At 39.1% G+C, this 72,089-nt stretch overlaps 4 protein-coding genes across 6 annotated transcripts in view; 1 reads left to right on the top strand and 3 right to left on the bottom strand.

Annotated features, from left to right (window-relative positions):
* Window positions 1–4,738, bottom strand: part of LOC128363513 (heterogeneous nuclear ribonucleoprotein A0-like) — an 8,437-nt gene extending 3,699 nt beyond the window's left edge. The window contains exon 1 of one of the 3 annotated variants that reach the window (XM_053324525.1): window positions 4,633–4,738. The gene's annotated coding sequence lies outside the window, so the exon portion shown is untranslated. Of the gene's footprint in view, window positions 1–4,627 lie in introns of all 3 variants that reach the window. The other 2 variants (XM_053324528.1, XM_053324527.1) reach the window with 2 other exon arrangements.
* Window positions 4,739–5,557: 819 nt separating this feature from the next.
* On the bottom strand, window positions 5,558–7,373 carry LOC128363514 (heterogeneous nuclear ribonucleoprotein A0-like). Its single transcript, XM_053324529.1, has one exon. The coding sequence runs from the start codon at window positions 7,325–7,327 to the stop codon at window positions 6,422–6,424; it is 906 nt and encodes a 301-aa protein (XP_053180504.1). The 5' UTR covers window positions 7,328–7,373; the 3' UTR covers window positions 5,558–6,421.
* A 2,692-nt stretch (window positions 7,374–10,065) lies between these two features.
* maea (macrophage erythroblast attacher, E3 ubiquitin ligase) lies at window positions 10,066–25,187 on the bottom strand. The gene is made up of 9 exons (XM_053324068.1): window positions 25,113–25,187; window positions 18,782–18,964; window positions 16,211–16,414; window positions 15,858–15,980; window positions 15,072–15,148; window positions 14,813–14,921; window positions 12,288–12,421; window positions 11,616–11,811; window positions 10,066–11,493 (listed from the first exon to the last, which is right to left on the bottom strand). The coding sequence occupies exons 1-9, from the start codon at window positions 25,179–25,181 to the stop codon at window positions 11,398–11,400; spliced, it is 1,191 nt and encodes a 396-aa protein (XP_053180043.1). The 5' UTR covers window positions 25,182–25,187; the 3' UTR covers window positions 10,066–11,397.
* An 11,104-nt stretch (window positions 25,188–36,291) lies between these two features.
* LOC128362941 (C-terminal binding protein 1) lies at window positions 36,292–58,073 on the top strand. Its single transcript, XM_053323810.1, has 11 exons — window positions 36,292–36,468; window positions 47,982–48,136; window positions 50,286–50,430; window positions 51,067–51,170; window positions 51,810–51,912; window positions 52,437–52,561; window positions 53,439–53,528; window positions 53,882–54,012; window positions 54,605–54,732; window positions 55,242–55,356; window positions 56,187–58,073. The coding sequence occupies exons 1-11, from the start codon at window positions 36,429–36,431 to the stop codon at window positions 56,380–56,382; spliced, it is 1,332 nt and encodes a 443-aa protein (XP_053179785.1). The 5' UTR covers window positions 36,292–36,428; the 3' UTR covers window positions 56,383–58,073.
* The last annotated feature ends 14,016 nt before the right edge of the window (window positions 58,074–72,089 follow it).

Genomic DNA, 72,089 nt, shown 5'->3' with positions numbered 1-72,089 from the left:
TCAAATATGTATCAATGGATGTTGAATGAACTGAACACTGTTAAGTCCAGTTAGATGAAATAGGTGAATGTAAACAGTTCTGATACTGCTGAACGCTGTGCCCTGTTAATTCACTTTGATTAAATGTTTACTATTTAAATGTAACGTGCAATATGCTCTCATTATTGTAGAGCTAGAAGCTATAAGTATTTTAATAGAATTACAGTTGAATTAAGATGTTTTTACGGTGGACTTTTTTCAAATGCATACCTTCAAAATGTAAAAGTAAATCCAATTCATTCCCTCAAGATGGAAAAACTATGTTAACACTACCAAGCCAATCCCCCTTTCCTCTAACAGCACTAAATATTTAAAGCACTGGATTGGACACGTGCTCTCCAAACATCTGAAAATATCATCAGGTCAGCAGGTTTTATAATCACAACCTGGTTGAATGAAACAAATATGGTCGCCAAATTCAGATTTTTGGCCCTTTCAACACAGAAATCCCTGACTGCCTTCTCAAGTTAGACTTTTTCTCAATTTGAAGGGTATCCTAATAGTCTATCCTAATGGAGGTTGGTGTGTCACATTGAGTGGCATAACCAAACATACTGAAGATTTGTATGAATGCATATTTAAATTGTTTTTGTTATATTTATCCATCACTTTAGACTAGAAAAACTGGTCACACTGGTCTTGAGTCTTTAGTAAACACAAGAGCCACCAACACACTGAAACAAATACAAGTTCCATAGTTTTGGTTTTCTTTGACGCACAAGGCTGTTCTACTTGTGACCTTTACTTTAAATATTTGAATTCTTTATACTGTGTGTTAAATTGTTAAAATATGTGCTACTCCGCAGCTGTGAACGTTGAAGCTGTTGTCATTGTAAATTTAAGAAAAACAAAACAGTCCTGTACTTTAAACTTGTGTAATTTAGCTCTTACCAGTTAAATAAACCCAATCATATATGCTTTAAAGTGGCTTTGAGGTTAACTTAAGTCAGACTTTCTCAAAACTAGTCTGTTACCCACCAATGCTGCCAAAGAAAGTTTCAAGATGCTTCTCCAACCTACATTAACTCAACAGCTCATTAACGCATGTTGAAACACGCCGATATTTGGAGTCAGTACCGGTCGTCTGTTGAAACCACAATTATCGCTCCGACTGGCATTTGTGGCAGGTTGACATCGACTTCTCACCAGGAAAGCTACATTGGTTTAGGTTAATCATCCAACTGTAAACTCAGGTCTTCTGGAGCTCTTTTTAACGCTTTCCCATCAAGATGTAGAAACCACGTGATAGTTTGTAAATGGGAGGCGTACGTGTAGACGACACCCATCCCACCTGCTCAAGATAGAAACACTACCATTACCACAGCCAAGCCAATCATTTTGCCTGTAGCTGCACCAAACATTTAAAGGATTTAATTGATGCACTCTAAAGACCTGAAAATGTAATCAGATTAGCAGGTTTTATGATTACAACTTATTTGAATGAAACACGTGTTCACCAATCTCAGATCTTTGGGCTCGTCGACACAACATAACCCCTGTTGGATCCCCCTTCATGAAGGGTATCACCAAGGGAAACAATAGTAACATGCAAACCAAACGATCCTCAATGTAAAAAAAGTAACATAACAAGTCTCTTGGTATATAAAAATATATAATTTATTGTGGATCCATAAAAAGCACGGCCAGTATTACAGATGTTTCTGCTACGGGATCAGAAATCGGCAAGCACCATTATCCTATAAAAAGGTAAGAGAACAAAAGTAACATTTACACTCCCGTTAACCAATGTCAAGCATCACACTACATATACTTTTGTTACACCAGGTCTCCCAAAGCATTACAGTGCATCAGATGGGATTTTAGGTCATTAAAAATACTTGTTCCTCCAATTTTAGGAAAATGGAGAGTTAAGGTTGAATTTGTAGGGTTTTTTAAAAACTCATTATTCCAATAAAAGACAAAGTATACAGTAATATGTTAGTTTTACTTTGATATCTCAGTGATCTTGTAATTAAAAGCACGTCTTTTGTTTTGAGATTTTGAGGCTCTTATGGTTGCCGCAGTTTTGTTTTACTGTAAATGCATCTGGTAGATCACAGCCAATCCATTAATTTTGAAAATCCCCCAAATCCCTCTGAGCTGCGGTACTGATGCCAAAGAGAGTTTCAGCACATATTTCTCTTTTATCTGTTGGGGTAATGATTGAGAGCACTTTATGCGTCAGTCTCGGTCGCTCAATTAGCAGAATCTTTTCAGATTACCATTAAAATAAAAAACAAAAACCTCTCACAGACCTTGCAAACAGTAATGCATTGTTTTTTTAAGTACTGGTCAACACTGGGTCAGCAGACTTGAAGACCTAAAAACTACAATGACAGAAAGCTGCAGAAGACTGAAGATATTTCCATTTAACATGTTGGTCACTGGGCTGCGACTGGCCTTTCCTTCTGAATTTCATAATGGAAGAAACGGTGTAAATTCATTATTTCTTTCAGTATAATCTGAAGCAAAATACGACCACACCACTGCACAAACATCTAAACCATCATTTTTGTTCTAAAAGAAAAGCATCCCTGCCCAAAGATCTTTATGTAAACCTCCAAAGGGTTAAAAAATATTTCTGTGGCTAGTTTGATTAATAAAGTTTACCTAATTTCTATTAAAGTCTTCTTAAACACTCATTTCACTGAGAGTGCATTTAATAATGAAATGCGTCATCCTCTGAGGACAACGTGATAATCAGAGCGTTGACTCAGTTTCCAATTAATAATTTAGAGGCAGTGTGCAGAGGGCTGCAGAGGGTCCACATGCAGATACTGCAGATAGTGATCATTTGTTACCTACTTCAGAGTCAAAGGTCTTGTGTGGTTTAAGTGCACGTTAAAAGGTTAGACTTAGTTTTTGTATGTCCCATATGAACACTGATTTTGCTCCCTGAAATAACGTTCATATTGGCCTTTTAAATGCACTTTAAAGTTGAGTATTTGAAAGTACGAGTACGAAGTACGAGGCTTCAATAGGATGAAACAGTCACATCAAATGGACTTGTGCTTTTTCTTTCCTCCAATAATGTATGAGGGACTTTGGTAGTGAAAGACTAACACTGAAAAATATCTACTTGAAGCTTTAGATAAACTTTGTATTCTGGACTCAACTCATTATCTTAGTGCATTATGACCCTATTTAAAAAAAAGATGTTCATATTGTGCACATCACAAATATTGCTGCACATCAGAGCTCGTTCCTGATTAACCAATCCATCCGAGGGCTTTTAGAAAGCACGCACTAGGCTTTACACGATCAGGATTTTTGGGGCCGATCACCGATTAGTGAGTTTAAATAAACCCATCGCGTCTTTGTCCACGCTCTGTTTCTTAAACTCGGCATGCTCCTCCTCATGTGCCCATCCAGGTAAAATTGTGGTGTTGAAACATTTTGCAGATGCTTCCCCACAAGGTTCTTTAGTGTTGCACAGATTGCAAATAGCTTGTGTTTTATCTGTCTGCCCACACCACCGACATGTTTTTTTGAATCCCACAGCTAATGATTCAAGATTCAAAAACTTTGTCCGTCACATCGTGACAGGGTTCAAAACTAACTGTCTGATTCAAACAAACATGTCGATGGTGTGGAACTTCTTCAGAGTAACTGAGACAGAAAACACAAGCCATCTGCAATCTATGCAACGGGAGCATCTGCAGAGTTTCAACATAACATTGATCGGATTGGTGAATTAAGACATTAGTCGATCTCACAAATTACATAAAATGCAAAATATCGGCTGATCCGATATAGCTGATCAGATCGGCATAAAGCCTAGCACGCACATTTCCATCATTGTTCACTGTCTTAAAGTCTGCAGACATATGCTCATCAATGCAAATGTAGGTTATAAACCATCTAGTGGTTTCATAGACGCATTTCATTTTTAACATACCTCAAAAAGGAAGGGAAACACTCATGAACACACAAATCTAATAAGTCAAGTTACCCAAACGCTACACTTACACCAAGAATATTTACTTACCTGCACCTATTTTACTTAATTACAACAATAATGGGGCATATCTCACCATATTGTAAAATAATAACATATGTACACACTATAAGAAATACAAGACAAAGATTATAATAAGCTTTTTATTGTATTTTGAAACCCACAGTGCCCAAAGTGCAAACTCTCCTCTTGGATCATCATCATCAGCACTCAAGTCAGTGGTTCCCAACCTAGGGGGGCTGGTACCTACCATGTGGTCTTAAGATAAATCTGAGGGGGCCACAAGATGTTTAAATAACATTTTTTGTCAATGCTGACCTCAATATATCCATAATAAAAGTTAAATCTTAAGTCATTTTTATCCATTGTTAATTTTAAAAAATTAAAAAAGGGCGCTAAAACAGTTGGGAACCACTGCCTTCCATGTTTTGGTCAAATCACTTCACAGGTTGGTGATTAAAGTGCTGGTCACTAAGAGAACATTAAAGCACTTGAGCACTGTGTTATCAAAATTCTCCAGATAATTAAAATCTTATCACATCTTCAATAAAAACCATTGACATTAAAACCCTGTTAAGACTCGTTCAAATGCATTTTGACCACACTGGGGAATCCTGTCTGAAAACTGACTTCACCTGAGGGGGAGAAGGCACAACCACTCTCCGGTCCCCCCGTCGGCGTGCAGACACACACCCCATCGTTTTCAGGGTGATGTCCTCGTGGCCAGGTTACCGTAGCAACCTGGAGGAGATGGGAGAGAAAAAGAGTGAGACACTGGCCAGATCAAGGTTTTCTGGAGGAGACACCAATTTACTTGTTCCAATATTTCAATGGTGGAACAAAATTTCGGGTCCCCTTCCACCCACTTTAAAAGTTCATTAAAAGACCAAATTGAGTAACCCCCCCCTTTTGTTTTGTTTTTATTTTAAGATTAGCTAGATAAGACGCATTTAAAGCTATGATTAATGTGTAAGTGATAACTCCTTTAAGATAAAATAATGGCACACTTGTGCACCATCTCAAAGATAATCCATACATGGTTGACCAACACAGAGTGAAGACAGGTTGATTTACATACCTAGTTTGCTGGAAGCGGATATCCTAATGAGATATTTCAGACTCCTATCACAATCGACCCCAGGTAATCAACAGGGTCCTGATGTAGCCTACAAACAAACTGCTACGGCTATTAAGGCTGGGATAGCATACTGGAATACGAGTAAGAACACCTAAATGTAGGAATAATCAAAGATAAATATCAGAGCCCTCATGTCGACATAAAGATATGTATTCAAATATGTAAAAAAGAGAAATATGAAGTCATATTAGCAGTGTCTAAAAACCACATTTTTAAAAAGCAAAAAAGAGGTCAAACCCTACAAAGCCTACATGCATTGGCTGTGGGTAGACTACCATTCTGTAACCATTTCACCCACCTGAGAGTAAGGGAATAAACAGTGGGAGAGATGCCATGTAACTATAGATCAACAAGGTGATGTCACTTATAAAACCTGTGGATAAACTTGAGGAAGCCTGGTTAAATAAGTAAAATAACTAAGCTAAGTGGTATAACGTTTTATTTAAAATGAACATACATATGCATACCAAAGTGTTTTAACAGTAAGTTTTGTTCTCCAGACATGAAAGTATACAATATACATTAGATATTGCTACAGGTAAATGGAAAAATGAACAATATTTAGACTGAAACTATTACTATGCGTGAGGAGTTTGAGTATTGAACACAGTATGGGGAAGGACACAAGGAAATTGGATCCTGCAGTATCACCTCCCCGCCTTTTACTAAATGACCCAAGTAAAAAATAATTATACAGATTGTTGTTGTTATCAAGTATGACAAAGCTATGAAATTCAAAAAACCACAAAAACATGCTTTCTCATCCTCATACATTGGGAAAAAATAAAAAATAAATCACACTAATCTTATTCCATAAAACAAATCTAGTCGCTTTTTCTTAAAAATGCAAAATATTGAAATAACCATAGAACTTGAGAGCAAATAAACAATCCTACATCGAAATTTTCTTCCAAAAACAGCGAATAAACGCAAATAAAAAATAATATTCCAACTCTAAACGACAACTACATAAAAATGGATCACTGTACTTTTGTATTTTTTTTATTCTTTATTTTTGAACGTGTCCTAGTTGAACGGCAACAGCTGCTCGTTTTTAAATCAGGTTTTCTGGGAAGTGACCTTCCTACCTGTTTGTGTTTTTGAGGTCTTCATTATGATTAGGGGGGGAGAGAGGGGGGGGTCTCTGTGTCCGTATCTCTGCCATGGTTGGATAGCACGGCAGACGCCCCGTTACTGATTATTGAGTTTTGACGTCCAAATCCTGGCTGGAGGTAACTTATGGCAGGCGGTGGGGGTGTTTTGTTTTCCAGATGTGCAGTCTTTTTTTAATAGCCGCCGCCGCCGTAACCCCCCCTCGGGTATCCACCACCTCCCCCTCCTCGGGTGTAGGGAGCGGCGCTCCTCTGGCCGCCGAAAGGAGGCCCTTTCATGGGGCCGTACCCAGAAGAGTGCTGCCCGTAGCCGCTACCGAACTCATTGTAGCCATTTCCACCTCCATAGCCACTGCCCTGGTCGCCATAGCCGCCACCCCCATATGGTCCTCCTCCATACCCTCCGTAGCCGCCACAGTTGTAGCCTCCGCCATTTCCGTAGTTGTAGTTTCCGCCGTAGTCTCTGCTGCCGTAGCCATTTTGATTCCCCCTCATGCCTCTGCCCGGTCTGCCTCTGGGCGCCATGCCGGTCCTGTTGGCCGCCTGCATCTCCTGCTTGGTGAGGGCTTTCTTCACCTCCACTTTGTGTCCATTGACGGTGTGAAATTTAACCACCACGGCTTTGTCGGCGGCGTCGTGGTCGGTGAAGTAAACAAAGCCGAAGCCGCGTTTCTTCCCGGTCTCCTTCTCCGAGATGACTTCGGCCTTCTCGATCTGGCCGTACTGAGAGAAATACTCGCTTAGGTGCTCCTCCTCGATGTCGTCTTTCAAGCCACCGACGAATATCTTCTTCACCTTGGCGAGGGCCTCTGGTTTGTTTGCGTCCTCTCTCGCAACGGCGCGCTTCACCTCGACGGAGTTTCCATCGACGGTGTGCGGCCTGGCTGCCATGGCTGCGTCGGCCTCCTCTGGTGTGGAGTAGGTGACAAAGCCGAAGCAGCGGGACCTCTGCAGCTGCTTGTTCACGACCACAACGCAGTCGGTCAAGGTTCCATACTGCTCGAAGTGCTTGCGCAGGCCATCGTCGTCGGTGTCCACGTTTAGCCCGCCGACGAAGAGTTTACAAAGCTGGTCGGTCATTTTTTTAAATTAATGACGAGCTTTAGTCACGTAATAAAAATTGATGGCGTGCTAATCTCAAAATGGAGGAGGGGATTGAACGCAGCAGTATTTATACAGGACGCGATGTGACGACACATCCTCCGTACCCGCGTTCCACGAAGACCCGCCCTACTCTACCTCTGATTGGCTTTTGCTCGTTGCATTCATCTCTGATTAGCTGGTGTTCGTCGCATTCGGTGGTTTGATTGGTTCGATCTTGGCATGAGGCGGGAGATAGTTGGATATCAGAGATAGAGCCAATCAGACGCAGAGTAAGTGATGAGGGGCGGTTTTTTTCAGACTGCAGATGGGGGCAGGGGATAATGCTTCGGCCCCCAGCAGCCATATTGATAACCATTTTATTTTATTTTGGACAATTGTACTGTTTTGAATACTAAAAGATGACTCTAAATTGAATTATCAGAAATATATGACAAATCCTTTACTTTTTTAGGCTAAATTTTATGTTCATATGCACATTTATTGGTAAAGCCTTTCTTGGTCTTCACAAAGGGGGTCAAACAGTACATTGACTCAAATAGACTTTCTTCTGATCGGTTGTAAAAAGCATGGATGCTTTTTGTTTTCTTTTACCAACAAGGCTTGTGAAACGAGCTCATGAAGCAATGATTGTGAAATACAAAATGAAAACTTACATAACACTAAAAGCTAATTTTCTGTTATGTAATGACAAAATCGGTAGCTTTCCTCAAAAATATGAATTTAATCCTCAAATCTGTTCAGATAAGAAGCTCACAAGTCATAAGGACACATAATTAAAATGCTCTAATCTTCCTGGGTTTTTTTTCTGCTAGCTTTAATAACATTTTCTAACAAATGTGGTTAAGACACACAGAGAGTAAAGTGAATTGTGTAAAAAATAATTTAAAATGTTATGAAATTTGGTGACATTTAACATAAAAATGACAGAACAAAGAGCAAGGTGAGTTGGATCTGCCATTGAGGACTGAGGTCATGTCCTCAATACTGTTTGAGTGAACTGGGGGGAGGGGGGACCATTTCTAATACATTTTGCATTTTAGTTTTCTTAAACCAATTCAGATATGTTCTCGAGTCAACCTCCTTAAACTGCACTTAGGCAGGAAACACATTAAAGAACATGGTCGCAATTTTTAATGTATGCCTTAAAACAACAGTCAGTCAGGTGCCCAGGTTTTCTTCACTATAATCATTCCTCCTGTTCATACTGGCTACTAAAAGACCCTCTTCAAATGTGCTTTTAATGCAAGTAAAGGGGGACACAGTCCACAGTCTTTTTGTGCAAAAATGCTTTAAAAGGTTTATCTGAAGCTTCATCAGTCTTAGTCATATTAAGTGGATATTTGCAAAATGTATGTATTAATTTCTCTCTGTTTCCTTAGACAGCTGTGTAGTAACAAAATGAGGGATTTTGGAGCTAAAAAGACTGTCAAGTTAAAAGTTATTAACTTGATTTGACTCATTTGGACGGCTGAAACTCCTCATTAGCTTCATAAACACTTTTCACAAAAAAGAGGACCATGGATTATGGGCCCCATCTGTTACATTGTAAGTGAATTGTAAGGGACCTTCTGTTCTGTTTTTAGTAAGAAAAGCAAACCTTTTCAGTGTAAGTTTAGGAATTTGACCATTGCTTTAAGACAGACACGGGTCTTTTAAAATAACAGGACTTGGCAATTTTCAAAAATATGGGAAAGTGTGTAGAAATTAAGTCATGGAGATAGAATTTCCCAAAAAGGTATTTTAACAGTTCTTTTCCAAACCTATTTTGTGGATAGTGAAAGTCAAAAGGCAGGTAGGACAATTGATTTTAAAACCAATTCTAAAATCCTGACAAACACTGATTAAACTATGTGGTAACCTTGTTTTAAATGGGATATATTCTTGTTAATACATCTAAAATTTGTTATAGGTTGTCTATGAAGCAAAATGATTTTGAATCGTAACAAAACAAAGATTAGTTTTTGTCTTAAAGATGGAGAAATGAAAGACCTTAAGATGATTCATAGTATCAATCGGACTTGCTGTTACTTTAGGTTGCGCATTTATTACCATTTAATCCACGTTACTCCTACATTACCATCTGTATGAGTGCTTTTCACGACTAGACCAAAAACTGACTGCGCAGAGTACTGACCTCTTCAGAACAGTTTCAGGTGAAAGACACAACACTCGGTTTAATTTCCACATCAACAGAGTAATCGACGACCTCTCCCCGCCTATGGTAATGATGATGACGATTTAGGGCTCACAGAGCAGAGCAGACAAATCAAATAAAAAACACTGAAATCAAAGTTCACTAAATCTTTATGAGGCATATTGCTCACGAAACAATCCCTTCATCTAGTCTATCAACACAAACATACATGACAGTCTGCGTCTTACAGATACACTTCCAAACTCATGAATGGACACAAATGAGGCAACTTTTGGCTTGTCAATAAACAACAGATGGAGGAAATGATTGACCACAAGACTGATCGTGTTGAACACAAAACTGTATTTCTGGATTGCTCTGTGTGGGTGTTTAGGGTTGAATTTGTACAATTTGAGGGTTAATTGTGTTTATTTGTCCCTTCATCTTAATATATTTAGCAAATAAAGCCTATTATAAGCCTACATGATGTATTGAAGCAATTAGTGTACTTTTATGCTACAAAACCTTGTAGTGTTGGTGCTGCAGGCAACTTAAAATAAGCTGAATCTTCAGACTGAAAAGATCTGCACAATCCTTCTCTTTATTGTACCGTTCATCGTTGGAAAAATAGCTATGAAATTAAAAATATTCGGGCAATGTTGAATTAACTAAAATCACCCAGAGTTTCCTTTACAAACAGAATAAATATCCAAAGTTGACTGAAATGAGCTAATTCTATTAGCTGGAAAAAAAGGAGTGAAATTGATTGAATGGAACTGAAAAAGCCAACTTCACACACAACCAAGGAAGACAGTTTGTTCATTAAGAAAAAGCATCATCAGAGATGGTTGTCATATTTGAGTATTGCGTAAATCTCGCTATGGTAGTTAGTACATTGTAATTAATATTACCAAGTTCATGAGGAAAACTAAAAGCTTCTTCAGAAATGAGAAGTCATACTGAACAACCAGGTTACTGCGGGCTTTTTCCAGGTTTACAACACCCAACAAAAGACGTGTTCAGTTCACACAGCAGTCTTCTTCTAAGGTTAATCTTCATTGTCATTACTTGTCCCCAAAACACCCGAATGTATACATGATGAATAATTCCTATCTACTATTTACATTTCAAAAGGAGCCAATTGCAGTCCAAATCAAGCTCCAGCTTCACAGTCAAGGGGGGAAGAAATGCAAAATGGTAGGCAGTTTAAGGGAGGCCTTTAACATTTACCCCCCATGCCCAACCCCCCCCAACAACCCACCAAAAAACACAGCTAGAAGACAAAGGATGTCAACAGCATGCATCACACAATGAGATGCTACCACATGACCCGGAAGCCATGTTTGTTTTCAAAAAGGCCCAAACCTCACGTGTTATTGTGGTTAATAGAGCGATACCAAGTTAACACAGTCCTGCCACGTTGTTTTAGTAACAAAGGAACACCACTTGTGAAAGGAAAAAGTCAAAGTAACCTCAACAAGTTTTTTTATTTGTTGTAGTAAAATCAAACATCTACCTAGAAGTTTTTCACCTCATCAGTCCTTTTTTGTTTCTAGTCTATAATCTTCAAAGTGAAGGCCTGTAAGATAATGACAATGCCGATAGTCCATGTGCTTGAATGGATCCGATCAAACAACTTCTTGTTTTCTAGCCACATCTAAAACAGAGTCTGAAAAGAGAAGAGCCCAGTTTCTGAGTGATGAAAATGGGTGGAGTAAGGGAATTGGCGAACTAGAGCTGATTATGTATCGGGAAGGAGAGGGTTGGGGGTTGGGGCATGTCAAGTGTGTTTGTTGGGGGAGGAAGGGCACTGGACCACAGCTCCACAGGTGGCTCCCTTGAGTAGGCCAGGTCACCGCTGATGGACGACAGGCCATATTCGATCATGTTTACACTCAGATCATCTGGGTGATCACATGATGTAGACCTTCTCAGCCTGAGAGAAGTTGAAGACTTCTTTGGTTCTGGGGCATACCACTTTGTCATCTTGGCGAATAGACAGAAGGGACTGAAAGAGACATTAAAAAGAAAAAAAACAGCGTTGGACATAAGCGTTTCTGGCTTTCATTTTAAAATGATTTAACATAAGAGAAATAGTTTTAGCTGCAGTTTATCTCGTGGTATACTCACATTGTAGCCGTACACATATCCATTAGGCAGCATCATTGGTGGATTGTTTTCATTCATGACCTCCCCAGAGATCTTACAGACTAGTCTGGAGTTGGCGCAGTGGGCCATGGGTAGTGGCTGGGCCAGCTTGTTTAAGGATTTACTGCACACTGGGCAGTCTGGGTTCTTAGAGGTACCATCCTCCTTGTAGCACTGACTGGAAACAGCATGGAGGTTAAGGACAAACAAGTGTCTTTCAGTGAAGTAAAATGTGATGTTATTATGGGTCTTTAATCATAAGAATGAGGGGAATCATAATCCACAGCATTTTTATGTTAGACAGAGAAAGTTATAATTATGTCTGAAAAACCCCATTCTGATAGACCTAGAATAATTGTAGCCACATTATTTAATACACACACCACTGAACTGTTTATTTTAGTCATTTAGCTTTATATGTCATGTAAATAAATGAATATTAACATTGTGGCCACAAGCCCAAACGTGTTGGTCTAGAAATAAAGTAGACTTTTTCCTTTCTCCTTTCACTGTGTAAATAGGTAAAATTGCACCTGAAACCCCTTCTCTGCTTCTAAAAACATCATATTTGCACACTGAGAAAGTATAACCGAGGAGTTAAGACGCATCAGGGCAGAAGCAGCTCATTTTTGTCAACAGAGTATGGTAGGATACGGTGTCTTGATGGCAGACAGACCAGCCTGTAAAGTGATAGTGAAGACAGAGTTGTTCCCCAGTTGATGCAGTCTGTAGTTGTCGTATCGGAACTGCTGGATCAGCATCTTCCAGCGGGCTGGATCCAAAAGGTCCTGATGTAATAGAGAGAGAACAAGATAGAGGAAGAGAGATGTTGAAGAGATCTGAGGCACTCAAGGAGAGGGTAATACTTACAGCCATTAACATTTCATGGCTAATTAGTTTAAAAAATACCTACGCATTTCAGCCATTACAGTCTTCATCAGGGTCAGTACTTGCCCTCACTTACCCTCTTGAGTGCCTGAATTCTTTTCAACTACTCTAAACTAGTAGGATCCCCAAATCACCTTTCTGCTCCCAAGCAGCACTCCATACATGTGTTTTTTGACTGAGACAGAAAAAGAGAGTTTTACACCAACAATTATCTCGAGGAAAACAGCAGGCGTGGTCATTTCAAATTCTAAAAACCCACCTACAGCAAGTGCACAGCAGTCTATCACATGACTCTTATTTTCATTCCTTCTCAAACTGTTTATTACCCAAACATGTTTGACTACATTGCCTTCACTGGGGCGGTATAAACTGCAACACGCACCAGCCCCGTCACACCATTCAGGCTGTTGACCATTCTTCACCCTTAGGGTAGTATATGATTTCAGAGACATCAAGGAAGTGGATATAACCTTATACAACCTCATGATAAAGGCAATGTAGATGAGACAGTTTTGTTAATAAAGACAGTATACTGGGGAAGTGTTGGGCAACTTGTCTTTAAAATGATTTGGATAAACTTCCTGCACAACCAGTAAGACCAGTCCAACCAGAATAACTCTAGACCAAAGTTGGACTCAAGTCAACTCTTCAGCACATAATGTATAAAAGTAAAAGTAGTTAATTGCATACGGAGAGAATTACATTCTACTTTTAATGGCAACTTAACTTTTGCTCCACTGCTCTACTGTCCTCAGCGGTCACATATACCAATCACAAGCTGCACAGTTAATCAAGTTACAATCATGATCAGAAGTTTGGCTGCCACAATGAATTAAATGTGATATTGAGGCTTTGTGTTTAAAATAACTGCTGAGGAGCATCTGCCTGTTCACAGGTTAACCTGCTACTGTGGGAAATGTATTTTATGTTCTCTGTTCAGACATTACCAGTGTAGTATTGATCAAGTTATATAATTATTCACTATGGAATTAAACCAGTTATTTCATATTATTTGTAAATTCTTTATTCCAATATTATTCCAGTATTTTAATCTCTCTAAGTGGACAAACAGTCAAGGTTGAGTATTCCCTTTTGGGGCCTTAGAAAATCATGCTGTGTGAAACTAAATGATACAGTCAGGCGCTTGTTGTCCACTCCCATGACGATAGCTGAGGAATGGGAAACACTATTAGGTTGATGGCAATACTTAATGTGATGAAAATTACCCAAAACATGAGATAAAGGGATATGAATACAACCCAATTATCAAGAATGACTAAGCAGGAAGGGAACTGATGGGTATATAGGACAGGGCCTTCAGATTAGGTTTCAGTTGCTCCATTGTTCCAACTCAGTTTACATGTATTAAGTCTATTATACAGTAAACATTTCATTGCATTGAACTGTGCCAGTTTCAATGTGTTCCTTTGATTGTGACGTTTCTTGTTGTGAAGAGCCTGAAGAATTCACTGACCTGGCTGACTCTTTTTCCAATACACAATCATAGACATTTATTTATAGAAAACTGATTAACGGCTCTCTGCTTCCTAAACACAGATGCAGCTGAGTGTTTTCACTTCAAAAGGCATTTTAATGTAATGTAAAACACTGGGAAAAAGTTGAATTTTATTTGTTTGTCGACTTTGGTTTCACTCTGATGTCATTTAAAAGTGATGGCAGTTTACATTTTTCTCCAAGATAGATAAATTATCATGTTTTCAATAGTGAGAGAAATAATTTTGGCTATAAATGTGCAGCCTTCCAAACATGTTGGCCGGGGGCAGAAACTCTCAGCTCTGCATCTGTCAGTCTGGCACAAGAAGCTGGCAAATATATTGCTGCACAAGTTTGGATTGGTCCATCTTGTTGATGTGGCACTATGTTGTAACTCCTTCTCAGAGGACATCTGATATGAACTAATAACTAAAAACAAGAACTAGTAACACAAGCTACTGGAGAACAAATCGAAAGTAGCACAACAGCAAAGGGAGTTCTTTTTTAACACAGACAATGGAGGCCCTCTAGTGGCTGGTCAGGGGCTATAGCACCTGTCTCTTTCAATTGTCCACAGTCTGCAACACCATGTTACTAATCATGGTAAGCACAAACTCTTAAGATGTGTGAACAGATGTGCTCTGTTTGACGTTTTGTGTGAATTACATTAAAAATGGCAGAAACCCAGATGAGTATAGCACTGTGTTGTATGGTTGTATGCGTGTGAAAAAGTGGTCTGACCTAATAATAAAAGTATACATGTACATATTTACACTAGTCAAGAACATAAGTGTTACCTTGTATGGGGAGATGTGTGTATCTGATGGGAAAGCCAGCATGCCCATCACCTGCCGAACCTCATCCAACTGACCGCCCTCTGCTTGGCTGAAGTGTTTCCTTGCATGTCTGACATACACAAAGAGACAGAAAATCACAACATCAGTGGGCTATTGACTGATTTAATGGTTTATTGTCTCCAATAATAGCTAAAATATCAAAAACATTAAGGTTAATATGATTGTTTAAGGTGAAATAGTGTGCATGTTGTGGTTCTACCTGACTGCATCCATTCGTTTGTTTTGCCTGATGAGCTCGATGAACTCCTGGATTCTCAGACTGAATTCAAGACAACTCTGCAAAGGAAACAAACATCCTTTTTTGTACAACTGGTAGATTTCAATATGATGTAAACCAACTGGATATAGAAACAAACATATCCTACCACTGTGGCTGACAGAGCTTTAAAAAGTACAATCTGCAATGAAGATTTACCTGCAGATAGTTGTTATTGTTTTCCTAATTGGTTACATTGACGCTCATTTAACAAATGTTCTCACGAGGAAGTAAAAAAAGAAATTCCCCTTGTGTTACTATATCACCGGTCTTTGAATAACCTCGTAAATATTCTGCCATTCACAGAGTACAAGGTTGACTCTCAAAGTCACAGCTAAGAGGGAAGATTATTATGCTTTGGTGGAGGTCTACACTCTGCTGAGTACTTTCTGGTTTAATAGGATAATCTTAGGGATTAACACTTTAACTTGCTGTCGATGCCAGCAAGGCAAACCATCCAGGAGGAGTAATTAAATCTTAAAAGGTCTGTTTTTGAGCATAAACAGCAATACATTGCCGATTCTTGTTGTGGGAGCAGAAATATGTGACATCCTAATAAGCATTTGTCCTTTTAGAATACTTCTGCTTGACATGCTTGACTTTCAAAAGCTTGACTTGAACTGATTAAGTTAAATAAGCTTTTTTTTTCTCCATGGGCATGACATAAGGAATTTTCACTACTTTTAAACCATTTGTATTCATGAGGCAAAATTTTCAGAAATTAACTACCTTCATCTTGCGGAGGCGGGATTTATTGTCATGGCACCAGGCTAAGCAAGTGGCCGTCTCCTGCCTCTCCAGAGACTCCTCTACCTCTTTAGCTGTGAGGAACATCTCAATGTTCACCAGGTCCTAAAAACACAAGTGTGGATATGTTAATAGACAACAAGGGCAACCCCAACCCCCAAAACCCCAAATAAAATAATGGAGGGAAGAGCAAGAAGTTGTCACACATGTCACATAAATGCACAACAGTTTTAAATTAAAACCACCCGTCTTATATGTTCTCTAAAAGAGAGGATCAGTGACTGTTTCTTCACTGTCTCATTTGGTTTTGTTTCTTTGTACACGCGAACACTTACCTCTATACCGCTCTGTCTGGCCAGTTTAACAGCTGTATTGTAGTAGCCACAGCGTAGCAGATGCTCCACCATCATGCGGTCCATGCGTTTCTTCTTCCACAGGTTGACCGAGGCTGGCTGGTCGCTGCTGTGCTCTTTCAAGTGCTCGATACGACGCTTACATAGCTTGGCACTCTCGTCTTCTGCTTGGATGGACTCAGCAGCCTGAGGCACACACACACACACACACACACACACACACACACACACACACACACACATAATCAAGATGTTTATAAAAGGTTAAATATGCATCATGTAAAACAGAGATATCAATTATTCATAAAACATATTTTCTAACAGAAAGAGCTCAATTTTTTCTGTTAAACACAATGTATGGTAAGGAGAGTAGCTAAACAAAGAATCAGATAATGTAATAGAGCTGGTTTCATATTTACTTTTTATAAACCTTTTGTAATACCGGCGATGACTGAAAACCGATAACTTGGCCGCCCTCTGAAATTGGACTACAAGACTTTTCAGACCTTGAGCATTGTTGAGGTCAGGCCAGACTAAACAGCTGCATCCTGTTCTGTGAATGAAGTATTATATGATGGAGGTAAGGTGGGTGTCATAACCGGAAAGGCAAAGGATCACAAACACATTCAAAAATGTGCTCCAACCGATACCTGTTATATGTATATCCCAAATTTATTTTGAAGCGACAAAGCAGAAAGGAAATGGCACTAATACTTTTGGATTTTATTAGAAACATCTTGCAGTGTACAAATGCATTCCTCGGTGTACTGTTCCCTGCCTCTTCCATATTAGATGAACCTCCTTCTGGTTTATTCTCTCCTTTTTAGGCCTTGAACTAAACTCTGTCTCTCGCTGTCAGATTTCAATCTTGACTTTTGGACCACTTCACTCTACACCAGTCGGACAAGATTTGGCAGAAGAGATGAACATGTTTTGGAAATACCCCTGCCCCTCAGGCAAATCAGTGCACTATCTGATGTGATCTAGTTGTCAGCACTGTTCATGCAGTGCAAAAACTATGAACTCATGAAGTAAAAACTATCAGATATTAGGGGTTTGGGGGAAGATGCATGTAGTGTGGACGTGGACGATTCTGCATCAATTCATTAATACATTCACAATAGTCAAAAATCAACTTAATAAACGTGATGTTGACGGAGAGTAAAAGGCAGAACGAGACAATGCGAGTGCCTAGAGATTCCCACAGCTACCACATAATATGTTGCCACCACGGTTAAAAAAAAAACCTCTACAAGTATGCTTTGATTACTTGTTTTCAGTCATTTTGTCAGTTTGATACAAGAACCAGCCGGGCTGCATTCCACCACTGCCAAACAACATCCACAAGGCCACAATTATACAGTTATAAAGAAACCACAGCCACAATAAGGTGCTTTAGTCAAAAGAGGGGAGTAATGTGGCTTTTAACAGTTTGCTCTAGCAGAAGGGAGATCCTGCTTGTAAATGTGATACTGATTGTGGTGTATCCAAATACCAAGGACAACACCAGGGCTTGCCTTATCTTACTGTTAAAGACTTGGTGAGTTCAGGGTTTTTCTAAATGTGTTTCATGTTTCCTCTCAAATGCAAAGAGGTTTTGTGGACCTTGTGCTGACTAATGAGGATAGATTTAAAATTAGAAATAAATTCAGTTTGATGTCCATCCAGTCAAGTCCAGATTTTAACATTGATCTCCAAAGTTGGCATCTATGAAAAAATGGCCTGTAGTAATGTGAAGTATCAAAAGGAGAAACTGCAAAAACCTTCTACAAACATAATACATAGCTGCAGTTGCCAGAAATGTTCAAGGACCAGTATACTAGGGTTTAGTGGAATCTAGTAGTGATGTTGCAGATTGCAATAAATTGAATACAGCTCCCCTCCCTAGCCACAAAACTTGTGAAAATGAATGTGAAAGGCCCTCTCTAGAGCCAGTGTTTGGGTTGTCTGTTCTGGGCTATTGTAGAAATATGGCCGTGCAACATGGCAGGCTCTGTGGCAGATCTCTGCTCCCTACACAGATGTTAAGATTTCATTCTAAGGTAACAAAAACAAGGCAATTCTTATTTTCAGATGATAATACACTAATTAAATCATATTTATAAATATTCATATTCCATTTCTTTTAGGTCCTTTCTGCAAGACGCCCATAAATTCTACACACTGCGCCTTTAAGCCAACTTTCTGTTGCCTCTGTAATCAATACTTTATATGAGGGTAGTCCTCTGAAAACTGAAATGATTTGACAATGACAAAACTTCTATCGTGTGATGAACTTGGAACACAAAGTAAGCAACCACATGGAGAATTAGAAGCAGATAAACAGAGTTTTTCTCTGCTAAGATCTATCCAACGATACTTCCTGACAGAAGGTGGAGGTAACGCACCATTTTCCTGTTTGGTAACAGAACTAACCCTAGATTAATCCAAATCAGTGTAGAGATGGAGTTATTGAAGACAGCTCAAGCCTCATCTAGAGATAAGTTCTTAGCTAGCTTAGACAGAAACATTGACTAATGACCACATCTGTGTGTTTAAATCTGTATCCCTCACCTTTCTCTTCAGGGCGCTGAGTTTTTCCACAACTCCGTCCAGCAGTGACACCACCGAGTCGACCACCGGGAAGCTGCTAAGCGTCTTCTCCAGCTCTGCAACCACCATCGTCACGTGACTCGTCTCCCTGTCGATGTTCTTCTGAGCTGCCCTGAAACGTTTGTTCAGAGTCTCGTAGGGCACCTGCAAAAGAAATTAACCATGATCTATCAGGCACTCAGATTTATTAGTGACGAACAGTTTCACAGGGTCTTATTGAGGGAAAATTACACATAATACACATAAAATCAAGTTTGAATTTGTGTGCTCAAGTTGTCAGATTGCTGTGCTGTTCACACGGCACAACTTTTGTCAGCGATCTCCAAAAAATGTCACCTAGACAAAAATCAGGCCTATAATCGTGTAGTGTGAACTCAGCATCAAGTCTCAGAGAATAACTGTTTAGAAAGGCCAAGGCTAAAGTGAAGATAAGAAATTGTAAGAATTTGTTTAGTCCGCTATTTCCAGTTGATACAAAATGTATGAAAGGCCTCTCAGCGGATGGGTGCGGGGGAAGAGGCTCCCCAGGAAAGAAACACGATAACAAACAAACAAAGCGCCTGCTGTTGAATTTTCATTGATTCAAGGAGCAATGGATTGTTTGCTTTCATGCAGGATGACACACTTGCTCTCTCTCTCTCTCTCTATAATAATGTCTGTGATACATTTAGCCTTTTTGCTTTTAGCCTGACACACACATTGGATCCATATAACAAATGATGATCTGAGCAATACTAAAGTTTGTCAGAAATGTTGTCTCATTGCTCTACATCAGAGTCAAATTGCAAAATTATGACAGAAAAGTCACATTAACACTTCCATACAGTTCAGGGTCAGATTTTACCCATTTTTTTTTACATTTGAAAGCTGTAAAAACACCTTAAAACATTTCTTTAAGCCAGACTTTTCTAATGTGACCCACAGTATATAAAAATGTATATAAAATGCATCATTTTTTAAATTTTCGTGCAGCTGGTACACATTTTCAGACGTACAAATGTACAAATTTGACTTCCATTTATTAAACAAGTTCAAAAATCAGCATTCAAACGTGTTATATTTATCATATTCTCTAAAATGTTGTCCTGGACCATAAAATAGTGACTGTGAATGTATTTTTTCCCCCCATAAGATTGATCAAACATTTATTGATGACTGATGGGGGAATTTATGAATCTGAATAGAGACCAATTATGAGTCAGAATATGAACAGTATGTAAATGTTTAAAAAAAAAAGTGGCTCCATGAATGCCTGAGAAAATCATTTAAAAACCTGGTGGAGAATTCAGGATTACATTTTGCAGAAGGACCTGGTAAAAAAACAAAACTACATACAGCAATAACAGCTGTCACACATAGTTTGCCTCAATAATCTTTCTTGTTAAGAGACCTTAAGTAAACTTATCTGTATTCAAATGAATGTCATTTGTATGTATGTAAAATGTGTTAAGACTTGAGGAGAAATGTGGTATTGTATGTATGGGGGTGTGTAATATAGGGCAGATTTGAGACTTTAATACAACCAGCCAGACATAAATAGGAAAGAGCAGTTTTGAGAGTCTTGAACTTTTCCCCCCCTGTGGTTCATGTGTGTTTTCAATACGTCACAAATAGTTAGAATGAGATCAAGATAAACACCGTGCTTCACAATGCCCTGTGAACTGTATAATAACCTAATTTTATAACATTTCTGCAGCCAGCTGAATTCAGCAACTCCAGTTCAATAATTACTCAGTGGAAACAAATTAAAACATGAAAAGCAGACAACCGTTTCCTGCTGGTTTCCTTTCTTCTTGTTCGCTACTGCAGCTTACAAATTATTCACTTATTGCTACATTTCATCTCAAACAGCATGATGTATAGTTTGTGTATGTAATTTGGAAGTTAATGCGGTGCATCTAGAAATCTGTACAGTACAGTATGAAAGTTAATATTCAACGTGATCCTGTTAATTGTACCCAATTCCTGTTTTGGAGATTTACAATTACAACCTATTACTAGTGATGCTTCTAATCTATTTCCCTTATTCTCCAATTTTTCATCTTAAAACTGGCTGTCAAATTTAAAAAGGGGTTTTGTTTTTCAACTGTCCTGAAACACATCTGGTGTATTTGGCTCTAGTGAAGTAGTAAAAATAAAAAATCTGGTCAACTTTTGATGTAACATTCATCATAAATTCAATGATTTATGTGTATTCTTGTCTAAATTACCTTAAAAAGTAATCTAACACAAGCTATTCAGAAACCTCAGCCACAGAGACAGCTGACAAAACACTACAGCTGCAGTTTCAGAGCTTAAATATTTGTATAAAGATACTTTGAATATGACACTATTTGGAAAAAGTGACAAAACAGCATTTTTAAACCACATCCTCATCACAGAGAACTTTAAAAATATAAGTATAAAGTTTGCAGTCTATCGTCAGTATTTGCAGTGATTTCCCCTCTTCTAATAAAACATTAACAAGAGGACACCTGTAAATGAGATTAATACGTCTGTTGTGGGTCCTTCTTTGAGATATTGCAATGCTTTGATCCATTCAGAGGAACTTATTTTAAGTTGGAGCCAAGTTAATTTCACACATCACTAAGACTGAAGACAAAATTTTATACAAGTGTGCTACGAAACATGAGAGGGGATCCATCTCAAACTTTTCCCAACATGAAACCCAGAACGAGACCCTGTGACTCAGATATCTAATTTGTACCACAAAGCAGTTTGGAACGCATTAGTAAATATTCATTAATGTCCTGTTGGCAGAAATGGGCCATATTCACTACATGAGAGGGTAAATATAGAAAAGGCTTTGCCATTACGTATGAATATATCAGTCTCTAGTGTTTTTTCCCTGACGGCGACATGGAGATCAGAGGTTGACTCTGACACAAACGAACAGTCAATGTTTGACCAACAAATATTGATTTTTTCCCCTTCTTTTTCTTAGTGACAGACTTGGCCACAGATCAACACAGTACTTGTCGGTCATTGAAATGAAGTCTTCAGTATCCACACAAAGCTAGACGGTGATGATTACAGCAAGATGCTAAGAAAGCCTAATTCATTTATTAAAGATGCTCTTAATTTCCTGTGCAGAGTTGAGCTTTGAGACCACAGAGGTTATGTCAAGGAAACAGGTTTGACTCTTTCTACTGAAGCTATTCCTTTGATATGTCTGCTCGTAGCAAATGTTTCAAATCCTCAAGCAGTACTGCTTTACGATGATATTAAACTGACAGGACTTTACATCAATGTGATGAAGTACCTTGATTTCCCCCAAGTAATTAATTCACTGGATTAGCCAGAAACAGATGTTAAAATCTGGATTTTATCCAGGTTTGAACATTTTTCAAAATGGATTTCCATAACATTTTCTTTCTCATAAGAGACTGTATATAAATGGTCTTTTATTTTGCCTGAAGGTGGAAGTTTTAACAGGAAATGCAGACAGCGAACGCAGGGAGAGAAAAATGAGTATAACATGTAACAAAGGTCCCTGAGCAGTACTGAACAGTGGTTGTCTGGTATCTTAAAACTACTAAACTAGTACTGTGCAAACATCTTAGGCTATCATTTCATTTGTTGTTTTAGCAATACAATAATGACCATATATAATTATTTCTCAGTCTCTTAATTAGAATAAAAAACAGGGAAAACAGATAAAAGGAGAGAAAACAGCTTCTATGGGTTACAATGGCAAATATTTAGTGTGAACTCCCCTTACACTTGAGTAATAGCAGGAAGCTGCCTCTCTTAAACCTGAATGGAAGTGGAACCGTAATTAATAATGATGTTTAATAATTCATGTTCAATTTTGTGTACATATTTCCAGTATTTTCTGTTTGTATGATGGTGGTACTTTTGCACAGTACTGTACCTTAAACCACTAAGCCAACAGAACCTAATCATGTCCAGTCAAGTCAAAGTTTATTCATATTTTAAAACAACCTCAGTTGACACAAGATAAAAACAATTATGATTAAGATAAACTATAAGAACACAATTGATAAATTCAAAATATAATTACATAATAATAGCCTAGAGTCAGGATGTGAAGTTGAACTAGGATTAAAAGCCAATGCAAAGAGGTGAGCCTTAAGCAATGATTTAAAACTTTCTAGGGTCTTTTGAGCCTTGACCTAAGACCATTCAGGAGTATCTTTCTAATGATATATTACTACTCTTATATAAAATTACATACACAGTGACATAAGACTGAATATTTTAAGTCTACATCTATATGATAATAGAAATAATCCCCCCTTTTTTAAATGTAATTTACACTGTATATTTGATGTGACCATTTCTCCTATGAACATGATTTACTTGGCAGCAGCAGACATGTAACTGAGTCATGACGAACACATGTCAGACAGCCATTACTGACACTGTGCGCGAGAGGCTGCCTTTCTAAATTTGATCATTTGATGGCAGGTGGCTCAGTGTGAAGAGACAGACGTTGGATAGATACAGGCCCAAACCAAAGTGTGCACATTACTGATTATAAAAAAGAAACTATATACACACATTACATGGCTGAAGTCATTTTAATAAGTCTGAATGATAATTTTGACTTATAGGCTATACATTATCTTTACAATATGTGGCATTATAATGGCTATATTAATGGATAATCAACCACAGGCCAAAATGGGATCATCTTGGCCTTTAACACACATAAATGAACATGTGGTAAATATAATATCAAAGCAACCATCCTCTTTAGTAATGCATGAGGCTAACCTTACACTGACTATGAATATGTCCACCAAAAAAAACGTCCTCAAGGACATAATCTCCAGCTCACACATGTTAAGTGTTAGCAATGCAGATTAGCAGCTTGTCCAATGTCCATGTCTCAGGCAACATAATTTGGCATGATTATACCCCCCCCCCCCCTTCTCCTCCTTTCAATGTAGCTCGAAACGTGATCCACAACACAGCCATCCCACTCCCATTTGTGATGCCAATTAAAAACCATCACTCCTGACTTAAAATGGTGCCCACATACACATCACCTACTACCACCACCATCATCATCATCATCATCCTTACTGCAGCATCCAAAGCAAAAGACAAGACACAAACAGCGAGCCTTTTTTTTTTTTTTTTTTTTAAACATCGCAATGGGCCACCTTTACATCCATCATGACACCATTAGTTTAGCAACACACACAACATTTAAACAAAGCTGTCAATACATTTGCTACTCACGACGCTTTCTTGCTCTCTCTGGAGGCACAGACAGGAAAGGAAATGGAAAGGAAAGCAGTAGCCCCGGACTTGTTTCAGCTCGTCTGTCTCTCTCTCTATATGTGTGTGTGTGTGTGTTTTTTTTAGTGTCGCAGTGTGTGCAATGGAGGAGCGGTGTGTGTGTGCGGCGGTGGCAGCAGCAGGCTGTTATTTCTTTCGCTGGCCATTTTGAAAGTGCACAGAGGCAATCTGATGACACTGCGCTGCCTCGGAGGGGCTTCTACTACCCCTGCTACTGCCTCTGCCTGACAGCCGGGCAAGAGAGCACTAACACCGGACGATTTCACCCTCACTCCCCTCCTCCTCTTCCTCTCTGCTCCTCCTCTCTCCAATTTAGCATACTCGACGTTACCGTGTCTGGTAGGATATATCCATCTTTTAGCGACGTCTGCATGTCTTTTCTCTTTTTCCTCTCCCTTCCCTTTTTCCCCTTTAATTTAAGGGGATGACCTGGTTGTTTAAAGGGATGAGCAACCATGTTTGTTTCACGTCCTGTCATATTACAACCTTTCTATATATATATATATTATATATCATCGTTTAACTGGTGTCACACGGTAAAATTTGCATTAATCCATGTGTAAAAATCGTTAAATTAATCTCATTTAATCGATAAATGTTAAATGAATGCTAAAAGAGCTCGGTGTGTAGCGTTTAAATTACATGATGTAACTAAGGAGAAATGAGCATCGTGTCAAAAAAAACAACAGTTTAACTTGTAAGCTAGCTCCATCTGTGGCCTTCAACCGTCTTAACATCGGCAAAAATAGTAATAAAAATAAAAGCTTGAACATGTAGTTAATCAACAAGACTTTAATATAAGCTATTTAACCAACTACACGATGTTTACTGTAACAAAGTAGTTTTTTGACGGACGCGGAGCTACCTGGCTAAGCTAAACGTTAGCCTCCCTGTCATGCTCGCTGCTTGTAATAACCTAATAATTCCCATTTTACAGATAACACCAAACGCATCGCGGGGCTCTGAAGTGAAGCCGGACTCTGCAGAGGATCAACACATGCAGGTTGTAGCTCGTCTTTACCTTCAGGGTGGGATATTCTTGCACTTTGAGAGCCATGGACAGTTGAGATGCTGTCTCTTGCACCGCCATCTTGGTTTTGTGGGTTTTTTTTCTTGTCGTTGTTGTTTGTGTTTTTTTTTTTCTTTTCTCTGTCAGCTGAGATTAAACCTCGGTGCTCATTACCGCCATCTGGTGACACGGTGCCAGCACTAAACTGTGTGTGTGTGTGGGGAGGGGGGCTTTATAAAAGATGCTTTTCTGCTTTAAATTGGGTTAAAAAAGCTGAAAATATTCTTTTTTGTTTATTCTGAGCGATTATTATTATACATTATAGTTGACCACTCTACTATGTATTGATGTAATTAACGCTATTCAGTGAAATGAATTATTTAGCAGGGGGTTTTAACACTTGCAGGGTGTTGTATGTCAAATTCTCATTAAAAGCTGAGCCCCCCTAAAGGTCTGATCCTAGAATCACCCCCGCATAAAAACAACATTTAACAGTAAACAAAAACCACTAATAATTGAAAATTAAAAATTAAAACAAAGTACAGAAAAATAGAAAGATAGAGAAATATAAAATAAAAAAACTAGACTAGAATAGAGCATAATACGTTTGCAGCATGAAATAATGAATTGCTTTAAAATCATAAAAGGACATGTAGTGCAAATGAAACATTAAAATTTAAAGTGATTTAAAAGAGCTCAATCATAAGCACATGTAAAGAGATGGGGCTGATTTGAGTTCTGCTGGTAGTTTGTTCCAGTTGGTGAGAGTACAGAGCACAAGACCCAGACTTAATTGTCTTGTAAGCAGTGTTGGGGAGGAACTAGTTACATGTAACTGCGTTATGTAATTCAATTACAAAATAAAGAGAGAAAAAATGTGTAGTTAAATTACAGTTACTTATGAAAATGTTGATGATTACAAAGGAGGTTACATCAGAATTCAGATTTTGCTCAGGAGGGTTTTCCCCCTCATTTTTTTAATATTTAACATTTTACTGAATACATATATTGCTGTTTTTAAATCATTAAAATCAATGTTTTGTCATATTGTGTAAATAAATCATGACGTGGGCTTACTTGTAGCACACATGGGCTTAAATGGTGTCACAGTACCAATTAAGCCCATGTCAGACTTTTGTCTTTTTTCATAAAATATCTTCATTTTATTTTCCAAAATCTACATGAACTAATGAATACATTTTCAAATGAGATGTACGTCTTGCTTTATAAGAAATTATCTCCCTTATAAATCATGTCAGTATCCAAGAAAAACACCCAAACTTAGATTTTGGTGGACTTAATGAGTACACTTACCCTGACAGTTGAAAACATTTGTTAGAAAAGTAATCAAAAACTGCACTGAAACAGTTCTTCACTTCACTGGGAATGTTATAATTATGATTAGTTATGAATAAAATAAAACATGCATATATTAAACTTGAATTAAATGCTGCTTATATAACTAAAATATGAAAACATATCGGACATATTCATCATATCGGCCGATAATATCGATTGACCAATATATCAGTCGGGCTCTACTTTTAAATAATGGAAACTTTAGGGGAACTCAGTCAAGATGTATAAATATCTCCGTCTAGGGTCATTACAAAACCAAAACAACTCCACAAACAGAAGCAGCCTGTGCCCTCCCACCCCCTCATACCCCTTGGCTGCAAAGAGAGAAAGAAAAACAAAATGAAAACAAGATAGAAAAGAAAACATAGACTGTAGCTGACAAGCTTATGACATGTATTTGTACAATCATATTAAAATATACTATAAATGGCATATGTCGACAGTTACAGAGTGAACAGGATCTTAAAATCCACAGTCCAGTCACCCAGATGGAAGAACAGCATATTAAGGAAGCTGCACCCTCCTCCCCTCCTTTGCCCTCCAAATCTGTTTATCCAAGAAAGATTAAAGGAGCAGTTTGAGCTCTTGAGCGGCCTCCATGAATGCTTCAATAGATCCTATTTTAGCTCCTTGTGCCCGGGCAGAAAAAAGTTTCAGATGACATGTTTGCATTGAAATATGCAAATTTTGTGGGTTAGGGTTAGGGTTTAGGTAATTTATTTTTGGCCGCTGTTAATCCTGCAAATAAAACTCTTGTTCTTAAGTACAATTAGGGTTAGGGTTGACTTGTGAGTATTTATTGATTTAAGGTGAGATACGGCATGTTATTTACATACAGTCTAAAATAATCTCACCACAAGATCCATTTATAGCTCTCAATCTAATCACATGCTTTTCGTGAGCAGATGGAGCTTGACCAGTTGTCAAGCAATTATAGATGCATGATGAGAGACAATCCAGCTGCCCACTGCCCCTTAAACTATCTGAACAGCTTTTATACCATTTCACCTACTCTGTGATGGAAGAATTATCACTAGTTAGATTTATATGCCCTTCTTTTTACCACTTCAGTCATATTACATTATTTAACCACCATTTCATTTAATTACAATTGTGCAAATAAAGTTATTGTTACCACTTTTCTTTTTTTTCTTTTCCTTATGTCATTATTGTTTATTTTTTGTAAATCTACTAGAGTGTCATGCCATTTTTCTTCAAATCTTGCTAGCTCATAATCCAAAATGTATTCTGCATTAACTGCGAGAGCATCAAAATTCACTCTAAAATGTTTCTGTAATTAAATCAAGGATCGATAAACAACTTCATCAGTCAGCTTTGTGTTCTTGTATTCCTCAGGGTTGCTGTATTTGATCATCACTTCAAGCAGAGGTGAGTTAACATCGTATCTAACAAGATCAGATTCCTTATATATTAATATAAAATGTCTGATGAATCTGTCTGAATCTACAGAATTACTGTGATTTTGGCTGCCAATAACAGACAGATAATTCATAGCTGGATTTGTTGATATACAGAAAATGAATACACTATTTTGATAATCAATGTGCCAATCATTATCAAGCAAAAATGTCAAAAATGTAGTTTCCAGTTTCTCCAAATTGAGGATTTGCTGCTTTTCTCTGTTTTGTATCATTGTAAAGTGATTGTTTTTTTTGAGGTTTAGACTGTTGGTCCAACAAAAGAAGCAATTTGAAGATGTCTCATCAGGCTCTGGGACACTGTGATTACAACTTATTTTCTGCCATTTTAAAGATACTGATTAATTGCAAAAATCAGATTAATAATCAATCATGATAAATGAACGATGAGTATTGTGCACATGATAAATTACTAACATTCAAACATGCACATAATACAAACCACATGACACTGCAGTCAATAAAACTCTCACATTGTCTGACAAGGGCTGCATTTTCAATCAAGATATCAAGAAAGATTTTAGATTTGAAAAAATACTTTATTTACAGTATTTGCACAAATACAGGCAGACAGGCAACACTTAGCCGAGACAAGCTGCAAACTTCAGTTCACCCTGATCAGACACATGGCATAATATTGTCTCATACCCCCGCTGCTGCATAAGAAGCCTCTATAGCCCCCGTGGCCTTGTGGAAGCAGAACTCCAGCTTCAGTCTGGTCACGGCATCATGTGTAGGCCCAGCCTGCAAGTCCAGAATGAAAGAGGATGGCTAATTTGTGACACAAAGAACATCATTATTGAATGTTACATATGAGAATATGAAAAGCAACAACACTTCTTAGATATTTGAGAGATTTAACAAAAAAATCTGAGTGGAAAATAAACTGAAGTTAGAGGGGATGATGAAGAAGAAGATTCCTCATTTACAACCTAATCTTGAGTTTAGTTCAAGCGTACCCATATGTGTTTAATAAAGTGTAAAAACACAATATTTTATCCCACTAATGTTGAAATGAGACATCTAAGAAGAGAAGATATCATTTCATAGATATGTGGACGGATGTTTTATAATTTCTAATCTCTTGAGTTATTAAAAACACAGGTTACAATCCCTGTTTACACCCCTTCCATATCTCCTTTTCCTGTGTTAGTGAGAGCACCCTCCCCTCAGCTGGAGTGAACATATTGCCATTGGCCGCTGTCCAGTGCCAGGCCGTGCTGATTGGCTGTCGCAATCTGTAGTCGCGTACAATTGGCACATTATCTGCTGCATGCCCCACCCCCACACCCCCTACACCTCCACCCAGCCTTGGAACAAAGTGGAACAGTGGACACGCAGAGAGGAAGGTGATGCAAGGTTTGTGATGTATTTTAGGCCCCATATTGAGTGCTTCCTGTGTGTGATTTGTGTGTAGTGTGTGTGTGTAGTGTATGTGTATGTGTATGTGTGTGTGTGTGTGTGTGTGTGTGTGTGTGTGTGAATGTGGTGGTTTATGTGATAGTAGCTGCTGGACGTACAGCTTGGCTCTGCACTGTGCTAAGAGATAACTGTGCCAAGCCAAACAGGGGGGAAATGAATCTATGTTTGCATGTACTTATGGAGGCTTGCTCATGTGTGTCTGTATAAATGTATAAATATGTGAGTGTTTATTTTTGTTTCATGTGTGTACAGTATGTGTGACTGGAGGATTATAGTTCATTGATGATGAAGAAATTAGCCTCGAGTTTGTATCTCTTTGACTCTTAAATGATGATTTTTTGTCCCAGAGTGGTTGCTGAATGTTGGTGCAATATAATTAATTTATTAAAAAAAAAGCTGTTTGCAGCTGTAATTTTGGGGTGATGAATAATCTAAAAATAAACAAATTATCATTCATAAAACCTTACTCTGATGTGAAAAATTACCATATGTTGCAGATTTCAGAAGTTTTATGTAGCAGTTTCTTGTTTTTATACAGTATATTGAGGTAAAGCAGGTTTTATGGTACCATCTGAGTCCGAGGTGAACTGTTCAATCCTTTTTATGAACATCATCAAAATAAGTTGTAAAATCTGAATGTAGTATGCTATCAAGGCAGTCTGAGTTAGTCGTATTAAGTGGATATTTGCCACATTTACATTCTTTCTAGCATCAAATTCTCTCTTTGTTTGTGTTTCCTCGGACAGTGTTTCCCTATTGAGCTGCAGTGGAAGTATAGTAACAAAAAGAGGGACTTTGGGTTGTGCTCTAAAAAGAAGTAATGTTGAAAGATATCTACTTGATTTGCCTCATTTGGATGAGTAGTAGTAGTTCATATTAGCTTCAGATAAAATTTTAAATACATTTTTACACAGAATGAGAAGTGTGTATTTTGTCCCCCATCACTTACATAGTAAGTGTATTATGAAGGGATCTTCTAATGGTCAGTATGAACATGAGGGATGATTATGACAAGAAAAACCTGTTTTAATTTGAGTATATGACTCTTGTTTAAAGACAGATGTGAACAATGTGTTCTGAGGTTTATACATCACATGTTTGTAAGATACAGTGATCTCCATCATTTTTTAACAACTACATACACACATAAGCACACCATGGGAAATTATGTAATTAAGTTGTAAAAAATTCAAGACCACATCACATAAAGAGACCCCTAAATTACCAGTATTATTGGATTTTTAAGTGCTTTTAATGGATTTCTCTCTGCTGGCCATGATCTACCCAGCTTGACCAAAGATTTAAACCCCTTTCTCTAATCTGGAGACCTTGTACAGTTACAGTCACATTTTATTGAGGATTTCCAGCTCTCAGTTAATTCTCAACACCTTTCTGTGATATGAATAACTCATTTCCATTACTCATGTCTCATCCTCCACCCATTTTCTCCCTGATCTGCTCTTTCCTTTTCACTACTCACCTTTTCCTACCTGCTTCCCTTCACTTTTCCTCTCTATAAACTTTCATCTCTCCTACTTCCTAATCCACTTCCTATAATTCTTCTCCTCCACCCTACCCACTCTTCCTCCTCCTCCACACCTAGCAGCTATAGGTTAGATGTGTCATGCCTGTATCACCCGCCTGCTTCTACAGTAGATTAGATTTCTAGTTTTTCCAGTATCTGTTTTCTCCTCTGTAGTGGCATCCACACTGTTCTGCAGCTCACTGTCAGTACCCATAAATCAAACTTGCTGTGTGTGTGTGTGTGTGTCCCTGCATCTGCACATTTGCAGCTTGTGCCAAGGATACTGTGTGTTTGTAGCGATGCCACGTATTTAGAGCAGTAATGTAACAGTGCATCCATGTGTGTCATTAATCTTTTTTTTTCTGTTTGTACATTTACACGCTTGGTTGCAGCTCAATTTTTATTTATTTATTCATTTATTTTTCTCTGTGTGTACCTGCACCACAGTATGTCGGTGTACTTGTTTTGGAGGCAACTTTTAGTGTGAGTGTGTGTTTGTCTATGCATGAGCTTGTATCGTAGTATGAATGTGTGTGTGTGTGTGTGTGTGTGTGTGTGTGTGTGTGTGTGTGCGCGTGCGTGTGTGTTAGTGATAGCTCTGTGTCTAGCTGGCTGTCACTCTTGATAAGGCTAGCGCTTGGGAGGCGTTAGTCGGGGCTGCTGCTCGCCTGGCCTCCGCTTGGTGGATCTGCTGAGAAGGAGCTGAACCATTAGACACGCTGCAGTGACTACAGAGAGAGAGAAGAGGGTTTGGAGGGGCAGGGGGTGTGTGAGTGTGTCGGGGGTGGGTGGGGTGGGATGTATGGTGAGAAATCCAGAGATGGAAAATAGAATGAAAAAATGCAGGGATAAGGAGTGAAGGGGGGGATGATGGAGTGTGAATGAGACTGAGAGAGAAATCGTGATGGATAGATGATAGAAAGCAAGAGCAGGAGGTAAAGAGACAGAGAAGAAAGAGGGAGGGGAAACGCAGACAGAGGGGAAGGTGGACGGGAGAGTGGATAGAGAGTGAGGAGCGGAGAGGTAAAGGGGATGGAGGAGGAGAGACACCGAAGAGGAGGAGGAGGAGGAGGAAGTGGGGTGACAACAGTAAGTGTGGAGTGATGAAGAGAGGAAAGGGTGGAGCTGTTGATGCTCACCCTCCACAATATCCTGTGTGAATATCACTGCTTGCTTTGCACAGATGAAAGTATCTTTCTGTCTATCACCTCTTTCCTCCCCCTTCCCCTCATGAGCAGCATTAAATATTCTACCAATCATTACTTCTTACTTCCTTCTAAAGAAGATTTGTTCTTTCTTTAATGTGAGTAATAGGAGTCGGTCTGTCGGTCTCCCCTCCTCATCCTAACATAAGAAGCACAGAATGTGTTTGATGTTTCTCCAAACTCCCGGGGAATATTTGTCTCTAGCGTGTAAGAGATGGTCCGAGCAAAGTTGCCATCGGCCTCGTCACAGTGTGTGTGTGTGTGTGTGTGTGTAGCATGTAGCTTCTCAGGTTTGTTGACTCCAGGTTGTCAGATTGAATTTGGTGTTGGAGCCAAAACTGGACCTGCCCACCTAATCCATCCCCTCTCATAGAGAAACATGTTGCAGCCTGCAGTTTTATATTTCAGTGCTTGAATGCATGAACTTGATAGCGATATCATCCATGTATGGTGATGGCGGAAGTCATAGAAATATTTGCCAGTTAAGTAATTAATCATTTTAACAATTCAATTAGCATAATTTGTTGAGTTTAGTATACCACAGTGGTTATAGTGTCACACTGGGCAGCTCAAGTGGCTTTTAAAGTTGGTGCACCCAATTCAAACATTAAGTGGTTCAGTGGCTCTGCAGTGTGTGGATTAATGTTTCAGTGCTACAATTTCATTTATCCAAAGCAACGCACACAGGAGAGTTAATACAACACAAGTAAGAATCTAGTCAGGAGAGAACAATGCGACTTAGTGCCATAAAGCTAAGTTCAGGTCTTCATACAGTGCATAAAAGCAGATAATGTTGTTTTTTTTTTGGTTTGTCCATCAGGGTCAGAGATGTTCACGAAAGATCTTTAGAGAGGGACTCTGCAGATTAGATGGAGTTTGGTAACTCACTCCACCACTGGAGAACTACAGAAGAGAAGAGTCTAGCTAGTGACTGGTGTGATGATGGTACCAGGCGTCTTTCATTGGGTGTAGTGAGTGAGAGTTAGCGTAAACCTGAATGAGGGAGCTCAGGTAAGCGACTGGGAGCCAGTGGACCGATGTGAACAGCAGGGTAATGCGCTGTTTTGGGGCTGGTTTAAAAACAAACGCACTGCTGTGTGAATTAACTGCAGAGGTTTGAATGGGGAGGCATGCTAATAAGGGGTTGCAGCTGACATTAAAAGAACCTGTACCAGGAGTTGTGTTGCATGCTCAGACAGGTAGGGTCTAATATTCCTGATTTTGTACAGAGCAAATTGATACAACCTCGCAATCGAGGCCACGTTGACCTTAAAGGTTAGTTGGTCATCAATCATGACACCCAAGTTTCAGGCAGACTTTGCAGGCATGAGTTGGGTTGATTGGAGCTTGGTATTGATCTGTTGTTGTAATGTGATGTTATACACTCTCACAGAGTAGTTGTTGTGATTTGAACATTATTCATGATTCAGCACATTGTGTTTGTCTTGCCTCAAATATTCATAGAAGCAGATTTTGTTGAAATCTTTGTATTTTTGAGGTGGAAAACCTCAACCAAGCACCCTGTTTTTCAAGTCTGAGAGCCCGGGACCAGCTCAGCTCTGTTCTCAGTGGCTGTCTTTGTTGACTGCAATTCAAAAGCAAGAAAAACAGAAGAGATTTTACCACCACCACAGATCTGAAACTTTCCCATCTGCCACTATTGGGTGCTTTTATGTGTACTGTATGTGTCAAAGGTCGGACCAACGTGCCCTGTCTGTTTCTGTTGGTTAAAGGAACATGGCTCTTTTTCTCCTTTATTATTTCGACTGCATACTTTTACTTTACATCCACAGTTTTGCTAGTTTTAGTGTTTACTTCTTTGTGGAAGTACTGAGGCATACCTTCTTCCACCTGAACTGCTCCATCTGGTGTGGACACACCTGGAGTCACAGTGGTTGAGGCGCTGCAGCACTGCAGAAGGCAGCAAATACAGTTTTATTTTGAGCCTAAATGACATGTCCTCTTGCTGGCTCAAGATTAGGCATAATTCCCATCAGAGCTCTCCGGTCTCTGACTCATTCCTGTCGCTGGTGTGGAGAGAGATCATGATGAACCTAACAGCTGGAGAGGGCTGACTAGATCCATGTTGAATTATTTTATCAAACAAAAAGCAGGGATTCAGAGCTCCGTTCATTATGGGGAGCCTATATTGTTCATTATCTGAAGACTCCCTCATTTAAATGAAGCAATGGAGCAGACAGCTCATTCTCCTGAGAAGATAGTATTCTCATTCTGTTTATTATGAAACTAGCGGTGAATGACAGGAGTGGTTGAGGAGAAATGATGGTATATGACAAAGGTCATGAGTCAGCCAACCAACAGTGTTGAAAACAACTGTTTCCCTCACCAACCGTCTCGTTTTGGATTTGAACAACTCGCCCACTGGCTGTATGTGACATTTACCAATAGTGAGGATGTGATGTAACCATCATTGCTGTTAAACTAGGTTAGTGCCTGGCAGTTATGGGGGGCATCTGAGGCTGCTTATATCACTGTAGTTATTAAGTGGCCAAGTGTGGATGAGAGTGACTCGTATTTAAGAATAGAAAGGGGTCTGAGCAGGTGTAAAGGTGTTAACCACAGCACAGCAGAGAGATGGAAAGTTTAGGAGACTAAAGGTATTACGTTGCACAGGAGTAACAGTATCTGTTTAAAAACACAATCTGCTGCCAGCAATTTTACATTTTGCAATATATATCATCTTAGAGCTAAAACGTAAAATGCCTCAAATAAACAGAAACTCTATTTCACTGTGTGTGTTGTAGCAATTAAACCTAATCATAAATTGAGTAATTAAACTATTGCCTAAACTTTAGCAGTAGTTATAATACTTAGTAGTTATGTATCTTAGATAAATGTATTTGAATGGAAAATGGCTCTGTTGTAAAGAGTCATTAAGTAATTTTTGTCTATTTGGAGGACGGAAACTAATTAACAATTTCAATTTTTAGGCCAGTTGCAGTACTTCCATGATTGGTGTTTCTATTATTAAATAGCAGTTTAAAAAGCGTCTTATGTCTCTCCACATAAAATATACTGAACACTCCGAATAGGGTTTTAAGTATTTTAATTATCTGTTTGTCCCACAGATAATCAGCATACAGATCCCATCAGTTCTGTCTGTGCAGAACATCTAATTTGATGCTATCTTACTTGAAAGAAAAAATATATAATGCACCTTTATTCATGCTTGGCACATTATGTTGTTGCAAGTGTTGATATGAAAATTTAAATAGAGCATATTTACACTCGCAAAAATTATGGATTACAAGTACAATGTATTATTTAGTTCTGTGTAAATGTGAATTTTAATGGTCATTACAAACTGAAATGACAAGTTTCAATGTTCTGAAAAAGGGGAACATATTTTGTAGCCTATAATTGTAAAACTGGGCTTAAAAAGTGAAACTACAAGAACAAAACCAGCAATTAAATCTGGTCTGGGAAACTCTTCTGCGGGGTATTGTAATTATTTATTGAACACAGAAGCAGCTTATGAAGTCCAAACATTTTATTTCTAATTACAATGAAGTTTTAAGAGGTTCATAATTGTTTCCTGTATAATGGAAGGAACAAGTTTTTCCTCTCTCTCTTGCTGCAGCCTTGTAATTGCATAACTCTTCTTTCTTTTCTTTTCTTTTTTTTTCTCTCCCTGTCGTCTTTAAGGAAACAAAAGATGAATTTTGGCTGGCGTTAGCTCCTCCCCATTCCTGCTCTCTCTCACACAAACATTCTCAAACACTCTCTCTCTCTCTCTCTCTCTCTCTCTCTCTCTCTCTCTCTCTCTCTCTCTCTCTCTCTCTCTCTCTCTCTCTCTCTCTCTCTCTCTCTCTCTCTCTCTCTCTCTCTCTCTCTCTCTCTCTCTCTCTCCCCTCCCGCCATCTCTTTTACACTTACTTGTCCTCCTGCTACCATAAATGCAGCAGTGCTTCCATTCAGTGTGTGTGGGTTTTTTTTTTTTTTTTTTGGAGGGGGGGGTAGCTTTTTTTGGTGACAGAGACAGAGGGAGAGAGACGGAAAGACAGAGAGATTTGCTGTAATAGAAAGTGAGAAAGGGAAGGGAGGGAGGTAGCTAGAGACGAAAGGGAAGAAGGGAGGGGGGTAAGACAGATAGAGTGCCGGCGAGTGAAGGGGACGGAAGGGAGGGGAGAGAGAGAGACACAGAGAGAGAGAGAGAGAGTGAGAGAGAGGGAGAGAGAAAGAGAGAGAGAGAAGAGGGGGAGCACATGTGTATGCTTGTCACTAAGGGGCTGGGAGAAGGACTAAGGGAAGCGAGGTAGCTGGCCACAGCCGCCATATGCTGACTGGATTCCTGTTCATGTCTGCTGTGTGAAGACTGTAGGTTTCTGTTCTGTGCTGGCCGGCAGGGGAACACACCATGGGAAGCTCACATCTCCTCAACAAAGGCATGCCTCTAGGTAAACAACTAGCACTCTGCTTTTATGTGGGAACTGTGTGTGTCTCTCTCTGTGTGTGCCTGTGTGTGTGTGTGTGTGTGTGCCAATATTTGTGAACTCAGTGTACATTATTCTGCCTTCCTCCTCCCCTCCCCCTTCTCTCTCTCTTTTTCCGTCTCCTCCTCCTTCTCTTAATTCTCTCTCACTCTCTATTATCTTTTTCATCTGTGCATTTCGCTCAGAGTCTCTCCCGCCTCACAAGAATGATTAGCCTTTTCTCTAGCTCTCTCTCTCTCTCTACGTGTGTGTGTGTGTCTGTGTGTGTGTGTGTGTTTGTGTGTGTGTGTGTGTGTGAGTGTGTGTGAAGAGGCAAATCTCTGCTATTGAAGGCTGTTTGAACACCTCCATTTGTGGCAACAGAAATAGATCTCCCTCTCCTTCGAGGGCTAGCAAGGACATGACACATATTTCCCTTTCATTGTGTTTCTTCTATGGAGAGTGGTTGCGCGCACGCACACAAATACACACACACACACACACACACACACACATACATTCATTCACACACACACACACACACACACACACACACACACACACACACACACACACAAGTCAACTCACACACAAGTATACACATGCATGCACTCAACCGGATTCACACACAGGTGACAGATGCGTCTTATGATAGGGGCTGGGAAAGACTATTCTCGAAAACTGGATCAAGGTAGGGAATAAGCAGGGTGGGGGTGTGTGGGGTGTGTGTGGGGTGTGTGTGTGTGTGTGTGTGTGTGTGTGTGTGTAAGGTTTGGGTGTGAAAGAAGGGGGAGGAGGGGGTGGGGGGTGAGGATAAATGATCATCCACCCTTAAGCTGAATTATTGTGATCTTAATATGAATTTGTGCTCTCCAAAAAGGAAACCAGAGATTGTAATCTGTGATGTCATCAACAGGCTGCGGGCTGTGTCTCTTGATGACATCAAAGATTAAAGTTGCATCTCTGATCTTTTTCCTTACCCCCCCCAACCCCCTCGCTTTCGGGAGAGACTCCTCCATACCCGCCCCCAACTACGCCTAACAGCACGAGAGTCCAAGGTCACAGGAATAACGACTGTCCGTTATGGTTCAGGGAGGGTTGCTTTTTTTTTTTTCCCCCTTCAGATGCTCTCGCAACAAATCACCACCAGTCAATAATCATGACACTGATCTGGTCATTGGATCTGTTTCGGCCGCACAGTGAAGATCGTTCAACCTTTTGAGAGCTGCTTTAAAATCGGTTCTTCATCCCTGGTAACTGACGGTTATGCTGATTCATGTTTTGGATCAATGAGTGTGGAGTCATTTCTGATCTGATCATAACGGCTCACATCAGTGATACAAATCAGTGATACGTCATTTATCCCCAACACTTTGTAAAAGCAGATTTTCTGGTTAAAAACAGGAGTGTTACCTTATTACTCAGTGGAAGGCTTTTTTGGGTGTAATTTGGTATATTTGAATGTACAACATGACCATGACTCATGTTGTGGTGCTTTGTAACTTCAGGCAGTTTCCGATCATCATGTTCCATATTGACAGCTACTGACGTCTATGACCAAATCAAGGGAAGTGCTCAAGTTGTGACACATTGTCAACTTGGAAAACTTAAAACCAAACATCAACTAAAAGTGCTATTAGTGTAAAAGTCAAGCAGCACATCTGCACAATGCAAAACTACTTAAAAATTATAATAACAGACAAACTTGTTTCAGGTTAAAATTGCTCATATATTAAGACGTCCTATCACGAAAACAGTACAGCATGTATTTTGTAACTGTATTAGTCGAATGATAAATAACATGTCATGTCAAACTAGCTTAACTGCTTTTGAGCTACACCACTTCGGATGAGCATTTTGACAGGTTTCACTGACATTTAAGAAGAGACTCATAAACTAGTTTAAAAAAAAGACACCCAAGCAGGCATACTTGACAACACTTAGACATCTACTGTATGAAGTGTGTATATATAGCATATATATAAAGCCTGAGCTAAAAAAAAGAGGAAGCGACAGTGAAAGATTTAGCAGCTATGAGCTAATGAAAGCTGAGAAAACATCTCAACCATACACTCAGTCCACGCCAAAATAATGTTTATCACCTATATTTAACTACTTGAAAACCAGTTGTGCATTTTATTTAGACCGTAATACTTCACAAAAAGGAAAATATAATTAGCATTCTGACTAGACAGTCAGCAAAATAACAGGCCCACAATGTAACATGCCAAAACAAGAATTAGTTTGTAAGCTATAATTCAACTTATGACACCTTAATGAAAATCAGTAATTACTCAGCACCATGCACTTATTATTGTTATGAATTTATACGTCAGCAGAGTCAGGTGTGTCTGTTTAGAGCGAGACCTGCAGATTAAACAACTTGCTCAGCTGGCATCTTCTGTATGTAAGAGGTGCTCAGAAATAGCTGCCCACAAGCACCCTGCCACATATTTCCTATTGTTGTCATCACACATAGATTTATGTACACTGTCAGCACCGGAAAAATTGTACAACAATGTTTTACGAGGTGACTATATCTTAAAAGAATGCAAAATGTACAGTTACTTTGATTGTCACATTATTTAAAATGAGCAGTTTTTCATCCAAAATCTTAATAAGTAAATAAGAATGTGGTAGACTAAAGGAGTTAATGAGGGACTGTGGATCTACTGTGATCACATCAAGGCAAGTTATTATAAAATAAATCCCATGCAGACAAACTGAATACTATCAACTATTAATACTCTGTGAGTCAGTAACAGTCACAGTCATACCGACTGTTAATCACAACATGAAAACTTTAAATGGAAATAAACAGTAACATTTCCTTTTTAAAAAAACTGGGGAGTTTGAAAACCCTACTAATCTGAATACAGTGAATGCCACACATTACTAATAATCCACTAATAGAGCACATTTACTCCAGATAATCAAAACTGACTCCAGTTCAATTGAAACTTCATAGTAATTGTGACTTAATTTTTGCACATTAATGGTGAATCCAATATAATGATCTGACTGTCATACTATACAATAATCCAGTTGTAGTTTGTATTTAAATGGAGTAGTTCCTGTCATCCAAATATTGTTAAAGCTTCCTTTATTTCCCCACTGTTTTGTTTTGTTTTTGACAATTGATAAGCCAGTAGAGTCTACCGGTGAAACCCATCCCAAAAAAAAATAAAATATTGATTTCGCTGCTACACAATTAAAATGAACATATTTATCAACAGACATATGTTTTCTAGGCACATTTAAAAGCCGCATATCCAGCCTGCAGCACTGTACATTTCTACTGTGATCCACTGGACTCTGATTCAATACAGGCATATGTGGGAGGCCGCTCCTGTGTCTGTATAGCTTGTTATTGATCTATTTATTTTGACCTATGCGGTAGTCATATTGCAAGGCTCCTTTCAAACAACAACTGCTCTCCATTCAGCATCTATCTGTACCAACAAGCAAGTTAGAGCTGCTATAAAATTGAGGAATCAGTAAATATGCACAGGGTTTAGCTCTGCTCTGGCTCAAGCGTGCAATAACAGTACAGCTGGAACTATAATCGCCATCATCAAACCCTGAATTGGTCGCTAAAAACCAAGCTGCTGCCAAACATTAGTGTATCTCCTTGTCTGTTTTGCAGCTGTTGTCTTAGTGAAGGGAACAAAAAGCTGACAAACCTGAACTGGCTTGCTGATACTGTACCTGCAAATTAGGCCCTTGTGTGTGTGTCTGTGTGTTTTTGTTAGAGAGTAAAAGATAAAGCGCCTGCATGGTGACCATTTTCATGTGTAAGCACTTGTTTATATGATATATCACTGTATATTAGTCATGTAGACCGACGTGGACTGGTGTGCTGAGTATGCACCTGTATTTTTGTATGTGTGGGTGGGGCAGGGGGTGTGTGTATGTGTATGGGTGTGTGTGCGTGTGAGTGTGTGAGTGTGTGAGTGTGTGAAGGAGGGAGGACTGGCGGTGGGGGATATGTCTGACTTCTCATCTTTCCACCCTGGGAACTAAAATGTGAGCAGCGAGAGGCAGGAGACAGAAAGGAAGAAAGAAGGAATCAAAGGCTGCAGACAATGTGAATCTGCTGGGGCATTTTGTACCTGGATATTCAGACATTATTAAGAATATAAATACAATGAAGATATAAAACTAGACTTTTCTCATAGCTAGAGAAATGCGCTGAACAGGGGGGAAAGAGGAAATGGCCAGGAAGATAAAGAAAGCCTGGGTAAGAGAGCCTGAAATGAGAAATTGAGATGAAGAGACATGAAGGGATGGTGAAATCAACACTAAGGGGGTGAGAGACGAGGATATAGGGGCTTTTAAACCACGCCATGTTGCTGCATGCCACAAGAGCCAGTAACATTATAAATCAGCCGTGCCTCGGCTCGATGGTTGGTTGCTACAGTTGCTGGCGGCTGGCTGATCACAGGTGCCGACAGCAACCCCTCTCCTCTATTCTCTGCGGTTACGCGGTGAAAAATTCAAACACTGTGTCTGAAATGTGGATGTGTCATCTGCGAGGGATTCGCTTTCAGTTTAGCTGGAAAGGGCCTGAAAGGAGATTTAATTTGGAGAAGTCTAACCTTATTTAAGAACTGAAAAACCAAAGAAAGCACTTAACAGCAGCTAGTTGTGTGGGTGTCTTTGGCAATGAGCAGAAATGTTTTGTAGAGGTGTGTGAATTGCAGTTTGAATAGGCTGGACAGACACTTGCTTTGTTCGAATTATATGTGAAAGGTCAGTATGCCATGGCTGTGAAAGTGAGGCACATGTCCGGGTTACATATTTTCATTATTTTTATAGGATAAAACCATTTCTTAAAGCTTAGAGAATGTTTTGAACTGTCTTGCGTCTGAACAGCAGGCCAAAACCGAATAATACTTTAGTTTACAATGATAAAAGAAAAATGAAAAAAAACCAAAAAAAAACACGCCAGCAATTCCACACAACTAAGAAGCTGAAATGAGGGATTATTTTTTATATCCATTGACTAATTGTTCAATCAGCTAATTATTTCAGCTCAGATTTATAGTCTTTTTACTGTTAAATGTTTGTATATTAAACTACACGCAGCTGCCATAGAAATGAGTCCTCTAGTTTTCAACGGACATATTGAATGTCTACATTTTGGATGTCTACATTAAAAATAGTCCCTGCAAGTCAAAAGCAGTCCATTAGTAGCCTTTGTTGCTAAGCTTGTTGCGAAGGTTGTTGCCAAGGCTGTTCCATGAGTTGCTCACATTGTCCACTCACATATTTCAGATTGAACATGTACAGATATATTTAAGAAGTTTCAATTTCAAGTACAGAGTGAGTGAAACAAGTTAAGTCCAACTACTACTGTTTGTCTAGCCTCCCGATCTGAGAGGCATCTGGCCAATCAGAATAGACTGGGCTCATCAGGAGGGGGCCTTACAGAGACAGGAGGTAAAACGGCCTGTTTCAGACAGAGACTGGACTGAGGGGCTGCATAAAGAGCCAGTATAAAATGAATAAGGAATTTTGTGAACTGTAAATCATGCAAATATATTCTAGCAGAGCTCCAGAATATAAATATAGACCAGGAAATATGCATGATACGTCCCCTTTAAGAGTGTAATAACACACTGTGGTGTGATTCTCTTGTGTGGGTCAAAACCAGGGACTTCCGGCCTGTTTCGGCAGATCACTCGCTGTCAAGACTGGCAGATTTCCCGGTGCCCTGCACATGCAAAACGCTGATATTACACATTGTCTTTGTTGACTGACAGTCCAAAAACATTGTCTTGTTCCCCTGGGACAAAAATCCAGCTGTTCTCGTGGACTGGTCAGTGACAGCTGGATACAGGCAGACTGCAGGGCTTTCCCACTGGCACTTTCTGTGGTCCCAGCAGTCACTGGCAGATGCTTTTCTCATCTTGAAATGTCAGTCAAACAGAATTAGCACAATTTCTGTGTGATTACAAATCTTCCAAGGGACACCTTGAAGAAAGATGTAATTCAGTGTCTCCTTCAGCACTAACTGCACAGGCAAAGTCATTATTATGCAGATGGTTATTGTTTCTATGAACAATCATTTTTGACGTTGCCTCAGTTGCAAATCACTGCTACTGCATTGCCTTGAAATGTTGTAGCAGATACAGTAGTAAATCTGAATCAAAGCTTGCACACAGAGAAAGCCTGGTTGGAGGGCGAGAGCAGAGCTAGGGCTGTGGCTCCCGTTGGCTGTCAAGAGGTCTGTTTGCAATGTGAAAGCCCCCAGCAGTCACCCAACCCAGGGTTATGGGGGTTGGGAGGGAGATAGTATGTACTGGAGTATTGAATATAATGAGAGGGAGAGTAGAGATGGTTGAGGTTTTAGAATTTAAAAACTGAGCAGAGTGAGCAATTATTTAATATAATAAAGAATTACTACTAATACGTGTTTAATCTGACAGGAAAGCGAGAAAAAAACATTAATAAAGAGAGAGAGATAACTGCCATTTGAGTTTGTTCGATTTAAGAAAAACAGAGAGAGAGAGAGAGAGAGACAGAGAGAGAGCATCTATATTTACAGCTCTGAGGTTTGCGTGTGTGGGAGAGGCAGAAAGTGTTTTATCATTATAGTACTACTCAGCAGTCAGTAGTGCTGGTCCTCCCAAGGTCATGCTTGGTGCTGGAATGAGAGCTATTTCCTCCCTCACTGTGACCAAGTGTGAGCTGTAGAAATGTCTGGAATTTCTGTTACTCTCTCCAAAAACGCCATTCTGCTGCACAAGCGATTGGAAGCACCAGTTTTCATTGTTTAGTGCTGGTGAACACATCTCTGAATCACATTTTGTTTCCAAGTGTCTCTGCTCAGTTCTCAGATTATGAAATCTGAGTCTGAGAGCCAAAAAAAATACTGTCGAGTGCAGCACCTAAAGGCAAGTGAGCTACTTATGATTACATTCAAGTTACAGAGGCGTCAAAGCTGAAGTACTTTTTGCTGTTGATGAATTCCAATTTCTCAGCTATGCACCATTGATTTTGTATTGATGTGTAAGTGTAATGGCCTCCAGGCAAATCCTATTACGGAAAAGCTAATGTTTTACCAGGGCCACAAAAGGCTTTGTGAGTAGGATTTGAGTTTCACCTTATTGGTCTCACTGCACTATGGGGGCAGCTTCATCAGATCAAGTTTCATGCTGTAATCTGACGATGGCGATAAGAAGACAATAGAGAAATTGAGTGATGGAAGTTGTCTTTGCTCCTATGTAACTTCTAAGTGCAGCATGAATGCAGTTTTTCATCATTCAGCTTTGTTTTGACATTAAAAGCAGGCAGAAAGGGATTTTATGTTTATAGAGTGACTAGATGAGCTGTTGGTGCTGCAAAAACGAAGTGATACAGATTTGTAGACATTTAAGAATAAAGAATAAAAAATACTTCATTCATCTCAATGGAAATTTAAAGTATCACAACAGCACCAAATAAAACCAAAATGTATTGAACTGAAACAGTAACTGAGCTGAACGATAATTCAATACAGGCACTTAAAGTAAGTCTGCTCAGATCAGAGTGTGAGAATCAAACCTGTCTTGTTCACAGGATGATTACCACATGCAACCAAAATTGAACCTAACCACCGTAGTCACACAGCTCTGTGTACACTCTGCTGCATGATGCATGCAAGAGGAAGTACTGTATGTGCATGCTAGTTTAAAAATGGACAATAAGTATGTTTTTTTTTTAAGAAAAGTATCCTCAAATCTCAATATCACTTTTTAAAAACATAACAAAGACTTCACCCCTGATTTCTGTTCTATAAATACAGATTCTGAACACTTGTATCCTGTTACAGCCACGCCGTGAACACTGCAGCACACTGGAGCGTGAACCAGAAATGCACGCGATTGCTGTATACATTATTTCCTCATGCATGCACACCGGCTCACTCAACAAACAGAGAGGCTCACTGAGAAATAGTTGAAATACTAAACAATACATTAATTTGCTGGAACTGCATTTACCATGAGAAACAGGAAGACTATCTGTCTATATTTGTCCAGGGAAGTTTATTGCATGTTTTTTTTCAGTACCCCCCCCCCCCATGCTTCTTATTCATATTATTCATACAGCTGTACTTATTCACTCCTGGGAGCTGCCCAGTACAACACAGTCCTCACATTGTGGTCACTGAGCTGCTCCACTGAAGCAGATGGAGGGGGGGAAAAACACCAGAAACACACAAATGTTAACTGGCCAAATAATTTTCAATGCAGTAACAATGCTTATTATTAGCTGTAAAAAGCGTCATTAAGCGTGGTGTATTTAAAGAACTGTTCACCAACAAGAGCTTTCACATTCACATGTTACATTTTACAGTAAGCTAAATGCAAAATACAAAGACGTTATTACTGATGCATACTGCTATAAGAGTTTTCGAGAGAGGCTTTTTTTCCTTTTTAAAATGTATTTCGCTCTTTCGCTCTTTTAATGATAGCTGTTATGGGAAGATTGTTACTCAGTTACCCTTCCCAGATTTTCCAAACTAATTTGTGGGATTGAAGCTGCCAAACTTCTGTCCACAAGTCCACAATTCTCAGGGATCCTTGGCATTCATAACATTGTATTGACTATAGGATGCTGATTTAGAAATGGCTGGTTTAATAATTTAGCTACGTTCTCATGATGTTAGCTCATGCAGCTGTGAAACAGTTAGAAAATGTGCCAATTTTTATATCCATCTGGAGGTCAGAAAATATTTTGGAATATTTTGAGTGAAATGAAAAAGGAAGTCATGTATTTGAGATGTTAGCATGAATGATAGAAATAAGTCAGAAATGAGTGATGGGTACAGTCAGCATCAGCAGACGCATAACTATGTGTTTATTAGGGCTGTAAAAGCTTTACATATCAAAGAGACCCAACTTCCTGTCTCAGATGCTCTTCTGAATGGATATGAATGTCCCTCAGATGTCTAAGGTATCAGTCGATTTGTCCGTGACTGACCCTTAAATCAGCTGTAGAGAGACAAACCGAGAGATCCAGGCAGATTGTAGTGGGAGGGAATTGTTAAGGAAAACTAAAAAAAATGTAACATGCTTTTGTTAAACCTGAAAAAAGGCACACTGCATATCCTCCTTATCTGCCTTGTTAAATGCAACTTCAAGGCCATGCAACACTTTGAGGTTAATGGTTCAATTTGAATGGATGATTTAATAATACATCCTGTGGAAAAGTTGCAGAGGAGGCTCACTCTACTCAGTTACTGACTGATTTCAGTCTGATTTCACTTGGTGGCCGTCTCTTATGACAAGTCTCACTCCTTCATATGAACTGCTGTACCTTCTACTATCTGTCTACTGATTTTAGTCATTTACCCCTTTTCAGCTATGAAATATCATGTTTGCATTGCATATTTGTGCATAATATGTATTTGTGACATAATCTATAACAGTGTTTCCCTACCAGGGGTGCTTGTATCCCAGAGGGAACTTCTGCAGTTGATAAAATTAGATTGTGTTATAATTAACTTTTGTGGCCAACTTTCAAATGGCTAGTGAATGTTCAAATTTTTCCAGTCACTCAACAGATTATCATTGTTTTCTTGGCTGGTGAGTGAACTAGATCTACCAGCCATTTGCATATTTTGTCAGCATTTGGCTGGTAGCTGGTGCTAATTTTAATCCCTGCCAACATTTCTGCAGTGAGCTGTCTTCATCAGGGTATCCGCCATAAACACACACACACACATGAATACAATTTTGAACACATTTAAAAAAAAAAAAAAAAAAAATCATATGTGTAGTCAGTTGTGTAGCTCACCACTGACTCCTGGAAGTATCGAAGCTACATATGAATATAAAGCGACATGCCACACAAAATTTAAAGCATCTACATTTATAGCTCATTAACTGTTTAATCACTGAGAGGCATCAACCTGCTCACTGGGAGCAGTTAGAGGTTCAGTGTCTTGTTCAAGGATGCTCCGTCATGCTGTCGGGAGGAGCTGGAATCAAACCAGGAACCTTCAGATTACCAGACGACTGCTCTACCTCCTGAGCCACTAATGTTGTAATGAATGATTTAAAACTAAATAATGAGCATGATTAAACAAATGCATTCATATGTTGAAACACTCATTGTTTAATAGGGTACGACTGCTCTGTATCCTAAAGTATTACATGGTTATTTTGTAAGAACCACATTCTGGGCCAAAGCATGAGCTCTGAGCTTCTAAAACAATGTAAAAGTATAATGCAGAGATGAGCTATGTTTTTTTGGAACAGGTCTTTTGTTTGTTGGTATCCAGAAGTGTTTGTGACTTAAATCGTATCTACCTGCATCTGATGTGGCATGTTGTGCTTCCTATAGGAATCCCCTCCCTCCACCCCCTCAGCCTTTTCTGCAGCAGTGTTGGTGAGCAGACAAATCCAAACATACATGACTACTACAGACTCACAAGCTATGAAATATTTAATGAAATATGCTTGCCACTGTTAATAACTGTTACAATATTACATTAAAATGAGAATTTGTTTTTTATATGAGAGATGCTCTTTATATTAGAAAAACAAGATTAATAACTACTGCTCTTTTTAAAGCTACAATAAAAGTAGTGGCCAGCTTAGCTTAACAATGTTGAAATGAGAGGAGGACAAGAGCCACGAGCCAAAGGGGGCGTGGTATGAGGTGCTACAGGCCACAGCTGGAACTTAATGCCCCAGATTGACTTTCAGTGGACTATGAGGGTCTTAGACTATAAAAATATGAGAACTATGAACAGGATAAAATACGAAAGAGTACTTCTAATTATAATGATGTTTTTGCCTCATTACTTTTTTTTATTCCACAGAGATATTTTGAACATTTAAGTGGGTCTTTGCCCCAAGTTTTCTACTATGCTATTTACCTACCTAACTCCTCCATCTTCATCAGTTACTACGTGTTTTAAAAAGTCAGTAAACATAATTTAAAAAAGAAGAAATAATTCAAGCGAAACAATAAAAATCCTTAAAAGTAAAAAGGAGAGAAACAGCTGTGAAACATGACCTCTCTCAACAGGAATTAGCTCTGCAGCAGATAGACAGCTGCTCTGGGAAGTTCTCCTTTTTTTTTTTCTTTCTTTTCGCCACGCTTACTGTCACAGTTGTCATAGCAATTGCATCAGTCTGGAGCGGAAAAATGATGGGATGCAGATTAAGCAGGGCCTCGCCTGTGCCCAGAAGCAATTGCACATCTTCGGTTTTAGATTTCATAGATGACAAACAACTGAAATCAGCTGACAAGTTGAAGAAACGCTGGAAGATATTAATCAAATTAATGCACAGCAAGAGTTTTAATACTGTACGATCTTTAAGGAGTCTGCAGTTGTGTGGGTGTTACGACTCAACAATATAAATTATAATGATTTGATGTCTGTTATTTATATATTATTTTATATCTATTTCCTCTGACAATCAAGACAGTTTCCTGCTCATGTCACTGCTTTCTTCTGTCAATCTGACACTTTCTCTCTCTTTTCATGTGTGTGTTTGTAGGCATCAGGCCACCCATCATGAACGGGCCCATGCACCCGCGCCCTCTGGTGGCGTTGCTGGACGGGCGCGACTGCACTGTGGAGATGCCCATCCTAAAAGATGTAGCAACTGTGGCCTTCTGTGACGCGCAGTCCACACAGGAGATCCACGAGAAGGTACGACATTTAACCACATAACGTAACGGACACACGTCACATAATCATGATATTCTTGAGGGGATTTAAATTGTAATATTCAGAACTGATGTAAAAATATCTGACCTGAAGTTTGAAGAAAAGCTTCACGAATAAAAGGATGAAGTTCATACCATTTCAGCAATTCTATATAAAGTGACGTCTGTGATTCAGCAGTGTACAACCAGCTTAATGAAGCTGTGACATTTTATGTTTTGCTTGTGAGAAGAGGAACGAGCAGCTGACAGGAAAGGTAGTAGAATAGTAGTAAAATGGCAATTTTTGAATAGAAAGCAGAAAAGCTGACTACAGTCACATGTTGAAACCAGTGCAGAAAGGCAGTTTGTATATTTTCAGGAACATGGTAGCAACTCAAGTGTTTCATTATGTGGACAAATATATATAGTTCAGTCAAATTGTTATTTAAAATAGAAATATAGCTAACTAACTAGAAATATCTCTGGGGTAAATTTTTGGACGCTTCCTTTGATTGATAAGTCAGCACACAGTCATGGTGTCTGTAGTTTGCCCCACTTTGATTTCCTTAATTTAGAGACTTCAAAACATCTCTTCAGAAATGTGAGATGTCACAGACGCAGCATGTCTTTTAGCCACACTACGATGTCAATATTGGCCTTTTGGTCGGTCCAGAATTAAATATATCAATAATTATTAAATGGAAATTTTAAAAAATGCATTAGATTTTGTTCAGACACTAATTATCCTCAGAGGATTAAATCTTGCTGATTCCCTGATTTCAGTGGTGTTGTTAAGTGAAACCACAACTGGATGAATTAGCATATAGTAAAAATGTTCACGTTGCCCTCAGGGTGAATTGTGCACTACTTGTTAAACTTCATGTCATCAAGTTTAAAGTCTCATAAAGCTGCAAGCAAGAGGGGAGCTAAAGTTACCACATTAGATTAGTAATAATTATTGGCTCTTTACGGTGAAAGCTTCTTAGAAAAATGAGAAGTATAGAAGAAGAAAAAGTGGAACATTTAAAGTTAAGAAGAATAAAGATGAGGACAGAGAGCAAACCTAAAATGTGGGTCAGGCTCGGATCTTGCCACCGCCACTATGGATTGTAAATGGGTTTGTATGTCTGGCAGGGTTACGTCTCGTTCTGGGTGACTGCCAGGCACACTCTCTCTGTGAGCGTGCTCAGTAGGCCACAGCGTGGGAGAAACAGATGGCTTTCCCTTGCTCACTATCTCTCTTTCTCTCTCTCTCTCTCTCTCCCTCCCTCTCTCTCTCTCTCTCTCTCTCTCTCTCTTGCTCTCTAGTAAGCAGCCACCTCATTGTGTAATTAAAAGGGCCTTTTTTATTGTAATTGAACCACATGTCATTTCCATCCTTTCTCGCACACATGAAAGGAGGACTGGCAGCGTTAGTAAAAGATTATACGATTAACTGAGAACCAATTAAAAGGTGATGGCAGATGCTGAACTGTTTTTTTTCTTCACACAGCTTTATATCCCCATTCTATATGATAATCACGTTATCTGCTTTCAAGTCAGATTATTTCATTTTCAATTAAGACAATAAGGCGTCATTTTAAGTAGAAGCCACTGAGAACCCCATGAGAAGAAGAATCCTGCTGATATTAGTCACTTTCGTCAAATGCAGAGACACCTTATCTCCATTCCTGTGGCTATTAAAGCTTTGTTCCCATGGTAATGTTCAGGAAAAGCCGGCAGGGTATTCAAAAACAGGATATGAGGACGATATAAAAAGCGCATGCAAAAAAAAAAGACTTTAACCAAGAAATAAGTTTTCATGGAAACGCTGTGAGTGCGAAGATAAGTGATTTCCGTAAAAGCCACAATTGACTTGGCTCACATCCACAGAGACAAACACTGATGACTTTACCTTTATGCTTTATCAATATGTGCTGCATGTATTCAAATGAAGCGCTACCTTATTGTTCTGAAAACAGCTATCAACTATTTCTGTTCTTATAATTTAGCTAACTCAAACCGTGTGTGTGTGTGTGTGTGTGTGTGTGTGTGTGTGTGTGTGTGTGTGTGTGTGTGTGTGTGTGTGTGTGTGTGTGTGTGTGTGTGTGTGTGTGTGTGTGTGTGTGTGTGTGTGTGTGTGTGTGTGTGTGTGTGTGTGTGTGTGTGTCCAGGTGCTGAATGAAGCTGTAGGAGCATTGATGTACCACACCATCACTTTGATGAGAGAAGACCTGGAGAAGTTTAAAGCTCTGCGTATCATCGTCCGCATCGGCAGCGGCTACGACAACATTGACATCAAATCTGCAGGCGAATTGGGTGAGAACACACACACACACACACACACACACAAATGCTAGGCTGCACTTCACTCCTGACCTGTTACTATGGTAATGTCCTTACCATACTTTAAAAGACCAAATTATTAACTGGTGATCATTGTATCTTTTGTAGTGATAATTACAGGGCCCACACAAAAAGAAGAAATACAGCTATGGGCAAAAATTTGTGAATGTAATATTATGAAGTTCAGTTGCATATTTTCATATAGTCTGTTAGTTACTGATTACCCATTCCCTACGTAAACAGGCAAAGTAACAGGCTGTTCAAAAGGCTGTCATTCATGTACAGTTGCCAATATCCTAAACGAAAAAGATAATATATTAAGCCACATGTTATTTTAAATTACTCAGCTGACAAAAGTTTTCACTAGTTATCAAAAGTATAATATAAGTTTTATAAGCCAACAAAAAAAAAGGAAACAGCTACAGCTTCCCTCACATCCCCCTATCTTCTTCCACCAAGAGTCTCTGCTATTTAAAGCCTGACAGCAGTGTCTAAAACTGCTGATATCACACGTTCACTTGCACTTCTCCCCCAAAAATAGCTTTCATCACTCTCCTCAAACATGCCGAAAAGCAATCACTAATCCTTATCTGCTCCACGGTTTAACAGGCATAGCTGTGTGTAACATGCCCGCAGCCTCAGTGGAGGAGACGGCGGACTCCACGCTGTGTCACATCCTCACCTTGTACCGACGCACCACCTGGCTGCACCAGGTTTGTAGCCTCCATATACTAATTCATATCCATACATTTCCCATCAGTCATTAATAAATGGTTAATTAATTTGATTAATCCTTAATGAAGCTGTCAGAGAGCAAGCAGAGTGTTTTATATTTATTTATGGGGGAAAAATACATTTACAATCACTGTTTTATGATCCAGGAGAACATTTTATAGAATATGAAGACATTGGTCAATTTTGTACCTTTGCTTATACAAAAAAAATGTGCATCAGCTGCACTTTTTTTTTTTTTTTGAAGATGCATTTTATTTCCATTTTAAAAGAAATTAGTAAAATACATTTGTATTGCAAGCTTTTACAGCTTTCAAATGTAAAAATTGGTCAAATTTGACCCTGAACTGTATGTAAGGGTTAATAAAGCTGGATTCAAGTGAACTAATTATCATGTGTTACTTAGAGGTGCACATTCAGCTATCATGATTTAAATTTCCACAGTTACTAATCAAATCAGTTATAAGTAACAATCATGATCAGAGTATCTAATGAATTGTTCAGGATTTAGATTTTTAGCTACATTTGAAATCCTGATATTATGTGATGAGCCTCAGTGAATGGTTCATATTAAACTATAATGTTTTTTGTTGTCTGTGTTACATTGTTATTCATGTCAGGCTCTACGGGAAGGAACGCGGGTTCAGAGCGTGGAGCAGATCCGTGAGGTGGCGTCAGGATGCGCGAGGATCAGAGGAGAGACACTGGGACTCATAGGGCTCGGTGAGTAAACACACATACAGTATATTATGCCTCTAGAGTCAAGCTTTTTACTGTGTTAATTTAGCTTAAATATGGAGTGCACAGTTTAGTGGTCGGACTGATTTAGTGTTGGTGTGTTTGCCTCTGAAGAATACTGCTGAAGTATTTAATCATCAAGCTTGTTTTTTTTCTCTTCTCTTTTCCATTTTCATTTTGGGAAGTTTTGTCCTTAGCTCAGCTAAATTGGCTTCCCAAGGAGTTACTGCCAATAAAATATAAGCGGATTAACCAGCGGCAGAATGCAAATCTCCTCTCTGTTCAGTCTGGGAACTTTTTCAGTCTTAATGAGCGGACGTGGGTAGCCACAGCATCATACAATCTAAAAGTAAAAAGCAAAAAAATAAATAAAAAGGTAATATGAGGTGTACAAAAATGTTAACTATTGTGTTTTGCGTGCTTCATTTAAATGTGTATTCACGTGTGTGGAATTTGTCTTAATGCTCCTGTGTGTGTGTGTGTGTGTGTGTGTGTTTGTGTGTTTCTAGGTCGGGTGGGCCAGGCTGTAGCCCTGCGAGCCAAGGTTTTTGGCTTTAATGTGATTTTCTATGACCCTTATTTGGCTGATGGCGTAGAGAGATCCCTGGGACTACAAAGGGTCACCACACTACAGGTAGCGCACACACACACACACACACATACACACACACACACACACACAAAAACACATACAGTGGGTTATGAGTGGAGCGATTCTGTTGAGATGTTGGAAAGCTACAGACTGTTTACAGCATTTATGTGTGTTGAAAAAAAACAATGGTTTCAATGGTCGGTTGTTATGAATTGATCTACTATTTTATCTTAAGGCTGACGGATGCAGGAAAAAACCAGGAATGGATTTTCAAGGAGCACTTTTGACATTTTAAAAGCCAGTCAGTTCATTTTGCTCCTGACACTCACTGGTTGACTGAATCATGGATGCTGACAGTTTATATTTTGTCGCTCTGGAAATAATGCAAGTATCAGCAAATCCACAACCATGACTGCAATATTTGTCACCTCAGTACCACTGCCAGTAGACTGCCTTTAGATTTCTGGCCAATAAGAACACAGCAGTAGCATTTAAACCAATTTGGACCAAATCCGCTTTATAATGGGCTAAGAAAAAAAAAAATCCACTGTCTCCTTCTCTCTTTGCTGACAAAACACTGCCTTCTCCCCCCCCCCACTCCACTATGACCAATGTGTATTAACATTTCACTGTGGTGCCTACTCAAAATGTGTGGCAACAAGAGCTCACCCTCACTACCACATAATGTAACCATGTCTGTAATAAAAGCCAAAAATATACAGTAAAATTGGTATAATTTGTAAAGTCATGTAATTGGTACCAGTTATTGACAAACAGATGCTTATACTTTGTATACAGAAGATTTAAAGCATGATTTAGTTAATCAGAGAGTTTTCATCTCAGTGTGAATCTATTAGTTTAAAGTATAAACAGAACATTTAGATTCATCTTTGGCATCTGTTTGTCTCTCCCTCCTCAGGACCTGCTCTTCCACTCTGACTGTGTGTCTCTGCACTGCAGCCTGAATGAACACAACCACCACCTGATCAACGACTTCACCATCAAACAGGTGGAAAGACAGCTGCACACTTGAATGATTCATTCATCCCTACGTTAACTACTACATCGCATGACCATAAATATTAAAGTGGCAAACACACAAAGGACTACAGCTCTTAAGAAATTCTGACCTTGCTTTTGGAGGTCAAGTGAAATGGAAATTTCACATATTTATTAATATTGTTGGGTTTTCAAAGGGAATTCTTTACCTGAGAACAGAAAACAAGATTTCTAAGACAGCAAGCATGTGTACAGTTTTATTTGCTTAACATTTGTTTGTCAGTGGATGGACTGCCTTTTTTCTTGTGGTTTGTTTTAACATCTAAAAACAAATTTTAACTGTGTTTGTGTGTGTTTTTAAAGATGCGTCAGGGTGCGTTTCTGGTGAACACAGCCAGGGGGGGTCTGGTGGATGAGAAGGCCCTCGCTCAGGCGCTGAAGGAGGGAAGGATACGCGGAGCGGCTCTGGACGTTCATGAGACAGAGCCTTTCAGGTAACACACACACACTGCTCTGTTGTGACAATAAATGCCATTGCAAGTGAATCATTGACATTTAATTCATTAAAAAACAGTTTTAGGGGTTACAAAATAAAACTTCTATTTTTCCGCTACTGTATTTTCTAATTTCAGAGGAAACAAAATTTAACAGGTTTTAGAGCAGAAATCCCTTCTAATTTATTAGAATTACTTTGGCTGCAAAATAAAATGTGAATTAGAGGGGAATGAATAGTTTCAGTTTGATTCAAGTTTTAAATAGTGGTATACTCAACCCTAACCCTAACACAATAAAATTTACTGATGAGCGAAAGAATGATGAAAGATTAAATGACAGCAAAATCAATCAATTCTCCAGATTTTATCAAATAAGAATGAAAAACAGTGGTTCCATTGATGCTGATTGCTGCTTTTCCTTCTCTCTGTTTTGGACTGTTGAGCAGACAAAACAAGTAATTTGAGTAAATTGGATTTGAAATGGGACGCTTTATAGACTGAACAATTCAACTATTAATCAAAACTAAGTTAAAGATTAACTGATTGATAAGGAGAATCAGCCCCAACTGATTACTATGTGTACATGTATCAGTTTCAGTCAGGGCCCGCTGAAGGATGCACCCAACCTGATCTGCACTCCACATGCTGCCTGGTACAGCGAACAGGCCTCACTGGAGATGAGAGAGGAGGCAGCCAGGGAGATCCGAAGGGCTATCACGGGTACTACACACTCACACACATACACACACACACACACACACACTCCTGCAGACACAAAACATGACCCCTGCTGAAAAATGTAAACACGAGTCTAAAAAGAGATATTTTATGTGTTCTGCTGCAGTCGAGCATAAAGCATCCTTCCCACTCTTTCCACTAAGAGATATTTAAAGGTCTGCCTCATTCTTTTCCTCTCCTCTCTTTCTCTTTTCCACTTAATTCTTTCCCTCTTTTCTGTTCTCTCGCTTTGCGGTTTCCCCACTGGGCTCTGTCTTTTTTTTCCAATGGCCTGTTTATTCATCTTCCTCTAGAACAGTGTTGTCCAACTTTGTCTGTGCAGAAAATAGGTTAGTGAGATTTAAAAAAGAAAAACAACCTGCTTCGAATTGTAGAATAGTTGACTATTCATTTAAGTTAATAGTAATTAATAATCATTTTAAATCTGAGCACTTTATATTAATTTTCCTCTCTTTGTTTTTTTCCTCTTATTCCATCATTTTCTTTTCCAGGTCGCATACCAGACAGTCTGAAGAACTGTGTGAATAAGGAGTTCCTCACCCAGAACAACCACTGGACAGGCGTTGACCCAGCTACCGTCCACCCTGAACTCAACGGGGCTTATAGGTAATAACTTCAGTGTGTGTTACTGCTCACAGATTTGATATCAGCACTAACGAAACAGCATGAGGGGGGTAGCGGGTCAATTCCCAATTGTGATGTAAAATAGAAAATATCTTTTTCTGTCCTCAGCTCAGCCAGGTATACATACGTAGACCCCTAATTCATTCATTACATAAGAATTCTTATTAGCAGTCAAATGCCATTCAATCACTGGGCTGGGATAGGCCTACACCCCACTAGCATCTACAGACACCGCAGTGTTTAGTCACCTCTCACTAAGTCACTAGGGATGCCAACATCTTCAGGGCCAGTGTGAGAGCTGTTCAAGGTATTTTTTAATGAATTAATATTGGCGAAATGAAACTTGACACACGCTGATTATTTGTTATTATTTGTAGCTGTCAGCTGCCATTGCCCTCTGTTAAAACAATGAAACTGTAGCAGCGTAGCCCACCAGTTTTACACATCAAGATCAGTTCACTAGCCATGAGGTGCCGTTCATCATGTGAATGCAGGGGAGGTGTAGGATCCAGCATTTTATGAACTTCACCCATACACATCTCCACCTGTGCTGCATTAATTTTGATCAGTCTTTTTAAAAAAACGAGTCTTTTCTCTCTCCTGACTTTATGAATATGCACTACTAAATCATATATCAAAGTTTAATTGGCTTTACTCATTTTAATGGAGGGGCTGAGTAACAATTACTTACATTAAAAAAAATCACTATTTGTGTTCAAAATCTCATCAGTTTTTGTTGTTGTTCAAAACAAAGTCATATTTTCAGCTATAATTTGATGACTAATGTTTATTTCTTTGTTTCTCCCATCCAGGTACCCGCAAGGAGTGGTAAGCTTGCCCGCTGGTGGCCTCCCACCTCCCATTGAAGGCATAGTACCCAGCGCTGTGCCCATCACACATACCCTCCCGCCCGCTGTCACACACCCTCCACATGCCCCGTCGCCTGGACAAAACACAGTGAAGCCACCAGAGGGCGACAGAGAGCAGCATCCGAATGACCAACTGTAGCCACACACACACAAACGCACACGCTTGACCGTGTTGTCTGGTGACCGGAGGCGGTTGGCATGACAACCGTTGTCATAGCGATAAGTACCCTAGTGACAAGTTGTTATCAGACAGGTTCACAGAGTGTCAGATCGACAGGTTGAGGTCCCAATAACTATCGATTCACAACTCGTTGGCAGTTGGTTCCCGGCAGCAAGTTCACACTCCAAAGAGGAAGAAAAGGAGGAGGATGATAAAGAGGAGGAGGAGTGGATATCTGTTTGGATGCTCTAATCAAAGAGCAAGACAGCTGTCCTCTGCTCCAACCAGAAATACTGAAAAAGACTATAGAGCTCAAAGGTCCGCAGGTTGATCTTCATACCAACAATAGTCAAGTTTTAAACTGTTTCCTCTGCCAGGCATTAAAAAAATATCAATAACTATCTCCTGATTTGGGAAGAAAAAATACTGATTCAAATTCTGCTGTCTTAGACTGTAGTGTGTCCAAAGTTAGAGGGGCGGGTTTCATGTCTCTTTTTCTGTGTCCTTTCCTTAGTTTGATGTACAAGCAAAAGTAGTAGGTTATGAAATGAATGTAACCTGTCTGTGTACAGTTTTTAGAGTTACGGCAAGAAGATACTGATATTTGTATTCCAGTCTTAACAAAACAAGGGTTATGTGATCTCTCTATGTAGCCAAACAGGTTTGAGAATACAATATCTGTTTTTTTGTGTTCCCAAATTAACAAGCCCCCTAAAAAAAGAGGCAGCTTTTTGCACACCATCTCAGGAAATTAAGTTTCCGCAGTTGGTATATTATTTTTTAAATCTTTATTTTAAAATTTCCTTTTTATGCCACTTAGTGCTTTTGTTTTTCTACCTGCTTGCCTTTTCGTGTCCCGCTACATTAGAGAAAGAACTTTAACACGAGCTAAAGTTGATCTAATGTTTGCTTTTGTTTGTTATGTTTAAGGGGCATGTGATTTTGCTCTTGGGATTTGTGTGTAAATGTTTGACCCAAACTGAGGGAGTTATGGGAGGGAAGGCTGTAGAGAGGTGGCAAAATGGTATGCTTGGCTGGGATGACGAACTTCATCCCAAGTCCTGATTGTTTTATTAGAAAACAAAGTTGTTGAGATTATTTCTCTGAAAGACGCAGGTTGTCCACAAGGTGATGCACTGAGAATTTGTACTGCAGCAGCTTACAGTTAAAGAAACTGTCCCATAAAAGGAAATATCTCTATTTTCCTCATGTCTTCATGAGCCAGTGCTTCCACTATTATGTACAGTAATTGTATAACTGTGGAGCATGAACACTTCAGCACACTTCAGCACACCAAGGTTTACAAATGATACACAGCACTGAAAAAAAAGTGTGTCGCTTCCCTTACAGCAATGGATTTGACCAATGAGCCTACACATCCCTGAAACCATCGGATCAGTTAATCAACTCTTCAGTGCCTGCCAAAACCATTTTAGATTCCTAGTTGAAGTTTAACTCACTTGTACAGACATGACATCAAGTTAAGGACAGATGAGGAATACTTCTGTTCTTCAAATTAGGCCAAAAAAACTTTCATATTTCAGACTGCCTCCCATATTGCAACTTTGAATCTATTTTTTAAAAATATTTAATGGAGAAAAATGCTCATTCAGATCAATCAATCAAAAACAACCTGCAACTGAGAGCTAAAACTACGGTGTTATATTAGTGTGAGGGACAGCATGTATGCACAATACTTGATAGCATGTCAAAGTGCTGATTTCTTCTCCAGTCTAGTATCCCTTTAACATTTCATGATGGGTCCTTCCCGAGTATACCGTTTAGCCGCCCTCTGTGGCCTCTGTGTCTATGTGTACATATGGTGTTCTGCCTGCCTGTGTCAATGTGACTTGGTTGTATCTGTGTCTAAAAAAGCAGCACTGGGAGGAGGGGTGGTGGCTAGTACTCTCCACAAGGCATCATTACAAAGACTGCCATCTAAATACACAACAAAACACTACGCGCAAAGTAAAAACAAACATGTGTGGAACTAGAACAACAGACTAGATTTACTGGCCACACTCCCACATTGAAAACAACACCAGTGTCAAAATATCACACTATTTTCTCTCTGGAAAATTGATAACTGATTCCAGTTCATGTGTTGTTGATGTTAGCAGGCCAGCTAAGTGACGGTGCTTTCTGGATCCCCTTCTACCAGCAGCTGAGTAGTAAAAACAGTTCACTGTTGCCTACCTGGTCTTCTTCATGGTGAGGTAGTAAGCGTAGCAATCAGGGATGGGAATTTCACTAGCCACTGGTGATTATTTTACAACCTGAGCTTGAGCCAAGTTCTCACTAGCCAGAATCTGAGCGGGGTGTCTGGTACACACGGTACTGATGTGACAATTAAATATCACTGTCAGACTAGAGCCCCAAAATCCTTAAAGGAATGCTGGAATATTTTGAACTTTTCTCCTAAACTTTCCTCACAAGATGCCTGTCGCCATGTGGGGGGGAAACACTTTGCTGATATCTCCAGAGCAACTTAATACAAACTGTAAGCATTCCTCATTCAAACCGATGGGTGCCACATGAAAAACAGCTTTTAAAGTATCGAGGTGCTCCTTGAAATTCCATCCCTGGTAGTAACACACAGTCCACTGTTGCCTACCTTGGTCCCCTTTATGGTAAAGTAGTAGGCGTAGCAATATACAGTACACATATTCTATATTCTACAGTAAATATCATTATTTTTGGTCAAAACTGACAACCTGACAAAGATATGTTTGTGACTGTATGCATTTGTATGAATTATTTTAAAAAGAAATAAACTGTGGAAAGGTGATACTTATGTCTTTTTCCATCTGTCATCTTGATTAGTTTGTTGTAGAAGTTTAGTTTCTAACAATATGGCCCAATATGTCTTTTAACAGAGGTGAATAATCAAGAAGATTCTTAATGAAAACTGCACTCAAGGGCTTTTAAAGTTTGTTAGCTACTGCAGGTATGCACCAGAGTTTGAGAGATATGTGCTGAATCTCAATTTGCACACTATGAAATTCTTCTTTAAAGCATACACTGTATATTAATCTTTATAAGAGTACATACTACTTTGAAAGTTAGTATAAAAGAGACGGTTTTGTACTAACAGAAAATGACACAAGACATCAAATATCAAACTGTGACATTAGAGCCAACTAGTTTACATTTTTTTCTAGCTGTGAATTATACAGTTGAAATGAGTTGATTTGAAGTCAGCACAGAATTAATCAGCAGCTATTTTGATTAGCAATTTAAGTCATTTTTGAACAACGCCCTTGTTTCACACTCTGGGCTTACACTAACATAAGAGCTTAATACAGTTGGCAGGCTGCTAGTTTCCGAGTGAAAAACCTCCATAAATGGGCGGATATTGTATTACTTGTAAGACCGACTACTTAAGATCCCAAACCTTTATCTGTGAAAAAATTATGTTCTCCACATTTACTAGATTTGAAATGATTGTAGTCTACTGCCCCAAAGTTTGAATACTCTAACATTGGATATGAAGTTACCACTTGCTTCCACTAGATGTCACTAGCACAGCTGTGACACCGATACAATGACCCTGCTACTTGCATCTATTTTCTGATTTAATTTATCTGTTAAATAAGAGCACATGTATTCAAGCTCATACAATATCCATCCTGAAATAATCTAGAATAATAATTGATAAGGTTTGGGATGAAATTACAGTATGTGAAATACTTTTTACACTGCTTTTGCTTTTGTTTTATATTTGTGCTGTGGATTATGTGAAGTAGAGCTGAACATCAGAAACAATACCAGCACTGTGCTGACTTTGGCACCGATTTAAAGCCATTAAAATGAATCAAAGGTAATCCAAAACACTCAAATATTTGGACTGAGCAACTGAGAACTCAGGTTTTCTTCCAATTTGTGCAAGTTTTCTTCCTATTGGATATTTGCACTGAGGAAATCAATTGGATATGGTCTGATTCTAGTTGGAAAAGCAAATGGCTTGTTCAAAGAAAGGCAAATGGATGCATCATGCTGCATAATGAAAAGAGCCACTACATCACTCAACTAGACAGATACTTCTGGAAATATAGATTAGATTATACAGTTTACTGCTGTGACCATTAGTGACCTAAATTGGATCTAAGGGTTTTATGTAAAATAAGAATATCAATGTTCATTGATCTATTCAAATAAAAAAAACAATCTAATTTCAGGAGGCAAGTGTCCACTCTTCTGCTGTCTTTGTTTATTGGAGGGAGGGAGTGATTGTGTGCTGTATCCTACTAACTATGGTTGACCTAATCTTGCACCGATTGAAGCTGACTACTGACATCTGACATGGAAAGACCTCTACAACCTGTATTTATCTTTGTTTTATTTCTTTATCGATCTATCTGTCTTTTGCTCCCTACATAACCCCAAATCTGGTTCATCCATTCAGTGTTACAGCCACTGGAACAGGCTCCCCGGCAGCTGGAAACTCAAGATGGTTTAATCTAAACCTCAGGAAAGCAGGATGGGAACCAGATGCAGTAAAAAAAGGAAAAGGGCACGTTTTATTAAGCAAACGTGGGGACCTCCAAAGGGCACTGTGCAAGGAGGAAGACAGATTTTCATGAGGCCACTGGAATTGCTATGGAGGAAATAAGTGTCTGCTTAAACCACAAGACCAAAATGTTAGCACCGACCATCATCAGATTTAAATTGTAGGAATTGAGACGTCATACATCTCAATATATTCCGAACAGTCACACCTTCCTTCGTGTATATAGGACACTAAGCCTGAAGTTTTGATAGATGCTGACGTGTTATAAGAAGGGAAAATTTTGGGCAAGAATAGGCAAATGACTAATATTCTCTATTGCTTAAGGAAATACCACTGAGCTGCCTTTGGGCAAGGCACTTAACATTTATCCATGTTCTGGCATACTCTTGTTAAACAGGGTTAAAGTGAGAGGATGAGGATTTTTCCCTCGTTAAAGTGTTGGCTGTTGGGCAAGACGGTCTAAGGCATTTAATTGTGCAAGTTTCAATAAAACACTTGCCATTTCACTATTCCACGTAAAATAAGAAGCACTTTTTGTTTCTGGGAATTCTTTTATTGCTCTGTCCCACTTGGCATTAGTAAGCTACCTGCAAGATGTTTACAAGCACTTAGTGGACACAAATATTCAAAAACGTTTTCAAAGGTGGTTTAATGACCATATATCCCTGAAGGAAACACTACATGCTTTTTGTAATTTCTTGTCATACTATGGCAATGTCAAAGTTTCAAAACTTGAGGTGAACGAAGGTAAAAATGCCGCCTTCAAGTCGAAAGCCAGGGCTTCAGTCTACTCTGAACGCTTCTTTTGCAAAGTTAACTCTTTTAAAGTTATCCACTTGCATGGTTCGGATCATCATATTTGGGCATTTGAGAAGTTTATATTTCGAGTAAAGAACAGTATAAAAAAGCTAAATCTGATGACTATGTATTGTTTACTTCTACCTCCAGAAGGGGTGGTGTGCACCTTAAAGAGACAGGAGCTAAAACAGCCTGTTTCAGACAGAGGCTGAACTGGCAGGCTGCATAAAGATCTAGCATTAAATGCGTTTTTCCAACTGTAAATCATGCAAAGCTATTCCAGCAGAGCCTCAAAGAGAAAGACCTGGAAATGTGCATGACACCTCCCCTTTTAATCTTTCACCTGGTTAAATTCCCCACACACATTACAAGTGAATGGGAAGGTGTGTCCAAACTTTGGACTGGTACTGTATGTTTGTCATTTTATTGGCACTTCAAAGCTGAAGAGGCAACTCCAAAACTATAAGTATTTTACCATAGCAGACTGGAATAACATGTTTTACTTGACGAGGTTGAGAAGTACACATCTGCCTAACAATTTATAGAACATCCCCTTTTTCATTACAGATGAGGACCTGCAAGGTGGTTAGAGCTGTCACTCCCAACCAAAGACAGACATTATGGTCCCACTAAATGATGGTTTGACCCATTAAAACAGTTCACTGCTTTAACATTGAACTCCTACAGTGTAAAACTGTAAGATTGGCAGTATTTTATTTTAAGTATCAAAACTGATGCTACAGAACCAGAGATACTGTCCTTTTTTATTCAATATATTCTTCTTCCTTGTCAAAACCTGACTCCTACATTACACAACCACTAACAGTTGACTCTAAGATTGAGAGAGTGTTACGCTAATGAAGGTTAAAACAGTTTCATTTTCAAACCTGTAGTCTCAGCCACAATCTCAAGTGACTGCAGTTTATGACATTTGCAGCCCCGTCCCCTTTTCATAAGAGCCACATGGCGCCGCAGATGGCTGCTACGCGTTGCTTTGTTTGGGTTTTGCTATAGTATCTGGAGCTTTTTCACAAGACAAGCACTTATGAACATCATAGCAACTTCTGAGGATTTATTTCCCAACGTTTTCATTCCATCTGTGGAATTACTGCTAATTTTGGTCAGGTGCGCTTACCCTTGTTCAATGCTAGTTCAATGCTTGTGCGCTTGTGCGATGTGGACTACGTACTTTGTTATCAAGAATAAACTAGGTTAACATCAGCTTCCAGAGACTTTCATTTGGTGCTTCACAGAAACTTGGCTGTGTGGACTAATACCAGAGTGCACTGTTCTGAGAATCCGGTCAGGACATTGGCCCTTTCACACATGTGGCACACAGCAGGAGATTGTCCGTGTCAGATGCGTTTTCACCAACTAGAAATACTTTTATTTAGGCAAGGGGTGGCACCTGGGTAGAGTGTGCTGGAGACAGGATATGAAACAAAAAGTATACTGTGGTGGTAGTTCGTCACCAGAGATAAAATGACTTTAATTTTATGCCCAGACAAAACAATACAGCTTAGCTGGCCTGCTGCATATGTTGTATTCACGCGCGAGTTCAATTGGACATTACAGAGAGCTCCTGCATGTAATGTCCAGATTTCTTCAGCGTTGCAGTGCACATTATACTGCACACATTTACACATTCCCTATCAATATGCTGGTAATGTTTTTCTCACTTTGGATAGATACATGTCTTACTTTCTACTTTTTGATCGCGCCGCGCTTGGACCATCTCACGCATGCCACAGCCCTTCAGTTCACACCAGAAGCGTATTTCTCCGTGCCGGTCGGCAAGTGGCTCTGCTCCTCGGCTCCTCTGTTGTTACACTTGGAGCTGTTTCTTCTCACTGTCTCTGTTTGCGTGTGTATGACACCCCACCCCTTATGGCCAGCCCACTCTGTGTTCCTCTCTCTCTCTTGTGTGTGTGTGTGTGTGTGTGTGTGTGTGTGTGTGTGTGTGTGTGTGTGTATCTCGTGCTCTGATAAGACAGACGCACACACACACACACACACACACACACACACACACACACACACACACACGTCAAACAGGGTGTTTAATTATTGAAATGCTGCATTTAGAAAACCGGATTCTCTCGTTGTTGCTCTGTTTGACTTCCTGCCCGGCTTGACACATTTGGCCGCGGAGAAAATAGACCAGATGCCGAAACGCGCCATGCAGCGGGGCAGAGCACGGCGCTTCCTATGTGAATGATACCATTGGTTAACATGGGCACCGAAGGGAAATAGCTCCGCTCCTCAGCGCTTTGCAGCTAATCGCCGTGCTTACGCGTCTGGTGTGAACCTGGCCTTAGTCTGCTCTCCCATTTACCACTCCGGTAAATTTCCATTTACCCCTACTCTGCTCCACTCCTGCTAGTCTGCCACCACCTATCAGCCTCATCGGATCCACCTGTTGCTTCCAGCTGCACTCCATCTCCAGTCAAAGCAGTATTTAAGCAGCCTCTGTCCACTCTCTCATTGCCAGATTGTTCTGGGCTTCTATGCCAGACCTTCCAGCACTTATTCACGGACTGACTTCCTGGTTTGGACTTGGCTTGCCTCTGACCTCATCTCATCTCCTCGTCTCTGCCCCAGCAAACGCAACAGTCTTCTGTCTCTGACCATGAGTATTGCCTGTCTTCAGTATTGTCAGCAGAGCCCAGAGTCTCCTGCCTAATGAAACACCTCATCTCTGTTAGTGCTACCAGCTTCACTTTACCTGCTGGCTCCACAATCCTCCATCTGTCCAGTATCTGTCAGTATCAAAGGTCAAATTACAAACTACATCCCTGGTGTCTTGTGCTACAACTGGGTCCTACCACTTCCACCTGTTACAGTATGTGAAAACTTACTTGGTAATACATTTTATTCTGAAGACCTGTAAACAAAATTTGATTTGTAAAAAAAGTCAAAATCAATGATTCTGCAGTGTTAACGTCATTAATTTCAGATTTTCTTTGTCAAGGCAATTGTTAATTTGACAATTTACCTCGTGACTGCAGCTGCTATCAATATAGTGAGAATTTAAATGTCACAAAGACCTGAGTGTGTGTGGTGGGTCTAGGCTTTAACAGATGAATTGGGTGATGATGGACATGGAGGAAATGGGTGGATTTTCACACTTCTAACTTGCATCTCCGTTTCCTCTCCCTCTGCTCTTCACACTTTTTCTCTCACCTCTTTGTGTTTTCGTCTCCTTATAATTGCTAACCTGCTCTCCTCAACTGGTTACAGTCTAAATAAAGGTTAACAGAAGAGTATTATCCACAAAGATGTGGTGAAATATGGTGGCTGCCCTGACACTGAGGGGGTGAAGCACCCTGCTGAGATGAGCACCTCACCAAATGCAGGATTTCAGTCAGCATTTGCTTCAATGGCAGGTTTCAGTGTCCAATGGGTCCACATACTGTTTCATAGGGCCCTTCAAGCCAGCCAAGAAAAATGTCTGGTGGTTAATAAACACCAGACACGTGCTTGTAAATGCTGGCAGCTGCTTGAAAGGTGCCAACTGCTTTTATAGGTCAACATAATTTTGTTGGTCACAAGCAACTTTTCTACAGTATATCCATTTTTAGTGTGTCACACATGTAGAAAGAGTGTTGTGATGCCACAGCCAAGCTACATCATTACGATGGATTGTAAAATCTCAACAACAGATGGGAGTTAGATGGAAAATTATTTTCTTTTTAGTTTTTGCAGCCTTGTTACCAGGGTGATGATTTGGATATACAGCACAAAGCTGCTACAGGATTTTTCAAGAGAGATTTAAATCTTTTGACTGCAGCTGTCTGCTATAACACCAAATGTGAGGGGTTTTGTTGATTTTATGCCTCTGAAAGTCTTTTTCAATATCTAGTGTTTTAACAAGGCAAACCACTGGCTCTAACTCCTGAAATGTGTCTGTTAAAGTACATTATATTGTTATCTCTGGCCTAATACGTTTTGCTAAGCCCATACAATGTTGGAAGATCCTGTGCAATACTTTATATGAAAAATAAATAGACTGTTGGACAGAACTTACTCTGCTGGAGAAACCACAAGGCATTGAATTAGAGGAGAAAGATTATGAGAAAGACAGCTAAAGATACAAATAGAAAGAAGGAAGGTAAGAATAACAGAAGCAAAGTCTACAAAAGAGGAAAAGATGGAGAGTGATTGAGATCAAGAGACAAAGACCTCTCTAATAAAATCAAGTTTTTAGAATATTGCAGCACAAAACACATTTCTAAAAACTAAAAAGTCTCCTTTTGTAGTCATTCTGTTTACATTTTTTTCAGCGAGACTCCCGGTCACGTTTTCACATTTTGCCTCAACGTGTTCTGCTTTTGTGTGTTTTTGTGTGTTTCCCAAACAAGTCTGTGTAGGTGGTGACCCAGTTTCTGTAGTTTCTGGGGTTTTCTGTTTTTTTTTTTTTTTGTTTTTTTTTCTTCTTTCCTGCCCACATGTGCCTGAGGTGGGAGGAGCAGACAGCTGCCATGTGGTTCACATAAACACACACATGGAGAAAAACACACTGAGTTAGACGTGGACTAAATCAGGACTAATAAACACATAAAATACTGATAGATGATGGACAAAATACTAGAAATAATACTTGCATTTACATTAGTTTCTTTAAGTCATTGTGGTATTTTGGCCAAAAAGATCATCAGATCATCAGACCTAATTTCATTCGATTAAACACTTATATATTTGAACACTGACTATCTATTTCACTCTTTATGTTTTCATGCTCTTACCTGGAGTCTTCAGTGTTAATGCAATGAAGGCAGGACCTGACTTTCAATTGTGTGTGAGTATATTTGGAATATTGGTTGCTAATATAGGTTGATATATTTCAGCAAGCTGGATTACCAAGCAGGCTACATAACTATGGTTGTAGATCAAACAAACATAACCTCAAACTCGTAAACTCTGCACCATAATTCTCATAGAAATACTTTAATTGAAGTCCAACCAGTAGCTTACACACTCATAATAAACCCCCCTTGTGAGGGACTGAGGGGTGTCCAGTCTCAACATGAGGTTAAAAGACATCTTGGATGCTCATTTTATATGCTTGTGTTGTAACCCATGCCTCAGCACAAGAGCCTGTTTTCACAGACCTTCTTTGTCTTTCCAAACTAAAACCCCACCAGCCTTGTTCAACTTATCGTGATTCCGGCCGATGTATTTCCAAGAAACATTTAACCATCTGCAGAAGCAACCATCATTGCGTTTAAACAAATCAAGAGTGGTTTTCTTCTAGGAATAAACGGAGAATAAATTCAGATCACATGGCAGCTCTTCATTCCGTCATAGATTAATAACAGCCTATTTTCCGAACACTGATCCAGGAAGCTGTTTAAGAGATGACTCCTTTACATGACTTAGAGTGTAAAGGCCAACGCAGATGATCTTACGTATTATACACACAGGAATATACAAAACAGACAGACGGGCATTCAGCCAGAATAAAGGGTACCATGTCAGTAATTGCAGACATGCAAGATTGATGTACTACTACAACTGTACTGCAATGGGGCTTCTGCAGCTTGATGATCTAACTATCAGCAACATAAGAAATATATTAAAAACTAATCTGTTGATTGTTTTATGTATTTTATTTATGATTTTTATTCTTTTCTACAACCCAAAAATGATCAAACACACATTGTGAGTTGAGTTGAGAGGAGTAGAACAAAAGCATTCGTCACAGTCATAAATTTCCCACCAAAGCCAAATATTTCAACATTGGCAGACATGTATCTCCACTCGAATCGTCAAAAGTCTTCGGAATATCAAAGAAATAACAGTAGAATAGGGTAGCTTAGTATACATTATATCTAACAAATGCCAAGAAGATGCCAAGAAGGGGAACCTATCTGAAATGAAACCTGTCTGGTCAGGGTGGATCAATGTACTGATGTGTTTGTATAATTGGTTTGTCAAAACTTTTGCAATAATCTTTTGACCGCTGTTAAGCAAGCATGAAAGACAATAGGATGACACATTGCTGTCATCACTGCCCTTTTTCAAGAGATGACAGATATGAACACCATATAAAGCATTAGGAAAAGTTTGCAATTTACTATCCTGAGTAAAAAGAAGGGTGATTATGTCTGAGCTTTATAAAAGTCTATTCCAAACCCAACAGGACCAAAGGCCTTGCCATTGGGAACAGAAACAAATGGCAGCTTTTATTTCTTCCAGCGTTAAGTCCAGAATCTATTTCCTGTCTCCCAACTTCACCAACAACTTGAATGTCCAGTGCACTGAGAAAATCAGTAACAACCACACCAGTGGCTTTAGATTTAAAGGCATATAACTGACTGTAAAGTTAAGAAATCTATCCTTGATCAGTTTTGGATTAGTCCTCAGCTGTCCAGTAGGAGAAGAGATTTTATGTATTGCCCTGTCAGCTTGCACATCTTTTAACTGCCTTACCAGCTTCATCACCTCACTCAAAATACATTTGTTTGAACTTATGAATACAGTTTCCAACCTGTTCCACAAGAATATGGTTATACTCATTTATTTTCAAGATAGCACTGAGGGTAAGTGTCCTCTAATACAGCCAACTCAGCCTTGATGTCAGACGACTCAGCCCAGCTCTTTTACTAAATTAGATTGGTATGACACGATATGACCCCTCATTACTACTTTGAAGACACTTTAAAGAACTGAATCCAAGATCGTTCCATTGTCATAGATAAGCAGGTAATCTGAAATCTTGACTGATACATAATCATGACAAGATCTATCTGAATATAGATATGGCTTAAATTTCCAATTGTTGTGACATACATGAAGACTGAAATACAATTTAATTGAGAGAGGGACTTTAGATCCATGCGGTGGCGACCTCAAACATCCACATTCAGCTCTGTTTTAGTTCCCAGACAGTCCTGATAAAAATTGTTTTTAGCAACGAAAGGCTTCACCAACTATTCCCAAAAGCTTTTTGTTTGCTGTTTGAAGCCAGGCAGGTAGCATAGAGGTTTATGGGAGTGTTATCACCTAAATCACTACCAGATGCTACTACAAAAGGATTTTGTCAGTGAGGCAACACAGCAAAATTGTGAACAGTAAACCCAAGACAATGGACTGAAACACTTGGTATAAATGAGGGGAACAGTACAGTTGGGTGGTAATTCTCTGGGATTGAACTGCAGGTGACCCCTTTCACATTACACTGATCCTTTGTTAATATCAAAATATTAATTAATGCAGCTTTTTCTATTAAGTCTCTCTGGGCACTACACTAATTGTGCTTTATTTTCTAATAAGCTGATTTTCTTTGACTGGAAGGATTTTTGTGTTGGCTGTTTTTAACCCCCCTGATACACCCAGTATGGTCTAATTGACCAGTTCTGCATGGGGAGATGGTGTGTTTTTCCCCAAGGAAACTGCAAAAGTAGTTACTAAGACAAGTTAAAGTGTTATGTTACTTTGTGTTGTACTACTTATTACTGATTTGTAAATTTGCCTAAGCCCATGGATTTAAACACTCAGCTCTTTGGTCGCTAGCCTCAGCTTGCTCTCTTCATTTTTGGACACATCTCTTTAGTCCAGAGATGGGACTTAATGTTCTGGCTCATAACAACTACATCAACATAATGTGAAGCTAATTCAAATGTATTTATTTAATCTAATTTACACAGTCAATCACCTTGTCCTCAAGTTGGGTGTGTGATCAGAGGCTAGTTCCCTGGTTTGGTTAAATTGAGTGTTTGAGTTATACCTTAACTTAAAGGAAAGGTTAAAACTACATTTATGATTACAACTTTCTCCATGCCATCAATGCCAAGTCAGGAAAGTCTAAGGATGTTTGTCATCAGCCACTCTAGTCTGTTTCATTCCTACTGGTTGGTGGCAGTTTCTGTTAAATGACAAGTAACACTGCTGCTGAAATTTAAAATTGTACTTATACTCATGAAACTTGTGAAAAATGCAAAAGGTACTCTCTAGAGTCAGTGTTTGGTCTGTCCATTCAGGACTACTTTAACACGGTGGTACAACATGGTGGGTTCAGTGGTAGAGGACCTGCTTACTTTGTAGATTTAAAGGGCTCATTCAAAGGTAACAAAAACACGATTTTTATTTTCAGGTGATTATACACCAATTAAAACATACTTACGAATATTATATTCCATTTCTGCCAAGTATGTTCCACTAGATGCCCCTAAATTCTACACCTTTAAAAGAACACACCATATTTGTACAGTTGCACCGTTTGTTTGCATTTATTTATGTGTATTTTTATGTGTATGCATGCATGAGTGTTTTTGTTCACATTTTTGCTGTTTTTTTTATTTATTATGTAAAGCACATTGAATAGCTTGAATTCAATTCAATTGAATTAGGATTACTTCAGGATATAGCACTTACTTCATCAGCTTACTTCAGCGTTTTGGGTGCCTGCATATACACAACAGCTTCACTGTTAGGGGAAATACTGCATAGATTTCAAATTATTGTGACATCAATGATCCAGATAGTTATCCCATAACCACAATGCCATATGTGTTATTTCAATCTTAATGGAAAACTACATCTAGTGCTGTAATGGTTGTACTTTATCCATTACAACTCACACCTCATTTGGATATTTCACAGAAAATGTTACGTAAGTTGAAACAAACAGCTTCAGGTTTAATTATAAAGTAGCAGGACATTTCTTACATTAACTTTGCAGTCATTGCATATTATAATGAGAGAAGAGGAATTGGTTAATATTGATGTAATGTGCCAGCAAAAGACACAGCTTATGAAAAGACTTGTTGACATGTGGAATGAAACCAACAACTTCTGAGTTATGGAACCAAATCCAACTGCGGGGTATGCTGCAGGCCAGATGTACACATCCTCTTGTACAGAGGTGATGACAGCGTAATGAAAAAAGGCCTTTTCCCCAGGTCGATCTGGATCAGACTTCTGGTTTTAATGTGTTTAGAATTCTCTCCAGAAGGCGGATGCTATAATATTCACGAATGCAATGATGTAACAAATGTATGAGTGGTGGACATTTTAAAAGGTCATTTAAGGAAGAACAGAAATATGTAGAGTGATAGAACGTTTGTGTTTAGAGTAAGAACGGGGTATCTACGTATACACAGTAGTGTTATGACCAAAAAGTGGCTAACAGGTCACATGAGTGTATAGATATAAACAGACCCGCACGCACAATAAATTCTACATCCAGCAATTATTATGTAACACTTTCATTACAGCCTATAGACAAAAATGTGCGCACAACTGCAGTATTTTCTGTTGCTCGCAACATGAAACAGAGGTGTTGAGTCTTTTCTTCCTCTCAATCACCTCTTCAGCTGACAGATTTCTAGGTTCGCAGTTCCAACATTCGTCATCATTATTTCATCAAAAGAGAAACCCGAGAGACACAAGCTGGCAAAGTAATTCATACAGTATATTGTGCAGTAACTGCTTACACCTATGAAAACAGAGTGTGGTCCTTGTCAAGACGTCACGGGAAACCAGGGGAAGGAAGAAACGGATTACAGTGTTACAGTAATCTTATTAAAAAATAATAACTTGTCTTACTGTAATCTGTACAGCTTCAGGCGGAAAACAAAACTGATTCCAGATACAAAACACCTGCCAGTAACTCAGACGTAAGTTGCTTTGATTAATGAATACCACATTATTTTTCACAATTTATCTGAAATACTTGTTAATATGAATTTAAGATGATACAATGCCTCAAAATACACAAGAGCGTGAATGATGTAGAGGGGTATAAGGAGGCCAGGTTGTAACAGGAAACTACATTTATTTTATTCATTAGCCAAAGTGTCTTAATAGATTTTAATTTAGTCCTACATGAAGTCATCGTCTCAAGAACAAAAACCTCTTTATTTCTAATTAAACTGTGAACATTCAATGAGCATATTAGTGCTTAAGTCATACTGGTTTATTATTTAATTTCCTGTGAACTTTTCTTAAATGTCAACATGAATCAAGGCAAATGCATCTCTGGAACAAAGACGTCACGGTTGTACATAAAGCGTTGAGAGAAAAAAAAAAAAAAGGCCAAAGCTGGATTTGATTTTCTAGCTGCCATCTTATCAGTTATGTATATAAAAAAATATTTATTGTTGATATCAAAGCTGCTAATTAAAAACATAATGCTACACACATACGCTATAGTGACAGGTATGATCGGCTGTCGTTCAAATGCCTTGCACTGCCCTGTTGTACTTCCTGAGGTCCTGCTGAATGTCTTGAGAAATCTCACCAATGTGAATCCTCTCATAGCTATTACATTTAACAGTCATGGTGACCAAGATATTTAATTGCACCTGCTTTGACACAATCCCTGTATAAATTGCCTCATGGCTGAAAAATCGTCCTTCTGTCTGTTCAAATCTGT

Source organism: Scomber japonicus, chromosome 8 (genome assembly GCF_027409825.1).
Source record: "Scomber japonicus isolate fScoJap1 chromosome 8, fScoJap1.pri, whole genome shotgun sequence".
NCBI lineage: Eukaryota > Metazoa > Chordata > Actinopteri > Scombriformes > Scombridae > Scomber > Scomber japonicus.
This window is presented reverse-complemented; position numbering and strand designations above follow the sequence as displayed.

What these genes read in the sequence shown, in the direction of transcription:
- LOC128363514 (XM_053324529.1), bottom strand. Translation starts at nt 7,327, where the DNA reads ATGACCGACCAGCTTTGTAAACTCTTCGTCGGCGGGCTAAACGTGGAC.
- maea (XM_053324068.1), bottom strand. Translation starts at nt 25,181, where the DNA reads ATGGCGGTGCAAGAGACAGCATCTCAACTGTCCATGGCTCTCAAAGTG. An exon ending in AAGAATATCCCACCCTGAAG is followed by an intron (nt 18,965 to 25,112) that starts GTAAAGACGAGC and finishes TTTCTTTTGCAG; the next exon opens with GTGCCCTACGAGACTCTGAA. An exon ending in GATATGTGTACGGCTACAAT is followed by an intron (nt 11,494 to 11,615) that starts GTGAGTATACCA and finishes TGTCTCTTTCAG; the next exon opens with TCCCTTCTGTCTATTCGCCA.
- LOC128362941 (XM_053323810.1), top strand. Translation starts at nt 36,429, where the DNA reads ATGGGAAGCTCACATCTCCTCAACAAAGGCATGCCTCTAG. An exon ending in ACTGGGACTCATAGGGCTCG is followed by an intron (nt 51,913 to 52,436) that starts GTGAGTAAACAC and finishes GTGTGTTTCTAG; the next exon opens with GTCGGGTGGGCCAGGCTGTA. An exon ending in CATGAGACAGAGCCTTTCAG is followed by an intron (nt 54,013 to 54,604) that starts GTAACACACACA and finishes TACATGTATCAG; the next exon opens with TTTCAGTCAGGGCCCGCTGA.